Raw genomic sequence first — 72,089 nt, forward strand, 5'->3', positions numbered from 1 at the left:
TGAATATTATAAGAGCCTATAATGAACATTTATGTTAATTAATTCAATAAACTTAGACAAAATAGACCACTTCAAAATCACTACTTAAAAAAAAACTGTCAAGAAAAATTACAAAATGTACAATATCCTGTATATTTAAAAAATGAAATTCTCAAAATTTCCACAAACATGACTCTATTTCCAGATTATTTCATTGATGAAATTTACAAAACACGTAAGGAAAAATACTAACCGTCTTACAGAAATTCTTTAAAGAGGAGGAAGAAACATGCACAGAGGGGAAAAAAGGAAAAAAAAGAAAAAAAGCAATGGCACATTTCCTTCTCATTCACTGAAGTCTCTAATATGGTAAGAAATTTTACTTAGTGACAATGTGAAAGAACTCATTCAATGATGGCGCTAGGTAAAAATTCCACCAAGTCAAGGACTTGCTCATAACTGACCCCTTTTACTGACATTATGCAGTGTGGTGGCCAGAAATAAATAGTAGGTGATCAGTTGCAATTAACACTCATTCTACTCTAGGACCTTATTGATTGATCTAGTAACAAAAGCAATTATCGATAATACAAGTAAAAGTTTAGGAAATTTTAAAAAAAAGCAAAGGACATAAAAGCAAAAATAAACAAATGGGACCTAATTAAACTTAAAAGCTTTTGCACAGCAAAGGAAACCATCTACAAAATGAAGAAAATCTACTGATTGGGTGAAAATATTTGCAAATTACATAACTGTTAAGGGATTAATAGCCAACATATATAAACAGCCCATACAACACCATATCCAGAAAACAAACAACCTGATTAAAAACTGGACAGAAGACCTGGATAGACATTTTTCCAAAGAGGCAATGCAGATGGCCAACAGGCACATGAAAAGATGCTCCACATTGCTAATCATCAGGGAAATGCAAATCAAAACCACCATGAGAGATCACCTCACACTTGTCAGAATGACTACCATCAAAAAGAACACAAATAACAAATGTTTTGGCTAGGATGTGGGGAAAAGGAACCCTTGTACACTGTTGGTGGGAATGTAAATTGATGCAGCCAGTGTGGAAAACAGTATGGAGGTTTCTCAAAAAACTAAAAATATAACTACCATATGATACAGCAGTTTCACTCCTGGGTATATATTCATAAAAATTATAAACACTATTTCAAACAGAAACATGCACACAAATGTTCATAACAGCATTATATATAACTGCCAAAAATTGGAGGCAACTTATGTCCATCAACAGGTGAAACGATAAAGAAGAGGTTGTACATACAGTCAATGGAACAGCACTCAGCCATAAAAAAGAATGAAATCTTGCCTTTTACAGCAGCATGGATGGACTTGGAGGGTATTATGCTAAGTGAACTAATTCAGACAGAGAAGGACATATACTGCATGATATCACTTATGTGTGGAATCTAAAAAAATACAACAAACTAGTGAATATAGCAAAAAAAGAAGCAGGCTCACAGATATAGAGAACAAACTAGTGGTTACCAGTGGGGAGATGGAAGGGGGAGGGGAAATATAGGGGTAAGGAATTAAGAGGTACAAACTATTATAAAATAAGCTATAAAGATATATTGAACAATATGGGGAATACAGTCAATATTTTATAGTAAGTATAAATGGAGTATGACCTTTAGTAAGTGTGAATGCCTATTGTACACCTGTAACTTATATAATAAATAAATGCTTCTGTTTACCAAGGTCCACATTTTACTGCTGTTAGTGTTTAAAAATAAGCAAGGAAATATTATAATAATGTAGATAATACATCTCTTATCAACCTCAGAGCTGTGGTTTCCATACAAAATGAAATGGGCAATTTAAAATATCTGTTGCTGAAAGCAGGTGTTAAAAAGTATTCAACAGCCTAAGTCAAATAAAGAAACATGTTTTAATAAAAATATGACACACTGTAATGTGTGGTTGGTGTCCAGCTGGATAGATCTCTAGGATTGGGAAATTAAACTAACACAACATTGTTAATCAACTGTACTCCAATATAAAATGAAAACTTAAAAAAAAAGAAAACGTGTGATTGGAAAAGGAGTTTTGTTTATACCTTTCCCATCTCACAAAGATTTTATTTATCTTGACTGATCTGGACGTCCCAGATTAAGGGTTGTACTGATGTGTGCAAATCAAAGGAGTCATCAATGAACTTAACATGATACCTACAGAACTACATACAGCATGATGTATTCCCGAGGGGATCTTGGGCTGGGTCAAAACCTCACCTCATATATCCAGATTTGTACTAACAGTGAATGGATCCCAATTATCTAAAGGCAGGGGAAATCCTGTAATTCTTTACCTATCAAATCTTTCAATACCTTCCAGGGATGGATCAGAGAGAGAGAGAGGCCCATGTAATACTGATTATACTCCTCACTTTATGTGTACACTGTATAGTCAAAACCAAACACCATATCAAAGGAGGGAAAATATGATTTAAGAAGGAACCTCAGTGGAAACCAAGAGAAATCATGGCAAATGGTAATGAAGCTTGTATGTGTGCTTAATTCGTAGGAAGGATGCAATAATGAGAGCATTTAAAAGCAAAACTCAACTCACTGCATTTGCTAATACCCATTACATTTGCTCAGCTCTGCTGTTAATTTTTAGCTGATGCTAATAAAAACCACTACTGATTTTGTCCAAAAATTGGGAAATTGAACTATGCTGATTTATGGTCACTGACTAAAACTCTGTCCAAATAATCTAGAGAAAAACACGACTTGCTAACCACAGATGACTTGGTTGACTAGTAGCCAGTTGCAGTGATAACTTGGTGCGTGATTTTTGCTCTATGTTACTATCTTTTTTTCAAGTAACATGAGGGAATATGATGTTTGAATTATAAATTTTATTGTGGATATAATGCTTTCAAATAAAGTAGAAATGTTACTTAGATGGTCCTATACCATTCACCAATTATGTTCCTTTGGGGGACACTTTTAGAAAGTCTTTTGACACCCAGATTGTGGAATATGACAAATAGAGTTTCAAGGAACATAAATTTTTTATCAATACTGTGAAAGTAAATTTACCAATGTCAAAATTACTACATTACAATGTAATATCATGAAGAGAAGAATTGTTAAACCAAATGTGGATGATAAAAGAAGTATTTTTCCAGGAGACTGTTTGCAAATGGAAGTCATTTCAGGAGGATAATGAAGGATTCGTGAATGGACCAGATAAGCCACCTATGTGATGGAATATCACAGGCATTAACAAAGACAGGAGAGAAGGTTTGAGCCATTTCTCAAGGAAGGTGGTTGGATAAGGTCAGTGGCCAGGTGCATTAGTGGTCTATGCCAGGGAGGTGCACTTATGAGGACAACATTACAAATTTAAGCTGAAGCAGAATGACATCAGACAGTGTGGCCTTTACTCCTGTTCTCTGTGTTCCCGAGTAATACATATCAGCAGTGAAATTATCTCCTTTGTGGTTCAAATTGTCAGGATTAAAAGAATAATGTTAAAAATCAACACTCGGGGCTTCCCTGGTGGCACAGTGGTTGAGAGTCCGCCTGCCGATGCAGGGGACACGGGTTCGTGCCCCGGTCCGGGAGGATCCCACATGCTGCTGAGCGGCTGGGCCCGTGAGCCATGGCCGCTGAGCCCACGCGTCCAGAGCCTGTGCTCCGCAACGAGAGGCCACAACAGTGAGAGGCCCGCGTACCACAAAAAAAAAAAAAAAAACACCGTGTCATTGCAATTGGGGAGGCAATGGTAGTATTATATTACCTTACCTAAAATCCTGTGTTAGTAGGAACATATGGCATGATATATGATTATGGTTATGTCCAACCACCACGTGGAATCTGAAGGGTTTTCAAAAAAATGACCTCTAGTAACTACCCCAGGTGTTACAATTATGGGTACATAGGTTAAGCACATGAAAAGAAAATATATACTATAATTTTAACTTATGCATCATATGTCAAATATTATGTTGAAGTCCCTATTTTATTAACTTTAGTATTACATTAAAATCAACTTCTCAGGCCAATCAGAATTAGAAAATGTTGGGGGATTTATCTGAAGCTCTTGATCAATGTCATGCATATCAATATATATAGATTGGTCAGAAGAAGGCTTAAGAAATATCAGACACACCTTCATTAACATACACAAAAAGTCCAAATAATCCTTGGTGGCAGAGAAAGGGAATAATCAAGCTGATAAAAGTATCAAAATGCCTGTGAAGGGATAGAGTCATTACTAAAATGATATATATAAAAAATAATTCCCATTTTCCATTAGATAGGTCCAATCCCAGGAGTCACTGGAGTGTTTACAGACTTGTTTGTATAAAATCTTGGGGGAAATATTTTCAGGAGATATGTTTTAAGACAAATTAGGAAAAGATACATCGAAATATTTGGCAAGACGATATTGATCAAGCTCAGAGGGTGGATGGTGTAGTAAGGCTAACAGCCAGGCTTTGATTTATTTCCTCCTACTTGGGGACTGTAGAGACTATAGTTAAACTAGATCAGACCTCCTTGTAAATAAACTGATGACATTTATAAATGGGAATATACGTAAGAGTTCTTTTAAATAAATTCATTTTGGCAAGACATGACTTGTCTATCTGACTCTCTTATTGTAAATAAACCCAGAATTTAAGGATTTATAGAACATGATCAGCTGGAGAATGAAAGTTAGTCAAACACAAGGGTAACAATGCTAAAAGAAAAAAAACCTTTATCTAACAGTAATTTTATGGACACTTGGTTAGGTCTCCATGTTTTCATCATCCCAATGTGGGAAAAAGGAATTGCTTAGAAAATTACTTAGGAATTACTTAGAAATTGCTTCTGATGGTTTTGGTCTCTCCAGAAAGAAGTTGGTACTTCTATAATATTTGAATTCTCTGAATAGTTCCTGAAGTTTGGTGTTGGAGAAAATCTATGATTTATGTGAGTCTGTTTTGACAATTCAATTATTTTATGGTAATGCAGCAAGGTTGCTTCAACATTTTTAAAACTCAATGTAAATTACCACATTAATAATGGAGAATATATAATCAACTCAATAGAATCAGGAGAATCACTGACAAAATTCAATACATATTTATGATAAAAATACATATCAGAAATTTTGAAACAGAAAGGCACTTTCTCAGTTCAATAAATATGTTTAAAATGTCTAACATCATACTTAACTGTGAAATATTGGATATTTTCCTCTAAGATCAGGATATCTAATCTCACCACCTCTTTTCAGCATTATAGTAGACACCATAGCTACTGAACATAGTATGAGACAATAACTCATAAAGGTTGGAAAGGATGATCATAAGTAGAAAACCTAAAATTATCTACAATAAAAATACTATGACTAATAAGTAAACTTACCAGTGTCACAGGATCAAAGTTAATACACAGAGAGAACTGTATTTCCACATGCTAGCACCTAATCAGTGGAAAACAAAAAAGAAAATAATACTATTTAAAATAATATTAAAACATTTAAAAATAAATTTAACAAATATTGTCTATGACATCTATTCCGATGATCATAAAATATTTTTAAGGGAAATTTAAGATAGGTGGATAAACATATCATTGTTCATGGAATTAAAGTCTCTCTCAATCTTTTAAAGATGTCAATTCTTACCAAATCAATATACAGAAACAGCACAGTCATAATTATAACAAAATTTATAGATACAGTCTAATCATAAAATTATATGAAAATGCAAAGAATTTAAAAGAGCCAGTAAAACCTTGGATTTCAAGACTCACTTTAAAACTGCAGTAGTATGGAATTGGTATAAATAATGATAATCAGATTAATATGAAATAAAATTTGATCAATGGAACAGAATAATCAGATATAGATTCATACACATGCTATCTTGACATTCAACAATGGTCTCAAAGAAATAAAATGGAGGGAGAAACAACTTTTCAATTAAGTGGTACCCAAAACATTAAAATATCTGTTGAGAAAAATAAATGAACCATGATCCTCTTCTCACACAACACATAAGAACTAATTCAAGAAGGATCATAAATCCAAACATAAAATATAATGACATAAAGGATACTATAAAAATCATGAGAAAATACTTTCATCACCTGAAGACAAAGTATTTCTTACATAGAGAGGGCACAAAAAGCCCTAAGACAAAACCACAAAACTAAACCAAAACAAACGAACAAATATTGCATGAGTTGGGCTCATTGAACAAAGTCATTAGGATTAGAAAATATTGACTCAGATAAGAATAAAGTATTTATTATGTGTATCTGACAAATTACTTGTATCTAAACTATATAAAGTAAGCTACAATAGTGAAATAAAAAGATGCAAACCCGGGCTTCCCTGGTGGTGCAGTGGTTGAGAATCCCCCTGCTGATGCAGGGGACACGGGTTCGTGCCCCAGTCTGGGAAGATCCCACATGCCGCGGAGCAGCTAGGCCTGTGAGCCATGGCCGCTGAGCCTGCGCGTCCGGAGCCTGTGCTCCGCAACGGGAGAGGCCACGGCAGTGAGAGGCCCGCGTACCGCAAAAAAAAAAAAAAAAAGAAAGAAAGAAAGATGCAAACCCAATTTCAAAAAGAATAGCATAAGACGTTAAGCTTATAGTTCACAAAAATTATATACAAATGGCTTAAATGGGCATGGAAACATCACTAGTCCCCAGAAAAAGGCAACTTTAAGCTATAATGAGACATACATACCAATGATTATAGCTGAAATCTTTAAAATCTCACGATATTAATGTTTGTGAGACTGTGGGACAATTGCAACTTGCATACATTTTTATACAAGTCTTTTCAAAAAATATCTGACAGTTTCTTTTAGACTAAACATACACCTAACCTATGACCAAATTATTCCAACTCTAGGTGTTTACCAAAAATCAAATTAAAACAAATGCCCATGAAAAAAGAAATGAAAACATATGATCACGAAAATATATTCACAAGAACGTTTTTAGCAGCTTTATTTATAACATATACAACATAGAAATGCTCTAAAAGTCCACTAATAGGAGACTGGGTAATCAAACTGTGACAGAATCACAAAATACAAGTCTAGACAACAACTACAAAACAAACAAAACAAATAGCAATTGATTCATGAAGCAACATGGATGCTTCTAAAATACAAAGTATTACTAACTTCACAAAATTACAAAGAAGGCAAAATAATCCATGGTGGAAAAATAAAGTATAACCATGTTGCCTTGGAGGAGCATGGGTTATCTGGGAAGAGGCATGCAGGAAATTTCTGGGGTGATGTTATGCTATCTATCCTGATAGGAGTTTGGGTTAACAGATGCATACATCTGTCAAAATGCATTAAGTGGTGTACATAAGTTTGCTGAATTTCACCCTATGTAAATTTTACCTGAGAAAACTGTAAACAAACATTAAATTCCTATCGGTGATATGTCTGTTAATATGTTTAGGGATGAAGTTTACTGATTTTGTCAGCCTATGTTGAAATGCATCTAAGTAGAAGAGGAATTGATGAATGTATGGTTAAAGGACTGAATAGACAGATAGATATGTGAACTAAATATAGTAAAAATAGTTTTTGTAGAATCTTGGTAATAAGTATATGGGTGTTCATTGGGAAATTTTCTGATGTTTTAAAAGTTTTCATAATAAAATGCAAAAAAATGAAAAAGAGCAGTAAGAATTATCAATAAAAAATTAATCCCACATCAATCAACATAAGGAAAATACTGGAACATCAATTATTAATACTGTAATTAAGATATTTCAGACATTGTAGATATTGCATTAAATATGGAAGTACAAAGCCCTATATATATATAATACATATATTTGAACATCACAAGGTAACATAATAGTTATTTGAATTAGTAAAATAATGTCCATACATAAAATAACTAGTGATACAATGTAAATGCTTTCCCAAAGATCAGTGAAACCTATTAGAAAGCCTAGCAATAGACCGTTGTGGGACTATAAGCTAACAATTCTGAGAACATTATACACAGATACTGGAACAGAACAATTAAGTAAATGGATGTCGGACAGTGTGTGCTAGATTCCTCACTGTTGGAGGAGCGGAGTTATAGATAAGAAAGGGGAAGAGACTAAAATCATCAAGATGATAATGCATTAGAATTGAGGACTTCTGTGTGAATTCATGTTAGCTTAATACAGACACAGAGGGAAACACATAAAGCTATTTAGAGGTACATGTATAAACACAGGTGACTATACACATATATTCCTTTTTCTGTCCTTTGAGTAGGTCTAGAAGCAACAACACCTCAGTAGCAATGAGTACCCAGATCTTGTTTTTTTTAATCCATTTTCCAACGAAATTGCTGACTCGAGTGCCTTGAAATATAGAAGATGAGGCTGAAGCATCTTGTAGTGCCAAAAAGTAAGAAAGTACTTACAAACAAAAAGTATAAAACAACAAGAAACAACCCACAATGATAGGGGTATATCAAAGGCATACAAGGGCCATCTCAATAGGTAAAGTTGGAATACTTTGAGAAACAAAAGAGTATTGGATTATATCTCAAAATATAAATACATATGATGCATACAGGTATAAATAAGCAATTGAATAAATAGATGGGGTGAAGAGATAAGTGTCACCTACAGAAAAATTATAAATCATTTATGAAGATACTCTGTTCTCAAAAAGGGAGAACATCACTCCCAACTCCCTGAGTATGGGCTATACAGTGACTTCCTTCCAAAGAGTATAGTATGGACAAGGAAAAAAGAATAACTCTCCAGTGGAGAAATCTGCCAAGTGCTACTTCATCCAGGTGGTTAAGATGAACACCAACAATGATAAGACATGGTGATAGCATGAATCCTTAATACAATATGATGAACATGGCACTTTACCTATGTTTTCTTCCAAAACACATAATCCCAGTCTAATCAAGAGGAAAAATATCAGACAAATACCAATTGACAGGCATTCTTAATGTACCTGAAAGACACTCCTTGAAACTGTCAAGGACATCAACAAGGCAAGTCACAGAAACTGTTACACTCAGTTGGTACCTAAGCATACATGACAACTAAATTTTGTGTGGAATTCCGGATGGGATCTTAGAACAGAAAAAGGACTTGGAAGAGAAAAAGGTTTTCCTTAGGAAAAAAGTAAGGAAATCTCAATAAAGTATAAATTATAGTTAATAATAATATAACAATGTTGGTTCATTAATTGTATACCATACTAATACAAGATTTCAAAATTAGGGGATACTGTGTATGGGGAGAATGAGAATTTACCATACTAATTTTGTACTGTTTCTGAACATGTAAAACTGTTCTAAAATAAAACATTTATTTAAAAATAAGGTAATACAAATTCCATGTTCCTCATAGGAAACCAAGTCTAAATGATTATACAAATTCTACCCAATTTCCAAAGAAAGCATCACTGTAGCATCATTTAAATTTTTCTAACCCATGTACAGCAAAAGGAGTGCCCATCTGATTTTTCCAACTCTCAAAATTATGAAGCCTTAACTAGACATGCACAGATTTAAAAAATATTATATGGGGGGGTATGAGTTATGAAATAAAATGCAACAATGTTAAAAGTACCATATTAGTTTCCATTTGCCATTGTAACAAATTACCACATATTAAGTGGATTTAAACAATACAAATTAATTATTTAATAGTCTTGGAGGTCAGAATTCTGAAATTAATTTCACTGGGTTAAAACCAAGATATAAGCACAGGTGTATTCTCTCTGCAGTCTCTATGGGAGAATCAATTTCTTCATCTTTCCAGCTTCTAGAACCTGCAGGTAGTCTTTGGCTCATGTCCGCATTACCCCAACCTCTGCTTCCATCATCACATCTCCTCTGGATCCCACCTCTTGCCTCCCTCTAATGAAGACTTGTCTTTATGAAGCCCACATTGCACCCATATGGGCAATCCAGGATAATCTTCCCATCTCAAGATCCTTAACTCAATCATATCTGCAAAGCCCCTTTGGCCATGTAAGGTAACATATTCAGTTCCATGGGTTAGGATGTAGACATCTTTGGGGAACCATTATTCTAAGCTACTAGGTACATATGAAAATATTGGTATGGAAACATCTATAACGAGTATCCTAAAAAAACCAGTTGTTTGCTGACTAGGTTAGTTTGCTTTGTTTTATGACTTCAAATGATCATATGCAACAACTGGTTTATGCACTTTTTTAGATTCCTGTGTCATGTACCATCAATATGTCCTTAATATCTAACTTTTAAACCATATTTTAAGCTTCAGTGTTTACAGTCCATGACATAATTGTTCTGTCCTTGTATTCCAAGTACTTAACATATTGTCTGGTACCTTTAGAGCATTCACCAAATGAATGCTACACATTAAGATTACATTTTATTTTATTGATCAGAATTCATGTTTTGTAAGGACATGATTATTTTAAGGTATAGCATATGATCTGGAATGCTATAGTGACAAATAAGGTTTCCTTGGGAAACCTTGGGAGGGGATGTTGGATTGCCTCCTTGAAAATATTGCTTCTACCCTTTGGACATGTTGTTTTGGGCAAATTACATAAACTCTCCTTATTTCAATTTCCTTCTCTCTAAAATGGCAGTGTTCATAGGATCTACCCCATGAAATTTTGTGAGAATCAGTGTATACTATATGTAAAACACTTAGATCAAAGTCTAGTTATAACAGACACTTTATTCTACTGCTACTACTACCATTATTATTACAATATTGGGGCAGTCAAGTACCAATGTTTCTTTATTTACACTATTTAGTTCTTTTACAAAATAATATATTTTTATATGTGTCATAAACAAAAATATGTTAAGGACATCTATATTGATTTATTTCAGATATTTACAAAATTTAAAGGAAATTGTATGTATGTTCCACCAGAATTTAGGCATTAATCTTGTGGAAAATTCAACTGATTTGTGAACACTATAATATTCTGGCTTTCATCGAGAATGAGACTATAATAAAAGATGTAAGGCTAAAAATGCTCTCCCTTTAATGTTAATCTCATTTTCACTTAGACAATCATTATTTATTTAGATTTATTCAGAAGTTCGGTTCAGAATATAAATGATATTTTTTTAAAAACTATTAATTTAAAAAAATGTATATTTGAAAGTGCAGCATATGCAAAAATATTATAAACTGTTCTACAACTTTGCTGGAGCTTGCTCTGGCACAGCTAAATTCATGATGATTAAAGACATTTGCTTCATAAAATTCTCCAAGTTTCATATCTACTGTATTAGCAAAACTTCGAAATCCACTGTATACATTTAGAGCCCTAAATAAACTTTATTGTATCTGCTATTAAAATATATATTCCAAAAGACATCAATACCAACCACAAAGTCAAAAGAAACTAATATAAAACATTCAGTGTGCATTTTGAATATCTTTTCCAAAGGGCTCTATTTTATATTCAATTTCATAGAGGATGGTTTCCTTAGCAACTAACACTCTGCCACATAGTTCTTTAATAGGACATTACTAAAAAATTAATGGTTAGGTATTATGTGACTGAAAATGTGAGATTTTTACTACTTGTTAAAGTTATTATCCATTTTTTAAATATCATTGAGGTACTTACAATTTAACACATTTGGGCCCTTAAATTTAGTGTGGTGTAGCTGAAAAAACACATCTCCTAAAATCGTCACCTCTAAGAAGAATTCATCGAACTTGCTAAAATTATGAATGGAATTTATCTTTATTGTCAGTGTTCACAGCAAAATGTATCATAAAGGCAATGAACCTGATGCTAGAACAGGCTTAAATCATAATGATAAATAAGGTTTCTCTTAAAAGATGGATATCCTCATAAATATACCTTGACTGTGCATTAATATATCTATTGTCCTGCAACCAGTTTTAATAGAATTGGAGATATAAATTTCTAGGCAGATCAAGTCATATATATATTCATATTTATTTTATTTACTTTGGAGTTTGTATAATATAATACTGTGTATTTACCTAAGTGTATAAATGTCTTCAGTGTAAACTACCTACATCTCTTTCCTTACAATAAATGTACCTGCAGAAAAATGTTTCTTTGGACCTCTAAGAAAATGTTTTAAAACAAATGCACTTCAAGTCTTTAACTTATTGAGGAAAACACACCAATCATCTACTTGGAGTACTTTAAAGAGTGTTTTTAATATATGTGTGTGTGTGTATATATATATATATATATATATATATATATATATTTAAAATATATATAAGTTTTTCCCATTATTTTGGTACTCAGAGTCACCATGATAGAGATAATATAAGAAATGAGGCATTTATTCCATAATAGGAATTATTATTATTATTTAATAGGAATTATTATTACTATTATTTTTGGCTACACATTAATACCACAAATATTTATTGACCATTTATTTTTTATTTGCATTGTTCTATAAATAGTGACAATGATTATTGTGGACTGATTGATTACCCTCATTAGTTAATAAAATGTTGAAGATGGTTTGTAAGAAAAATGATAGAAAAGAAAGTGAAACTTCACAAGAATAGAGAAACAAGAATATAAAGGTGTAGAAATGAAGAAATTTAACAAGAATCCCCAAAAGAGCAGTTATCAGAAACTGATATGAGAATCCAGAGTACAGAATTAATTTACTGTTATAAAGTGATACATAAAAATACTGTGAATGAAATGATAACATTATATCTTCATCAAAAATTGAGAAAAATTTTCCACATAAAGCAAAGGACTGGATTATATACATTTTTCAAAATCTGTCAAATCAAAATACTAAAATACACAATACAGGTATAGACCTATGACTCAGAGGTTCCTATGAAATGCCATCTTGGATGGCATTCCAAATCACTGAAGGAAAGAAGCTGAGAAAAGTGACATGAAAAAAAAAATTGTATGAAACAAGATACACCATTAGCGAAGTAGACAGAAAAATGAAATATTCAAAAATAAACACAACAATAATGACAAAGGGTTTCATTTTCCTTTTTATTAAAACAAAAGATAAAAATTATAAAATAAAAGATAATTTCATTGAGAATTTTCCAAAGCAAATATTAGAAACTTTTAAGGCAAGTCAAAAGAAGAAATGCAACTCATAACTATGAGAAAATGTATTTACATTCACTAATTACCACATGATGCAAATAAGATATTCCTCCTATAAGATAAACCAAAATTTAAAATATTGCAAAATATCAGTATTTCCTGTGGAATGTTAGAATGCACACTCTTATACACTCTTGGTAGGTGTGTAAATTTACTTTTTGAGCATCTTGGCATTATTTTTATTATGTGAAGGTGAAGGTAATGCTAGTAATTTTAGTGAAAACGGTAAGAAAAAAGTAATAACAACAACAAAAACCATAACTTATCGAAGACTTATGCACTAGTCAGTGTTCCCAGCACTTTATCTTTAGCTCACTCAGAAATACTTAATATGATAGGCACTCTTAAATTCTCCATGTCAAACACTAGGCATCTAAGAAGAAATGTTTTAATATGTTTTCCTAAGGTCACATAACTAGTAAATGACAGAAATGAGATATTAGTCCAGGCATTTTGACTTTAAATCAAGTTCTATTAACCACTATACCACACTAAGGAAAAGTAAAAGTGAATTAAAAGTGCCAAAGGAGGTGATTCACCTATGTACAGTTATAGATGTAGATCTAGAGTGTATATATGAATAGAGAATATTCACCAAAGTTTAAAAAGTAATTATTTCTAGACATTTTAGGCTGAGATTTTGGCATGAATTAGAATTCACCCTAAACATTTTAAATGATGAGACTTCAATGGCGAGTCTTCCTTCAAAATCTGAGCACACATTGTTAGGGGTAAAAACAAGAAATGAGAATATGCCTAGAAAAATACTACAATGCAAAACTACCACAGCCCTTTTGATGAAAAGATAAGGGCAATAAATATTTTTACTGGAGCCGAGTATTTGTCACACAAAGATGGGACTCATGTACTGGGAGAGACATGGTCCTGAAGGGAATGCAGGAGAATTACTCCAGCTTATTTCAGTTTTGCCTTCCTTTTTTTTTTTTCTCCCATTGTCCTAACCTAACCTGAAGTCCACAGTTGAATTATATTAGGGCAGGAGCTAGCCATCAGGGACTAGTCTTCCTGAGTACAGAGCAGGGCAAATGGGGGCAGAAAATGTGTCTAAGGAGCTGGGTGGGAAAGGGTGTCTCAAACAGAAAAAAATCAGCACTAGTAATTAAGAAATGCAGTTTAAAATTTTCCTCTTCTTAAATTATCTATGAGATATTTATTTTAAAACTTCACAACAGAGGACCTTAAAGATGGTGGAGGAGTAAGATGTGGAGATCACCTTCCTCCCCACAAATACATCAAAAATACATCTACATGTGGAACAACTCTTACAGAACACCTACTGAATGCTGGCAGAAGACCTCAGACTTCCCGAAAGTCAAGAAACTCCCCATGTACCTGGGTACAGCAAAGGAAAAAGGAAAAAACAGAGACAATAGAAAAAAGAAAAAACAGAAAGAAAAGAAGAGAGACGGGCCCTGCACCTCTGGGGGAGAGCTGTGAAGGAGCAAAAGTTCCCACACACTAGGAAGCCCCTTCACTGGTGTAGATGGGGGTGGGTGGAGGGAAAGCTTCGGAGCTATGGAGGAGAGCACAGCATCAGGGGTGCAGAGGGAAAAGTGGAGAGATTCCCGCATAGAGGATCAGTGCTGACCAGCACTCACCAGCCTGAGAGGCTTGTCTGCTCACCAGCCAGGATGGGTAGGGGCTGGGAGCTGAGGCTCAGGCTTTGGAGGTCAGATCCCAGGGAGAAGAATGGGGTTGGCTGCGTGAACACTGCCTGAAGGGGGTTAGTGAGCCACAGATAGCCGGGAGGTGGTCTGGGAAAACCTCAGGACCTGCCTAAGAGGCAAGAGGACATTGTTTTGGGGTGTGCGAGGAGAGGAGATTCAGAGCACTGCCTAAACAAGCTTCAGAGACAGTCAAAAGCCATGGCTATCAGCGTGGACCACAGAAACAGGCATGAAATGCTAAGGCTGCTGCTGTAGCCACCAAGAATCCTGTGTGCAAGCACAGGTCACTATCCACATGTCCCCTCCCAGGAGTCTGTGCAGCCTGCCACTGCCAGGGTCCCAGGAGGCAGGGACAACTTCCGTGGTAGAACACACAGTGTACCCCAGGCTGTTGCAATGTCACGCCGGCCTCGGCCCCCTCAGGCTTATGCCGCATTCCATACCCCACCCTCCCCCCGTCTGAGCAAGCCAGAGCCGCCAAATCAGCCATTCCTTTAACCCCTTCCTGCCTGGGTGAAGAACAGACACCAGAGAGGGACCTAAGTATAGAGGCTGGGCCAATTCCGAAGCTGAACCCCAGGGATTGTGCAAACAAAGAAGAGAAAGGGAAATATCTCCGTGCAGCGTCAGGAGGAGCAGATTAAATCTCTACAATCAACTTGATGTACCTGCATCTGCGGAACACCTGAAGAGACAACGAATCATCCCAAAATTGAGGCAGTGGACTTTGGGAACAACTACAGACTTGGGGTTTGCTGTATGCAACAGACTAGTTTCTGATTTTTATGTTTATCTTATTTTAGATTTTAGCATTAGTTATCATTGGTGGATTTGATTATTGGTTTGGTTGCTCTCTTTTTTTAATTACTTTTTTATTTTAATAATATACTTTATAAATTTTTTATTTTAATAACTTTGTTATATATTATTTTATGTTAATTTTCCACTCTTTCTTATTTTTCTCCCTTTTCTTCTGAGTCGTGTGGCTGACAGGGTCTTAGTGCTCCAGCCAAGTGTCAGGTCTGAGTCTCTGAGGTGGGAGATCTGAGTTCAGGACACTGGACCACCAGAGACCTCCTGGCTCCACATAATATCAATTGGCGAGAGCTCTCCAAGAGATCTCTGTCTCAACGCTAAGACCCAGCTCTACTCAATGACCAGCAAGCTCCAGTGCTGGACACTCCATGACAAACAATAAGCAAGACAGGAACACAACCCCACCCATTAGCAGTGAGGCTGCCTAAAATCATAATAAGTTCACAGACACCCCAAAACACACCACCAGATGTGGTCCTGCCCACCAGAAAGACAAGATCCAGGCTCATCCATCAGAACACAGCCACCATTTCCCTCCACCAGGAAGGCTACACAATGCACTGAAACAACCTTACCCACTGGGGGCAGACACCAAAAACAATGGGAACTACAAACTTGCAGCCTGCGAAAGGAGACCCCAAACACAGTAAGTTAACCAAACTGACAAGACAGAGAAATATGCAGCAGATGAAGGAGCAAGGTAAAAACCCACCAGACCAAACAAATGAAGAGGAAATAGGCAGTCTACCTGAATAAGAATTCAGAGCAATGATAGTAAAGATGAGGAAAAATCTTGGAAATAGAATGGAGAAAATACAAGAAATGTTTAACAAGGACCTCGAAGAACTAAAGAGCAAACAAACAATGATAAACAACACAATAAATTAAATTAAAAAATCTCTAGAAGGAATCAATAGCAGAATAACTGAGGCAAAAGAATGGATAAGTTACCTGGAATATAAAATAGTGGTAATAACTACCACAGAGCAGAATAAAGAAAAAAGAATGAAAAGAATTGATGACAGTCTCAGAGACATCTGGGACAACATTAAACACACCAACATTCATATTATAGGGGTCCCAGAAGAAGAAGAGAGAAAAAAAAATGGATTAAGAAATATTTGAAGAGATTATAGTTGAAAACTTCCCTAATATGGGTAAGGAAATAGTCAATCAAGTCCAGGAAGTGCAGAGAGTCCCATACAGGATAAATCCAAGTAGAAACACACCAAGACACATATAAATCAAACTATCAAAAATTATATACAAAGAAAAAAATATAAAAAGCAGCAAGGGAAAACCAAAACATAAGATAAAAGGGAATCCCCATAAGATTAACAGCTGATATTTCAACAGAAACTCTGCAAGCCAGAAGGGCATGGCAGGACATATTTAAAGTGATGAAAGGGAAAAACCTACAACCACGATTACTCTACCCAGGAAGGATCTCATTGAGATCCAATGGAGAAATTAGAAAACTTTACAGACAAGCGAAAGCAAAGAGAATTCGGCACCATGAAACTAGCGTTACAACAAATGCTAAAGGAACTTCTCTAGGTAGGAAACACAAGAGAAGGAAAAGACCTGCAATAATAAACACAAAACAATTAAGAAAATGGTAATAGGAACATACATAGCGATAATTACCTTAAATGTAGATGGATTAAATGCTCCAACCAAAAGACACAGATTGGCTGAATGGATACAAAAACAAGACCCATATATATGCTGTCTACAAGAGGCCCACTTCAGACCTAGGGACACATAAAGACTGAAAGTGAGGGGATGGAAAAAGATATTCCATGCAAATGGAAATCAAAAGAAAGCTGGAGTAGCGATACTCATATCAGACAAAATAGACTTTAAAATAAAGACTATTACAAGAGACAAAGAAGGACACTACATCATGACTAAGGATCAATCCAAGAAGAAGATATAACAATTGTAAATATTTATGCACCCAACATAGGAGAACTTCAAAACATAAGGCAAATGCCAAGAGCAATAAAAGGGGAAATCGACAGTAACACAAACATAGTAGGGGACTTTACACCCCACTTTCACCAATGGACAAATCAACAAAAATGAAAATAAATAAGGAAACACAAGCTTTAAATGACATGATAAACAAGATGGACTTAACTGATATTTATATGACATTCCATCCCAAAACAACAGAATATACTTTCTTCTCAAGTGCTCATGGAACACTCTCCAGGATAGATTATATCTTGGGTCACAAATCAAGCCTTGGTAAATTTAAGAATATTGAAATCACATCAAGTATCTTTTCAGGCCACAATGCTATGAGACTAGATATCAATTACAGGAAAAAAACTAAGAAATACAAACACATGGGGACTAAACAATATGCTACTAAATAACCAAGAGATCACTGAAGAAATCAGAGGAAATCATAAAATACCTAGAAACAAATGACAATGAAAACATGACAACCTAAAACCTATGGGATGCAGCAAAAGCAGTTCTAAGAGGTAAGTTTATAGCAATACAATCCTACCTCAAGAAACAAGAAAAATCTCAAATAAACATACTAACCATACACCTAAAACAATTAGAGAAAGAAGAACAAAAAAATCCCGAAGTTAGCAGAAGGAAAGGAATCATAAATATCTGATGAGAATAAATGAAAAGGAAATGATAGGAAATATCAATAAAAGTAAAAGCTGTTTCTTTGGGAAGATAAACAAAATTGATAAACCATTAGCCAGACTACTCAAGAAAAAAAGGGAGAATACTCAAATCAACAGAATTAGAAATGAAAAAGCACAAGTTACAACTGATACTGCAGAAATACAAAGAATCATGAGAGATTACCACAGGGAACTGTATGCCAATAAAATGGACAACCTGGAAGAAAGGGACAAATTCTTAGAAAAGCACAACCTTCTGAAACTGAACCAGGAAGAAACAGAAAAAGTAAAGAGACCAATCACTAGAACTGGAATTTAGACTGCGATTAAAAATCTTCCAATAAAAAAACCCCAGGACCAGACGGCTTCACAGGCGAATTCTATCAAACATTTAGAGAAGAGCTAACACCTATCCTTCTCAAACTCTTCCAAAATATAGCAGAGGGAGGAACACTCCCAAACTCATTCTACGAGACCACCATCACCCTGATACCAAAACCAGACAAAGATGTCACAAAAACAGGAAACTACAGACCAATATCACTGATGAACATAAATGCAAAAATCCTCAACAAAATAGTAGCAAACAGAATCCAACAGCACATTAAAAGGATGATACACCATGATGAAATGGCATGTATCCCAGGAATGCAAGGATTCTTCAGTATGTGGGAGTCAATCAATGTGATACACCATATTAACAAATTAAAGAATAAAACCATATGATCATCTCAATAGAGGCAGAAAAGCTTTTGACAAAATTCTACATTCATTTATGATAAAAACCCTCCAGACAGTAGGCATAGAGGGAACATACCTCAACATAATAAAGGCCATCTATGACAGACCCACAGCCAACAGCGTTCTTAACGGTAAAAAACTAAAACCATTTCCACTAAGATCAGGAACAAGACAAGGTTGCCCACTCTCACCACTATTATTCAACATAGTTTTGGAAGTTTTAACCACAGCACTCAGAGAAGAAAAAGAAATAAAAGGAATTCAAATTGGTAAAGAAGAAATAAAGCTGTCACTGTTTGCAGATGACATGATAGTATACATAGAGAAGCCTAAAGATGCTACCAGAAAACTAATCAATGAATTTGGTAAAGTAGCAGGATACAAAATTATTGCACAGAAATCTCTTGCAGTCATATACACTACTGATGAAAAATCTGAAAGAGAAATTAAGGAAACACTCCCATTTACCACTGCAACAAAAAGAATTAAATACCTAGGAATAAACCTACCTAAGGAGACAAAAACCCTCTATGCAGAAAACTATAAGACACTGATGAAAGAAATTAAAGATGATACAAACAGATGCAGAGATATACCATGTTCTTGGACTGGAAGAATCAACACTGTGAAGATGACTATACTACCCAAAGCAATCTACAGATTTAGTGCAATCCCTATCAAACTACCAATGGCATTTTTCACAGAACTAGAACAAAACAATTTCACAATTTGTATGGAAACACAAAAGACCCTGAATATATCTTGAGAAAAAAAACAGAACTGGAGGAATCAGGCTCCCTGACTTCAGACTACAGTACAAAGCTACAGTAAGCAAGAGAGTACTGTACTGGCACAAAAACAGAAATATAGATCAATGTAACAGGATAGAAAGCCCAGAGGTAAGCCCACACAAATATGGTCACCTTATTTTTGACAAAGGAGGCAAGAATATACAATGGAGAAAAGACACCCTCTTCAATAAGTGGTGCTGGGAAAACTGGATAGCTACATGTAATAGAATGAAATTAGAACATACCATACACAAAAATAAACTCAAAATAGATTAAAGACCTAAATGTATGGCCAGACACTATAAAACTCTCAGAGGAAAACATAGACAGAACACTCTAAGACATAAAATACATCAAGATCCTTTTTGACCCACCTCCTAGAGAATTGGAAATAAAAAAAAAAGGGGGGATCTAATGAAACTTAAAAGCTTTTGCACAGTAAAGGGAACCATAAACAAGATGAAAAGACAACCCTCAGAATGGGAGAAAATATTTCCAAATGAAAAAACTGACAAAGGGTTAATCTCCAAAATATACCAGCCACTCATGTAGTTCAATATCAAAAAAAAAACAAACAACCCAATCCAAAAAAGGGCAAAAGACCTAAAAAGACTTTTCTGCAAAGAAGACAAACAGATGGCCAAGAGGCACATGAAAAGATGTTAGACATCACTAATTATTAGAGAACAGAAAATCAAAACTACACACTGGTCCGAATGGCCATCATCAAAGAATCTACAAACAATAAATGCTGGAGAGGGTGTGGAGAAAAGGGAACCCTTTTGCACTGTTGGTGGAAATGTAAATTGATATTGCCACTATGGAGAACAGTATGGAGCTTCCTTAAAAAACTAAAAATAGAACAACCATATGATCCAGCAATCCCACTACTGGACATAAACCCTGAGAAAACCATAATTCAAAAAGAGTCATGTATCACAATGTTCACTGCAGCACTATTCACAATAGCCAGGACATGGAAGCAAACTAAGTGTCCCTCGACAGATGAATAGAGAAAGAAGATGTGGCACATATATGCAATGGAACATTACTCAACCAAAAAATAAACGAAATTGAGTTATTTGTAGTGAGGTGGATGGACCTAGAGTCTGTCATACACAGTGAAATAAGTCAGAAAGAGAAAAACAAATACCATATGCTAACACATATATATGGAATCTAAAAAAAAACACAGGCTCTGAAGAACCTAGGGGCAGGAATAAAGACATGGACATAGAGAATGGACTTGGGGATATGGGGAGGTGGATGGGTAAGCTGGGAAAAAGTGAGAGAGTGGCATTAACATATATACACTACCAAATGTAAAATAGATAGCTAGTGGGAAGCTGCTGCATAGAACAGGGAGATCAGCTCGGTGCTTTGTGACCACCTAGAGGGATGGGATAGGGTGGGTGCGAGGGAGGTGCAAGAGGGAGAGGTTATGGGGATATATGTATACGTATAGCTGATTCACTTTGTTATACAGCAGAAACTAACACAACAATGTAAAGCGATTATACTCCAATAAAGATGTTAAAAAAAAAGAAAAGCCTGCACAAGCCACGTAGACCAGCCTCACCCACCAGGGGGAAGACACCAGAAGCAAGAGGAACTGCAATCCTACAGCCTGTGCAAAAGAGACAACAAACACAGAAATTTAAACAATATGATGGCAGAAGAATATCTTCCTGACAAAGCAACAAGATAAAACCCCAGAAAAACAATTAAGTAAAGTGGATATAGGCAATCTACCTGAAAAAGAATTCAGAGTAATGATAGTAAAGATGATCTAAGATTTCGGAAAAAGAACGGAGGCACAGACCAAGAAGATACAAGAATTGTTTAACTAAGAGCTAGAAGATATAAAGAATAAACAAACAGATCTGAACAATACAGTAACTGAAATGAAAAGTACACTGGAAGGAATCAATAGCAGAATAACTAGGGCAGAAGAACAAATAGGTGAGCTGGTAGACAGAATGTTGGAAATAAGGCCACAGAACAGAAGAAAGAAGAAAGAATACAAAGAAATGAGGACAGTTTAAGAGACCACAGGGACAATATTAAATGCACCATTCATATTATATGGGTCCCAGAAGGAGAAGAGAGAAGGAAAGACCTGAGGAAATATTTGAAGAGATAATAGCTGAAAAATTCCCTAACATGGGAAAGGAAATATTCACCCAAGTCCAGGAAGCCCAGAGAGTCCTATATAGGACAAACTCAAGGATGAACATGCTGAGACACATATTAATCAAATTCACAAAAATTAAAGACAAAAAGAAAATATCAAAAGCAACAAGGGAAAAGCAACAAATAGTATACAAGGGAATCCCCATAAGTTTATCGGCTGATTTTTCAGCAGAAACTTGAGGTCAGAAGGGAGTGGCACAATATATTTAAAGTGATGAAAGGGAAAGACATAAAACCAAGAATACTCTACCCAGCAAGGATCTCATTCAGATTCCATGGAGAAATCAAAAGCTTTACAGACAAGCAAAAGCTAAGTGAATTCAGCACCACCAAACCAGCTTTGCAACAAATACTAAAGGAACTTCTCCAGGCAGAAAAGAAATGCCCAAAATTAGAAACAAGAAAATTACAAATGAGAAAGCTCACCAGTAAAGGCAAACATACAGTAAAAGTAGGAAATCATCTACACACAAATATGATATCAAAGCCAGCAATCATAAGAGGACAGTACAAATGCAGGAAATGGGAAATGCATTTGAAATTAAGAGACCAGCAACTTAAAACAATCTTGTATATATATAGACTGTTATATGAAAAACCTCATTGGAAAAACCCAAAAAAGAAAATCTACAATAGATATATACATACACACACACACACACAAAAGGAATCCAAACAACACTAAAGAATGTCATCACAAGTCACAGGACAAGAGAACAAAAAAGGAAGGGAAGAAAAAACACATACAAAAACAAGTCCAAAACAATTAACGAAATGGCAATAAGAACACACATATTTATAATTACCTTAAATACAAATGGATTAAATGCTCCAACCAATAGACATAGAGTGTCTGAATGGATACAAAAACAATAACCATATATATGCTGTCTACAAGAAACCCACTCCAGATCTAGGAATGCAGAGAGACTGAAAGGGAGGGGATGGAAAGAGGTATTTCATGCAAATGGAAATCAAAAGAAAGCTGGAATAGTGATACTCATATCAGACAAAATAGACTTTAAAATAAAGACTATTACAAGAGACAAAGAAGGACACTACGTCATGACTAAGGATCAATCCAAGAAGAAGATATAACAACTGTAAATACCCAACGTAAGAGCACCTCAATATCTAAGGCCAATGTTAAGAGACATAAAGGAAGAAATCATCAGTAAACAATAATATTGGGGTGCTTTAACACCTCACATACATCAATGGACGATCATCCAGATAGAAAATGAGTAAGGAAACACAGGCCTTAAATGACACATTACACCAGATGGACTTAATTGATACTTATAGAGCATTCCATCTGAAAGCAGCAGAATATACATTCTTTTCAAGTGCACATGGAACATTATTCAGGGTAGATCACATGCTGGGCCATAAAGCAAGCCTCAATAAGTTTAAGAAAACTAAAACCATATCAAGCATCTTTTCCAACCATAATGCTATGAAACTCAAAGTCAACTGCAAGAAAAAAACTGCCCAAAACACAAACACATGGAGGGTAAACAATATGCTACTAAACAAACAATGGATCACTGAAGAAATGAAACAGGAAATCAAAAAATACCTATACACAATTGAAAACAAATGCATGATAATCCAAAACCTCTGGAATGCAGCAAAAGCAGTTTTAAAAGGGAAGTTAGCAAGAAAATCTTACCTAAGGAAACAATGAAAATCCCAAATAAACAACCTATCCTTAAACCTAAAGGAACTAGAGGAAGAACAATACCCAAAGTTAGTAGAAGGAAAGAAATCATAAAGATCAGAGCAAAAATAAATGAAATAGAGATGAAGAAAACAATAGAAAAGATCAATGAAAATAAAAGTTGGTTCTTTGAAAAGATAAAACTGATAAACCTTTATCCAGATTCAACAAGGAAAAAGGGAGAGGGCTCAATTCAGTAAAATTAGAAATGAAAAAGGAGAAGTTACAATGGACACCACAGAAATACAAAGGATCATAGAGACTACTACAAACAGATATATGTCAAAAAAATTGACAACCTAGAAGTGGACAAATTCTTAGAAAGGTACAACCTCCCAACACTGAACCAGGAAGAAATAGAAAATATGAACAGACCAATCACAAGTACTTAAATTGAAACTGTGATTTAAAAACTCCCAACAAACAAAAGTCCAGGACCAAATGGCTTCACAGACAAATTCTATCAAACATTTAGAGAAGAGTTAACACCTATCCTTCTGAAACTATTCCAAAAAGTTTCAGAGGAAGGAGCACTCCCAAACACATTCTATGAGGCTACCATCACCCTGATACCAAAAAAAAAAAAAAACAAAAGGAAAGAAGAAAGAAAATTAAAGGCCAATATCACTGATAAACATAGACACAAAAATCCTCAACAAAATACATTAAAAAGCTCATACACCATAAACAAGTGGGGATTATCCCAGAGATACAAAGATTTTTCAATATCTGCAAATCAATGTGATATACCACATTAACATATTGAAGAATAAAAACTATATGATCATATCAATAGATGTAGAAAAATCTTTTGACAAAATTCAACCCATTTATGATAAAAATTCTCCAGAATGTGGGCATCAAGGGAATATACCTCAACATAATAAAGGCCATATGTTAGAAACTTACAGGTAACATCATAATCAATGGTGAAAAGCTGAAAGCTTTTCCTCTAAGATCAGGAACAAAACAAGGATGTCCACTCACATCACTTTCATTCAACATAGTTTTGGAAGCCTAGCCATGGAAATCAGAGAAGAGAAAGAAATAAAAGGAATCCAAATTGGGAAAGAAGAAATAAAACTGCCACTGGTTGTAGAAGGCATGATACTATACATAGAAAATGCTAAAGATACTACCATAAAACTACTAGAGCTCAACAATAAATTTGGTGAAGTTGCAGGATAAAATATTAATACACAGAAATTTGTTGCATTTCTACACACTAACAACAAAGATCAGAAAGAGAAATTAAGGAAACAATCCCATTTATCATTGCAACAAAAAGAATAAAATACCTAAGAATAAACCTACCTAAGGAGGCCAAAGACATGTACTCTGAAAACTGTAAGATGCTGATGAAAGAAATCAAAGATGATACAGATGGAAAAATATACCATGATATGGGATTGGAAGAATAAAAACTGTCAAAATGAATATAGTACCCAAGGTAATCTACATATTTAATGCAATCCCTATCAAATTACCAATGTCACTTTTTACAGATCTAGAACAAAAATCTTAAAATTTGTAAGAAAACACGAAAGAACCTGAATAGCCAAAGCAATCTTGAGAAAGAAAAGTGGAGCCGGAGGAATCAGTCTCCTTGACTCCAGACTATAATATAAAGCTACAGTAATCAAAACACTATTGTACTGGCATGAAAACAGACTTATATATGAATGAAACAGGATAGAAAGCCCAGAAATGAACTTACATACCTATGGTCAATTAATTTATGACAAAGGAGGCAAAAATAAACAATGGAGAAAAGACTGTCTCTTCAATAAGTGGTGTTGGGATAATTGGACAGTTACAGGTAAAAGAATTAAATTAGAACCTTCTCTAACACCATACACAAAAATAAACTCAAAATGGATTAAAGTCCGAAGTGTTAGACAAGATATATAAAACTCTTAGAGGAAAACATAGGCAGAACACACTTTTACATAAATTGCAACAGTATCTTTTTGGATCCACTTCCTAGAGTAATAAAAATAAAAACAAAAATAATCTGGGCTTCCCTGGTGGCGCAGTGGTTGAGAGTCCACCTGCCGATACAGGGGACACGGGTTCATGCCCCGGTCCGGGAAGATCCCACATGCCATGGAGTGGCTGGGCCTGTGAGCCATGGCTGCTGAGCCTGTGCATCCAGAGCCTGTGCTCCGCAATGGGAGAGGCCACAACAGTGAGACGCCCGCGTACCGCAAAAACAAACAAACAAACAAACCCAAAAATAATCAAATGGGACCTAATTAAACTTAAAAGCTTTTGCACAGCAAAGAAAACCATAAACAAAATAAAAAGACAGCCTACAGAATGGGAGAAAATATTTGCAAACAATACAACCAACAAGGTTGCAATCTCTAAAATATACAGCTTATGCAGCTCAATATCAAAAAAACAAACAACTCAAGCAAAAACTAGGCAGAGGCCTAAACAGACATTTCTCTAAAGAAGACATACAGATGACCAAAAGGCACATGAAAATTTGCTCAACATAGCTAATTATTAGAGAAGTGCAAATCAAAACTACAATGAGATATCACCTCATACCAGTCAGAATGGCCATCATCAAAAGATCTAAAAACAATAAATGCTGGAGAGGGTGTGGAGAAAAGGGAACCCTCCTACACTTCTGGTGGGAATGTAAATTGGTACAGTCACTATGGAGAACAACAAGGAGGTTCCTTTAAAAACTAAAAATAGAACTACCATATGATGCCACAATCCCACTCCTGGGCATATACCTGGAGAAAACCATAATTCAAAAAGATACATGCAGCCCTATGTTCATTGCAGCACTATTTACAATAGCCAAGACATGGAAGCAACCTAAATGTCCATTGACAGAGCAATGTAAAAAGATGTAATACATATATACAATGGAATATTACTCAGCCATAGAAAAGAATAAAATAATGCCATTTACAGCAATAGGGATGGACCTAGAGATTATCATACTAAGTGAAGTAAGTCAGACAGAGAAAGACAAATTTCACATGATATCACATATGTGGAATCTAAAAAATGAACTTATTTACAAAACAGAAACAGACTCGACTTAGAAAACGAATTTATGGTTACCAAAGGTGAAAACTAGTGGGGAGGGATAAATTAGGAGGTTAGTATTAACATATACACACTACTATATATAAAATAGATAATCAACATGTACCTACTGTATAGCACAGGGAACTCATCTCAATACTCTGTGATAACCTATATGGGAAAAGAATCTGATAAAGAATATATATTTATATAACTGAATCAATTTGCTGTACAACTGAAACTAACACAACATTGTAAAGCAACTACACTCCAGTATAAAAGAAAAAAATTAAAGTATTAAAAAAATGGACTATAATCAGTAGAAAACTAAAATTATTTGGTTCAGAACAGACCTCAGAGAATAGCCTAGTTCTAGAGCATATATTTCCTGTAATAATAAGGAAACTTGAGTCCAAATAACAGAGAAATGTTTATTAAATAACTATGAAGGAGTTGTTAATAAAGCACAGATATCCTGATTTACAGTCTAGTCCCAATATATCATACAAAGCAATGAAATCATGTCACTGCTACCTTTACTAGAAAACTAGAATATTCAACTCTATTATACTATTTTCCTGGAGGTGACATGGCAAAGTTTATAAAGAGGTGTATATACACACACACACAAACATATATATATATACACATATACATACATATATATGTTTATAAATAATATATACAAATAAAAATACAAACCCTGAACCATTTTTAAAGAAAATGACAATAAAACATTAACCATCGTGTGTGTGTGTATATGTGCATGTATATGTTTTCCCAAAACCATATCATCTTTTCTTTAAAGCAATTATAAGATCATGCCAATAATTGTTCAAGCCAGGTAAAAAAGTAGTTTTTCACTTTTTTTCATGATAAAATACTTTAATTGTCAAACACATCAAATTGTTTTAAAAGTAAACCACTCTGACTAAAGAGTATTAACAGTGCTTTGCATGCTGTAGTATAACACACCGTTAAGATGTCCAACTTTAAAATTTGTCAAGATTCGCATGTATACTTTGCCATGATGCTGAAAAATATCAGGCATTCGTAAAAGAAAAAGAGAGCTTTTCCTTCACTGACAGTTTGAAGCTCTCAAGATTAGAGAAGTACCATTATAAATCATCACTAGGATCAGCACCAATTTGAACCCTCTGGATGAACTGTGTTATGTTTTTACAAATTACATCTCAGAAACTTCAAATACCCACATCAGTGAATCACAGTTGCATGAAACATCCACCCCGATACAATTTGAAATTATATTGTGACTATCCATCCCATGTCCACAGTATGGTTACAATGAATAAATAAAAGAATTAATGGTACCTATTTTGGTGATTAAATTTTTCCCTTAAGAAGATTTTAAATGTCTTTTATTTTGTTAAAATTCTGGCATAATTAGGACTATCTCCAGGTAATATACTGAATTTAAAAGTCAAAGAGGCATATAGTGCTAAAAGTACATTGATGATTTCTTTCTAACTTCCATCAAGAGTTCTTAGAGCTTATCACAGGGTCTGTCATATTGTACGCCTTCTATAAATTAATTTATCCTGGAATAACTTCACAGGGAATTTTTTTTAAGCTAAATCTTGAAGCATCAATTGAAGCATGCTTAATAGCTCTGGCTTTGGAAATCAAAAGGGTCAGCAAAGCCCAATTTTCAAAATTCGTTAACTAGATAAGGATAATGCAGTTTCTTAAACTTATTAAGTCTGTTTACTCAGTTGCCAGAAGCATCCTACCTAAGAGGCAGAGTCAGCCAGATGTTCATCAACTCCATTTCTTCTTCCTATGGGCTGCATGTCACAGCCCAAGGTAAACTTGAAGTCCACTTGTAAAGTGTAAAGGGCATACTTTTCAACTGCTTTTATCCCTGAATAACTGTGTGGACGACCACCTTATGTAACCAGCAGACAGAAATTTTGAATCACTTTGGTCTATGTTACAGGAACAAGAAACATATTTCTTTTCTGTTGAAATCACTATTCATTTTTGGTTGTTTTCATTATGTTGTTGTATAATAAATAAAACCAATATGTGAAAGATATTTTGAGGATTGAAAAAGAAAACACAATTAAAGATTTTAGCCCAGGAACTGGCACTAGATTTCTATCAATGATAACAGGGTCTCAGCAAGCACACACACCTGTAGGTAAATACAAAAATAACCATGTTTGGAAAGAAAAACTGCCTATCTGGATAAACAAATTAGAAAAGTTTCCCTTCCTTCATACTAATCCAACCTTTGGTTAATATACTTGGTTTAGCAAAGGGAGCTAACTTTCATTATGCCTATGCTAGGTGTCTATCTGAAGTGCAGAAACTGTACAACCATTTGGAGTTGTTGTTAAAGAGCAATAAAAACAATTGAGGGAGGACTGGGCATGGGAACAGGAGAAGTAAAAACGTAGTTTTTGAAAAAAAAGTGATGAGAAGTCTGAGTGATGGTGAGAGTGATGAGAGAAGACACTTAAACAGATCAGCAACATCAATGGTCTTAGAGAGTATCATACTAAGTAAGTCAGAGAAAGACAAATATCATATGATATCACTTATGTGTGGAATCTAAAATATGCCACAAATGAACTTAAACAGACTCACAGACATAGAAAACAAACGTATTGTTACCAAAGGGGATGGGTGGGAGGGATAAATTAGGAGTTTGGGATTAACATATACACACTACTATATATTGATATATAATAGATAAACAACAAGGACCTACTATATACCACAGGAACTATATTCAATATCTTGTAATAACTTATAATGGAAGAGAATCTGAAAAATTATATATATATTTATATATGTACATATATAAGAATATGTATGTAACTGAATCACTTTGCTCTACACCTGAACCTAACACAACACTGTATATAAACTATACTTCAATTTTTAAAAATTTTAAAAATTAAATATTGGATAAAATTAAAGTAACAATTTAGGGTCTTTGAATGAAAGCAATAAAGAAGGTATACTATTTTCAAAAAGAAAACATCAAATATTTCAAATTGTGGTGGAGATGACATATTAAACATATATAATACTACATTAACATTCAAGTTATTAATAGTCTAGTGCTCAATGTCCGGGAATGTGTTTGATGATTTAGGAGTCAAACTACAAATAGAATGCACAAGAATCATTGAGAAACTTCTTAAAAATAACTGGTCTTTCTCCACAAAATGAGACTTTGCTATAGAAAGCGGTTATTTTGAAATTCTTAGTGTGTTCAGCAAACTAAATGTACTCTGGTCCTGCTTGTCTCACAAACACCAGGAGGGTAATGCAGAATGTAGAATATTGTTTTTAAAAATGAATGCATTTTAAATATGTAATTTGATTTCTTGAGAACACACTACTGTACCAAAGAAATAACAGTACTTTAGCACTTTGATCATGAATGTACTTCTCAGAACAGAGGAAAATAAGTTTTCATACAATCTTCACTATTACATTGGTTGCAAGGTTTCAAACTCAGCAGTCTGACTCATGTCATTTATGTCACTTAAGTCACATCTGTCATCTTCACCCTACAATTTTTAAGCTATGTCTTAGTTTCCCTGTCTGCAAAATGAAGGATGAGAATAATGTCTACTCCACTGAACTGTGCTGAGGGGTAAGTGGAAAAAATAAAATCATGAAACATGCTTGGAATCATGGCTGCCATCGAGTATAAATGCCCTTATCAACATTTCTGTTTGAGATTGTTGTATTCGTGATTGAAAGCTGATACTAAGTATATAGACTCATAGAATGCTGGAGCTTTGAAATGTGGACACCACCTATTTTAGGATCTGAAAAATGATGTAACAGGAACACATCCTTTTGAGCACACTGTGGGGTTTCCTAGTTGATCTCAGCACTCTCTAAGTGTGATCTTAGAATTTGTCTCACAACAGTTCTCTGGCTGCCACAATTTGTCAATTAAGTCAACAAAAGACTACAATTTGTTGCCCATGTTTAGTAAAACTATTTTCTCTTATGAGGAGACTAACAGTAACACTAACTTATATATAAGAGTAGGTCTTTCCTTATAATGACAAAAAATGATCTGTTACAGTTTAAGGGTATAAGAGAAATCAAGGAAGAAAAGGGGATTAACTGAAAGAAGTTAGCATCATATTCATAACCCAGATCTATCTCGTAGTTAACGTTTACTTCTAGATTTTTGAAACAGTTTTCTTTTTAACATCTTTATTGGAGTATAATTGCTCTACAATGGTGTGTTAGCTTCTGCTTTGTAACAAAATGAATCAGCCATACATACACATATATCCCCATATCTCCTCTGTCCTGTGTCTCTCTCCCACTCTCCCTATCCCACCCCTCTAGGTGGTCACAAAGCACCTAGCTGATCTCCCTGTGCTATGTGGCTGCTTCCCACTAGCTATCTATTTTACATTTGGTCGTGTATATATGTCCATGCCACTTTCTCACTTTGTCCCAGCTTACCCTTCCCCCTCCTCATGTCCTCAAGTCCATTCTCTACATCTGCGTCTTTATTTCTGTCCTGCTCCTAGATTCTTCATAACCATTTTTTTATTTTAATTTTTTTTTTTAGATTCCATATATATGTGTTAGCATACAGTATTTGTTTTTCTCTTTCTGACTTACTTCACTCTGTATGGCAGACTCTAGGTCCATCCACCTAACTACAAATAACTCAATTTTGTTTCTTTCTATGGCCAAGTAATATTCCATTGTATGTATGTGCCACATCTTCTTTATCCATTCTTCTGGCAATGCACACTTAGCTTGCTTCCATGCCCTGGCTATTGTAAATAGTGCTGCAATGAATACTGTGGTATATGACGTTTTGAATTATGGTTTTCTCAGGGTTTATGTCCAATAGTGGGATCGCTGGGTCATATGGTTGTTCTATATTTAGTTTTTTAAGGAATCTCCATATGGTTCTCCATAGTGGCTGTATCAATTTACATTTGCACCAAAAGTGCAAGAGGGTTCCCTTTTCTCCACACCCTCTCCAGCATTTATTGTTTGTAGATTCTTTGAAGATGGCCATTCAGACAGATGTGAGGTGATACCTTATTGTAGTTTTGATTTTCTGTTCTCTAATAATTAGTGATGTCAAGCATCTTTTCATGTGCCTCTTGGCCATCTGTTTGTCTTCTTTGCAGAAACGTCTTTTTAGGTCTTCTGCACATTTTTGGATTGGGTTGTTTTTTTGGTATTGAACTGCATGAGCTGCTTGTATATTTTGAAGATTAGTCCTGTCAGTTGCTTCATTTGCAAATATTTTCTCCCATTCTGAGGGTTGTCTTTTCGTCTTGTTTACGGTTTCCTTTGCTGTGCAAAAGCTTTGAAGTTTCATTAGGTCCCATTTGTTTATTTTTGTTTTTATTTCCATTTCTTTAGGAGGTGTGTCAAAAAGGATCTTGCTGTGATTTATGTCATAGAGCATTTTGCCTATGTTTTCCTCTAAGAGTTTTATAGTGTCTTGCCTTACATTTAGGTCTTTAATCCATTTTGAGTTTATTTTTGTGCATGGTGTTAGGGAGTGTTCTAATTTCATTCTTTTACACATAGCTGTCCAGCTTTCCTGGCACCACTTATTGAAGAGGCTGTCTTTTCTCCACTGTATATTCTTGCCTCCTTTATCAAAGACAAGGTGACCATATGTACGTGTGTTTATCTCTGGGCTTTCTATCCTGTTCCATTGATCTATATTTCTGTTTTTGTGCCAGTACCATACTGTCTTGATTACTGTAGCTTTGTAGTATAGTCTGCAGTCTGGGAGCCTGATTCCTCCAGCCCTGTGAAAGTTTATATTGGGTTAGTCAAAAAGTTCATTCTGGTTTTTCTGTTAGATGTTTTTCTGTAACATCTTACGGAAGAACCGGAGCGAACATTTTGGCCAACCCAATATTTCTTTTCATCTAAGTTAATATAATTATTTTGTATGCTATCATAAAAAAACCCCACCCATATTATTTTTAGTGAAAGAGTAGAACAAATTACAGAAACATGTGAGACTTTAGGCTAAGTAGAAAAATTAACTTCAATGTAAATTTTTAAAAAGTGTAAAATATCAGTGTAAAAAAATCTAGCATCTATAAACAAATTGCAATATGCCAAATATAAAACATTTAGATATAGCAATATTAATATTTTCATGCTTTCTTAAATGATATGTTAGCTTTCTAGATATAAGGCATCTGTATTTTGACAGGAGAGACACCGTTAATTCTTTTATTTCTTTACAACCAAATATTGGCAAACTCAATCCAATAGCTATAAAAATAATTATACACCATGATCAAGTGGAATTTATTCCAGGTATGCAAGGCTGGTTCAACATTCAAAAATTAATTAACATAGTCCATTGCATCAACAGACTAAAGAAAAAAATCATATGGTCACATCAATAGATGCAGGAAATGCATTTGACCTATTGATTATAAAAACTCTCAGAAAAAATAAAAATAGAATGTAATTTCCTGAACTTGATCAAGGACATCTCAAAAATCTACAAAGAACATCATACTTAATGGTGAGAAACTAGATACTTTCCCAGTAAGATCAGGAACAAGGCAAACAGTTCTCTCTCACCACTCCTATACAACATAGAAGGAAGACAATTCAATAGAGAAAGGACAGTCTTTTCAACAAACAAATGGAGCTGGAACAACTGGGCATCCACATGCAAAATAATGAACCTAGACATATACATGATACCCTTCAGAAAAATTAACTCAAATGGATAACAGATATAAATGTAAAATGTAAGCCTATAAAACTTGTAGGAGAAAATATTTCTATTTCTGCTCTAACTCTCTTCCTTTCTTTATGTAGGAGTATAACTTTATAGCTGGCCCTCTGTATCTAAGGTTGCATCTCAGGATAATGTAGTACTGCAGTATGTATTTATCCTGCAGTTCTTCAGTTGTGTTCACTGTTATCACACAGAAGCCCTATTGTGGTGGTAAAAAAAAAAAAATGGAGGGATGGGGCACATTTCAGAGTCTTATGATTGGACCTCGTTGTGAGCTGCAACTTTCATATGTGTTTCTCATAGTGGAGTCCCCACCTCCCCACTCTTAGGTCACAAAGGAAGGCTAGAAGGAGCTAGAGTTATGGAGGTGGAGCTGGAGTTCCTTACTCCGAGGTCTGTTAGGCTCTGGTAAAACTCCAGTGGGTTAGGCTCTGCAAGAATAATTCCCCTGAGGCAATTACTGTTAAGAGGACAAGATGCTCTGGGTGTATTTCAGATTGACTAATGTCTTCCTCTCCCTGCCAGAAGCAGAAACATGAAACAAGAGGAGATTTTTCTGAGATCTTTACTTTGAGAACCTGGTAGGGCTTCTGGGGGTAAAACTCACAAACATATGTGTGGGGGGTTGGGAGGGGGGAGCACTTTGACTGGCTTCCCCTTATAGTTTTTAACTCTCAAATCTGTCCACACTGAGCCTCCCAAAATTTCATCAAATACAGTTTAAGTGTTCCCATCCTGGTACTAGTTCCTTCAGACGATTTTGCTCCTTTGCTTCTGCTCTGATTAATTGTTTCTCCAATTTTGGAGACAGCAGTGTGCCCTGCCACCTCAATTTTCTGCTAAAAAAAAGGAGTATTGAGTTTGTTCTTGTGAGGATGAGAGTTATGGCTTCCAAGCTGCTTACATTCTCGTTTGGAAACTAGGAGGGTTTTCCCCTTTACTTTTAAACCAAACAAAACCTAACAACCCAACAAGCAGGACATTTCTTTGGCTCCGTATTCACTCCAAATGTTCTGTTTTCTACATTTACTTCCTCATTTGATTCACCATCTTCTGCCTGTTATCTGTGGCCATATGGCCTCAATCCCCACCCTAAAGTTCAACTGTTTTTGCCAAAGTCACACTTTCCTGATTGCTAAACCTATTACAAAGGTTTTTCAGGTCTTGTATTAGTCAACTTACACATACCATTTTAAAATATGGACTGTTTTCTTGAAATACGCTTTCTTTGGTTTCTCAAATACCATTTACTTTTCTTCTCCTCTACCTTTTCTTGATCCCTTTTATCAGGTCTCAGTTTTAGTTTGCTTATCTCATAATTTGTCACCAGTCCTGGAGGCTTTGTTCTAAGATGTTTTATTTTACACATTTACTGTAGGTGACCTCACACCCTCCTAAAGAATTATTTACTAAAACTTCCTCTCCCAAATTGCAAATCAGTTTCTCCACTTGTGTTTCTTATCACAGAGAACATTACAAGCCACTCATTTGCCTTAGCTGATAATATAAAATTAATTCATCCTTTTTAAGTGTCACAAGAATTTACACATATAAGTAAAAATATATATTTTATAAGATATATATATTTTTTATTATATAAATATCGTATAGATACAGCTTCTTATCATAGATGCAATGATACATACAATATACAAAAAGCTATAACATATTCAAGTTTTTGATTGCTAAATTCACTTAAATACTTCAGATCCTCCAAATAATGTGCATCCATGGGCATAAATATCACTTCTTTCTTTATATGTATTATGTTATAGAATGTATTGCCAATAATTTACATAAGTAATAACATATGGGCACAAAGAATGGAACAGCAAAAAGTAAAATTCAGAGAAAAGTAATAACAGAACTGCATAAATGAAACTTTTAATGTTAAGCCAAACCTCTATTGTAATAAATCACAAATCATGCAGATATTCTTCATGATATACACTTCCTTAGAGAAGTAAAGCCCAATTTTGGCTTTGCAGGCACAATTCAAATATTAAAATCTAGTTTCTATTTTTCTGTAGGGAAAAATCCTTTAATAAATCTGAGAGATGTTTTTGCATAGAATACAAAATGGGACCCTAATGTAGCATGCAACCTGGTGGATTTGACATACTTTTATCAACAAAATTTGCATTCTTTCTTTCTAAAAAGGGTAAGTATCATAGTCTTTTCCTACAGGTTATATTTGAATTCCTCCTGGCTTGAAATAATCCAAGACAGAGAGACTAACAACAGAAACAAAGTTACCAGTTATATATTTCATTGTGAAGATATTTACTGTAAGTGTAAATTATAAAAGTAATCATGTTAATTACCTTAGTTTATCATTCTAGCAAGCCTGATGATCTGGTTTTCCCTTGTATCAGTATGCCTACCTGAATGTTCTTTTTCTTCATTCTAACTCAAGAAGAAGAAAATTTGAAGATCTGTGACAAGTCCTTTGCCTTGAAGAGTTTCTGAACACTACAGGTCTCATGAGTCAGATCCTCCATATGATGATGCCACATTTTCCCAGGAAACACACAAACACCTTAAAACTCTATTACAGTATTCAATATTACCTTGAAGACACTTTAAGCAGAAACATAGTTGGGTTTTTGTGGTGAGTAGGGATAGAGAACATTGAAATCTTTCCTGCAGTAAATGCAGAATTCATTTTTAGAAGTCCACTGACAGGGATGGGGAGAACAGTTTCAGGAAGAAGCTACTGAAATCAGGATTCCAGGAAGAGACTATTGAAATCATAGCAGTGTAAATGGGAAACATCCTTTAGAAATATTCTTAAGGGATAGCAATGTGGTGACTTTACAAGGTAGAATTTGGAGGTGCAAGAAAGAGAGGAATCAAGAATGATTCACAGCCTCTTTTCCAGCTGGAAACATAGAGTGAGTTAAAGAGAGTTAAAGGAAGATCCTAGCTGTGCCAGTTACAGTGAAGTTAAAAACAATTTAATTTTACAAATAGCTCACGCAGCTCAGTATCAAAAATACGAACAACCAACCTAATCAAAAAATGGGCAGAAGACCTAAAAAGATGTTTCTCCAAAGAAGACATACAGATGGCCAAGAAGCACATGAAAAAATGCTTGACATCACTAATTATTAGAGAACAGAAAATCAAAACTACTGGCCATATATCCAGAGAAAAACATAGTTCAAAAGCATACATGCACCCCAATGTTCATTGCAGCTCTGTTTACAATAGCCAGGACATGGAAGCAACTTAAATGTCCATTGACAGATGAATGGATAAAGAACATGTGGTACATACATACAATGGAATATTTATTACTCAGCCATTAAAAAGAATGAAATAATGCCATTTGCAGCAACATGGATGGACTTGGAGATTATCATACTAAGTGAAGTAAGTCAGACAGAGAAAGACAAATATATGATACTACTTATATGCAGAATCTAAAAAAATGATACAAATGAACATTTACAAAATGAACATTTACAATGAACATTTACAGAAACAGACTCACGGAGGGTTGGGGGGAGGGATAGACTGGGAGTTTGGGATTGACACGTACACACTGCTATATTTAAAATAGATAACCAACAAGGACCTACTGTATAGCACAGGGAGCTCTGCTCGATACTCTAATAACCTAAAAGAATTTGAAAAAGAAGAGATACATATATATGTACAACTGAATCACCTTGCTGTACACCTGAACCTAACACAACATTGTTAATCAACTGTACTCTAACATAAAAATTTTAAAAAAACCTTAATGTTGTACAACTGAAGGCTGACCTAGTAGAAATTTGCCCAGAAGGTAATTTTTTTTAAATAGGTGGATTTATGTGACAAAGAAAAGATAAGCACTATTCTGAGGAATATAGGTAAATGTTCTGAAATGGATCAGATGGCTAGAATGGGAACTTATGAAACCTAGCAACTTTGGTGGACTTGCGTAATACACGCTGACATTTGTCACAAGTATGCAGGTATGTGTGGTGTGAGCTGAAAGGTTTAAAAGTTGCTGCAGCACCTTTGTTTCATCAACTATTCAATGACACCTTGTTAAGGTCAACAAAGCTTCAGCTGGGCATTGTGAAATCACAAATTTCACGGAGTTACCCAAAGCTGAGGTCAGCAAATTAACTGATCTACAAGTGTGGTTATGGGAAAATCAATTAAAAGAAAATTAGCCTGAAATTAATTTTAAGTGTGCCACCCAAGACTCTCGGTAGACCAACAGAAAAATCTGATTTATTTTTTATTTTGAGCAATTTTTTATTTGATATGATTATATGCTAATTAATATAATTATTTTTATGTTATAATGTCCTGATTGCCTAAGACAATGAGCTAGTCTGAAACCATGACTTCAATACGTTAATTAAACATTTTATCTCAAATATATATTGTAAAAATTTATTTTCATTAGCATTTTCAAAAGATGTTACTTTCTAAAGCATTTGGCTACTAGCATTTGGTAATGTGAAAATGGCATTCATAGCTTCCTCTTTTATTTTTAATTAGATTTAAAAAATTTTTAATTACATAAGTTTTAAAATGAAATTATTTGGAACCTCTTACCCTAGGAATTAGTCTCTTTACAAAGACATATTTCTCTTCCATAGATTGCTGTAATAGATTTTTAAATCTCTGCCTTACTTTAAAAGAAAATGCTTATAAAGGAAAGATGTGAGACCATGTGTTTAACTACACAAATATAAAGGACAAATCACTGAACATCAGCAAGCCGTCATTCTAGAGAATAAAATAAACAAGTGAGACTCCTAAGTTAATAAAAATGTCACATTATTAAGTTTGATGTCAGTGTAGATAAGAACTACACATGATCAATTTCTATTTTAGTCTTAAACCTCATTATTGTTTATTAAGGTGTCAAATCAACATGTTTCTTGTTTGCTTTGCATGCAACTCATGAGTATTGACAGTTTTAAAATGCCCTAAAGGACTGGGCAGGTTACTGAAATAATTTTCTTATGATATATTAATATAACTGATAAAATGTTCAGAGGATTTTTGGTGATCTGACTCTACTGATACTTCACCCTCCTAAAGTTGAAGATACGGCTTTGCTAGGACCAGGCCTGTGCTTCAAGAATTTGTTATCTACAGCCATCCAAATGGGATTTCACAAATTACTGGAAACCCAGAAGGTCACTCAGGCCTTACACTGTGAATGGCTTAACAATTTGACTTTTCAAATGAATAAGAAAAGCAAAGCTTGCCAACCCTCAAATATGTTTAATGGCCTGGAGCAAATAATCTATATTAATAGTATTTAACACTTCTTTAGTAAATATTGACTCATTCATTTATTATATAAATTTTAAAACATTAATTAAGCTCCTAGTACACATACTCTGGCTCAAGCTGGCACACTTTCCTCTAGGAGAGAATTTCAATGTGGAAACAGTCACGCAATGGTATACACACTATAATAGAGGCAGTTATTGAGAAAAAGAAAGAGGAACACTTAAATTTCTATGAGATCATAAGGGAGTTCTTCCAAGAAAATGACATCTATATTGGATAATAAAATACAGCTAAACTGTTTATTTTAATTATAATTCAATATTTTCTAATTAATTTATATGTTTTTAAAGGTATAAATGGGTTTATTAATTTCCATTTTTGATTACTCAGGAGGTGATTACTCATGGAACATGAATACAGATTGTGGGAGTGGATTAAACTTCTCCAAAACCTGGGCTTCACAGGGATGATATCCTATCAAGGGCAAGAACTTCTAGAAAATGGGTGAGAAAACAGAGGGCCTCTGAGCAAGAGGAAACACCGAATGTCAGAAAGATGGCAAGAAAAACCTGTGGGTCATATTGAACATATCCCTTCAATCAAAACTATACCCTAGATCTTCATCAAATTCATATCTACAGTGGGATTATATTTCCTGGCCAAAAAATGACAAAGTTTCATATCTGGGTCTGTTGAGCTGTAGACTCAAAAAGAGCTGTCCAATAAGCACCACATTTTTCTGAAACTTTGAGAAGAGTAAAAGCCTTATCCACATTGTGAAATCATTGATTTGGAATAAGTTTACCTAATTATGAGGGAGTACAAAATTTCTAAATGATGTGTTATAAGTTGGGTTACCTTGTCACATCCTTTGACATAAGGTTCTTATCATATAAAGTCATTATCATTGACGTGAATCAACAGTGCATTTCCCCACTGATTTCCAAACCACTAGACTCAATCTAACCATAGCATAAGAACTCGGGAGCAGATGTTCAGATAGAAAGTCCATAGTACGCAGTGTAATGTGTCTTAACTAGAGAGAACAAGACTTTGTTAATTGTCTCTTGAAATTGCATTGTAGACATAATTACTGAACATAGTGTTTTAAGAAATTGTAGTTCTTTCTGGAAGGGAAAAGAGGTAATAATATAATTAGCTACTTAATTCAAAATAGATTATTGAGCACTTAGTATGTACCAGCTACTCTTCTATGTGCTAGGAATACATTGCTGAATGAAACAGGCAAAAATCCCTATCTGTCTACATGGAGCTAATATTCCAGTGGGAGGAAACAGAAAATAAAAAGTGATGCCCTGGAAGCCAAGTGATTTATGTTTCTAGGAAGAACCACTTGTCTACCATGTTAAATGATGTTAATGGCTCAAGCAAGATTAAGACTGAAAGTTCACCATTCATAGTTTCATGGTGGTCATAGTGACCATGGAAAGACCATTTTCAGAGAAGTGTTTAGAAAAATCTGAAGAGAAGATTTAAGAAAGAACAGAAGAAAAAAGTTTGGTGACTGGGCAATGCCTTAGGAGCATTACTGCAAAAGGGAGCAAATAAATAAATCAAAAGCTTGCGGGTCAATGGAGGTAAAAAAAAAAAAAAGCATTTTTCTTGTAATAAGAGAGGAAATACATTATTTGTATGCTGATTCACATGGTCAAGTAGAGAAGGAAAAAATGATGAAGGAAAAGGGGAGAACTACTTGAGTAACGTCCTTAACTTGGCATCACCGGATAAGACTCATTCACAAGTAAAAGGGATGGTCATACATTAGAAGTAGCAACAGTTCAACTATAGCCATAAGAGGAAAGGTAGGTGGGTAGTTTTGTAAGGTGGCTAATGGAAATGCTCTTTTAATGGTGTCGATTTTCTCCTTGAAGTAGAAAGCAAGGTCATCAATTGAGAGCAATGATTGGGGAGTGATGTACAGGTTTTAGAAGAGAGGAGAAGAATATGATAATCAATTAGGAGAGTGGAGAGGCAAAGGATTAGAGAATTAAGCCATGGTTGCCTTGCAATGCCAATGATCCTGAGATGTTCATGGTAACATATTTAAATAGAAAGAACTCTGATTTTTTTTTTAAGTTATTGTTCAGCCAAACTCAGCTGCATGGGCACAGGTGTTGGCTAGGCAGAACACTGGACTTAACCAAAGTTGTTATTTTGTTGAGGGAGTGCAATAAAGTCAGATTGGAGGAGGGAATGGAGAGTAAATTCAAGAAAAATGATGTTAACAATTGATCATTCTTAGCATATTTGGGTGGATTTTATTTAATGTGTGGCTGGTTGTCAAGCAAGAATTGAATTTCTGTAGGGAGAAAAGAAACCAAAGGCATTTGTGGGAACTGGAGAAAGGATTTTGAGCAGTGCTTACTATATGATGCTGAAACGTTGCCAAAAACCCAGGCACTGGAGGAAGAGATTTGAGTGAGCTTAATGCTGTGTTAGGAATTACATATGATCTCAAAACAGTAAATTAAGGTAGAATTTGTGACCGCATCCGAATGGGTATATGGTAATTTAGATAGAAGACAGTGTATTATTTACCTTAAGATCTTTTGTCAACAGGAATATAAAAGCATACTTATTCCATGGATCATAGGGGTGATATTTCAGTCATCCAAGCAATTTGCAAAACTGGCAAAATAGGTCTATCTACATCTAGTCATTTCAGGAGTGGCTAATTAGAAATATTTCTGGAAAAGCTAAACAAGGGATATGATTCTCCCATCTAGCCCTCATCTCTCCCTTCCCACACTGCTCGCCCTTAAGGAAGAAGAAAATTAAAGGAGAATTAATTCCCTCTACTCGAGTGCGTCATGGCACATGGTTGAGGGAATATGGACACTGGAAGAACAAGATAATATTGTGAGTAAAGGTGATACAGGTACAGGTGAATCACCTGAGGATAGAAATAGGCAGTCCCGATTCTCCTTTTAAGAAGTGTCATCCAGACCAAATTTGGAACTCAGATTGAATAAGCTTTCTAATACATTACTCTTCCTATAAGAACAGGAGTTACCATAAAAATAACTCAGTGTTATTACCCCTTCATGTCAAAAAGATCATATACATACAGGGCAGATTTCAGGGAAAAAAATCAAGGAAATAATTGCAATTTGCTGAGGTTAGAATTTGTTTTTTCTGCAGCAAGAACAATATCAATACTTTTACAGGTGAGGCTATTGAGATCAAGAAAGTAAATAAATTTATAGGGCCACAAAGTAAGTGGATGAGTCCGAATTCAATCTCACATAATAGAGTTTGCCCTCTTAGGTTGAGTTCTAAGGAAGAAAATATTAACCTGGTCCCTCAGAATGTACCATCTAAGTGAGGCAGGAGTGAAGTGCAGAGCAAATCTGACCTCCTGAGTATAAAGGTGCACGAATACTGATTTCCTTCCTTTAGAAGGCACAGGCTCTGGGGAGGGATCCTAAGAAAGCCAGGCTCCCATCTGAAGATGCTACTGCACAGCCAATCAGAGCTTCAGACACTTGATGGGGCTTCTCTGAGAGAATGAAAGAATTATGACAGACACCTTAAACTCAGAATTCATTCTGACTGCCAAGTCACATTTAATAATAATACTGCTTTTTGTATTTGATCCTGCCCATTCCATAATTACTCAGATATTCCTAAATGCTCCTTGTGATGCAGAACAAGCACTTACTGGCTGTGCTAATATATGAGATCAAATGACAGGAACTAGTGCTCCAGAAGAAGGACTAGAGCATTTCAATTTACGAAAGGTAAGAGGTCAAGATAAGACAGTCTCCAAGAAGGAAATTGGGGAAGGGAAGGTTTTTCCCAATTCTTAGGGAAAAAAAGAATCTAATCCTTGGGGGGAGAAACGATAAGCAGGATGAATGGACTTCTAAGATTGAAGTATCTGGATTATACAAATAAATACATATTGTATGTTTTCTTCTTACTTCTTACTACTTGCAATAGAGCACAATTCCTACTAAAATCCCAACACTATTTTTTGTAGGTGTAGATAATTTAGTTCCTATTTTAAAAGAAGAAGAAAAGAACCAAAACAATTTTGAAAGAGAAGAATAAATTGGAAGAATTATAGTATCTGATTTTAAGACTTCACCTATAGCTCCAGTTAAAAAGAAAGTGTAGTATTGGCAGGGTAATAGACACATGGATTAAAAGAATAGAATAAAGAAGCCAGAAATCGACCTACCCAAAAAGTCAACTAATTTTAGACAAATGTGCCAAAGCAAATAAATGGAATAAGAATGATCTTATCAACAAATGATATTGGATATTTGCAAACAGCAATAAATGAAACTCAACCTAAATTTCACATCTTATTCAAAGCTTACTCAAATGCATAATAGACTTAAATGGAAAACAAAACAAAAATTTAGAAGAAAATATAAGAGAAAGCCAATGGTACCTAAGACAAGGTGAAAAAATATTCTTATTCATGACACCAAAGTCATGATCGATAAAATTTTTAAAATATATAAATTGACTTACTTAAAATTAAAAGGTTTTTTTCTTTATAAAGAACATGTTAAGTAGATTAAAAGACAAGACACAAACTGAGAGAAACTATTTGCAATTCATATATATGACAAATGATTTGGATTCATTATATGTATAAGTAACTCTCTGTATTAGGAATTGCTTAAACCTATAGATCAATTTGGAGAGAACTGACATTGTTACTAGTTTAAATCTTCTAATCCACAAACAAGATATGTCTCTCCATTTATGTAGATTTTCTTGGATTTATTCCATTAGGCATTAATAGTTTGTGACATTCAGATACTGTACATATTTTGATATGCTTATGCCTACATATTTTATTTTTTAGAGTGAATGATGACAAATGATGCTGTGTTTTCAAATTTGGTTTTCCCATGTACTTTTTTAGTATATAGAAAAAATTGTTTTTATGTGTCAACTCTGTGTCCCACAACCTTGTTTAACTTACTTATTTGTCTAGGATTCTAGAATTCTTTTTGGTAGATTCATTGGTATTTTCTGTGTAGATAAGCATGTCTTCTGCAAATACGGGCAATTTATTCTCTTACTCTCCAGTCTGTTAAACTTTTACTTCCTTTTAAAATATTATTATTGCTCTAGCAATACAAACATTTATTGCTGTAAATATTGGTTTCAGCAAATTTAACAGATTTGACATGTATTTTCATTGTCATTCAGTACCATATATTTTGGGGAATTTTTTAAACATCCTCTTTCACTTATGAATTACTTGGAAGTTTCTTTTTTTAATTTACAATGATTTGTAGAGATGTTTTATCTTTCCATTATTGATTATTGAAGTACAGTTGTTTTGTTCATATACACATACATAACATTTAGTTATGTCTTCTTGGTGAATTGATCGTTTTATCTTCATGTAATGACCTTACTGTCTGTTTGCTCTGAAGGCTACTTTCTCTGACACTAATATAACCATTCAACTTTATTTTAATTATTGTTTGCCTTTGTTTATGGAGTTACATGACCATGTTGAAAGCAACCTGAGTGTAAATTATTTTATATTTCCTTGAGTAGTGATCAAAAAAATTGACCTTACAAGTTTACTTTTCTCATCTCTCTAAGGGATAGCACATTGATCAGCATCCATGTCAAATCATCACGATGCTGTCAAGAGAAGAGAACTATAATTGAAGCAAATCTACTCATTTGCTTAGTATATGAGAAACTATTTCCAATGTAATAATAATGCCATCTAACCCTTGATACTTGAAATTTCAAAAGGTAGATGTGGAAGAGATTATAGACACTTAAGAAAGGATAATCAAACTAAAGGGACTATGTTAAATGTTATATTCATTGTCACTCAAAATATGACCATAATAGCTATATTATCAAATTTCAGTTTTTAAATAAAGTTTTATGCAGCCCTCTGAAAGTCTCAACTCTCATTTTAACATAGTCCATTGTCTTTCTGCTCTTTTTCAATTTTTCTTTTCTGTCTGTATCCAGAATGCTCAAGCTGTTCCATCATCTCCTAGCACCATTATCAAACTGATACAACAGGCTGATACAACACCATTCCCTAATGATAAATAAAGACCAGGTAAGGAAGAGTAAAAGTCTTCAATTTGTAAATGATCATTAATACAGTATGATTAACCATAGAGGAACTAGGCTCTATACAAGTACATATTCATGTAAGGGTATAAAATTTGTTTTTTTGTTTTGTTTTTGGTATTCATTCACATCAGCTTTATTTTTAGCCAAGAAATAGTCTGAATTCTATCACTTTTCCAGAAAAGCAACTTGCCTTCCAAATTCAGTTTGTATAGTGTTACAGGCAAAGGTCAGACATTATGTTTCCTCCAATCTACTGCAATATATGGTCTACTGTAATTCTATATTTCTAATGTAAATATCATCAATTTAAATAATTACATAATTTTAATTTTCACAAATCTTTCTGTCATTGATAGTATGCTGAATTGGCAAAACTAAGCAGTTCTATCTTGGCAATATATATTGTATCTTGAAGATTAGGAAATGTTAAACTAGAAGACAGCTCAACATATCACCTTAACCAGCTCTGGGCTTTGAGGCAGTGGAAGTGAACATTGTAGTTGATCCCCTAAATTCAAACCATTCTAAATGGTTGTAAAAAAAAAATAATTTAGGGTACCCCTGTTCTGTCTGGATCTTGATTACTGAGAGTCATTTATCATTATCTGATTCTGATGTCCCTTGATACATTTTTATTTTTTTGTTTTCTTTTCTGCTTTGCTTTGTATTTTGTGGAGAATGAGGGCCTAATATTATCCTTTAATGATAATATTAAAGGATATTAATATTATTCTTCTGTCAGCCGAGCCTGGTCCAGGAATAGACACACAGTCCAACCCAGTAAATGAGATATAAGAAACTGTCCTCAATACCAAAAATATTATAGTGCTAGGGTCTGAATGTTTATGTACCCCTAAAATTCATAGGATAAAATCTTACCACCCAAGGTCATAATATTAGGAGGTAAAGCCTTTGGAAAGTGATTAGGACATTAGGGTGATGTCCTTATAAAAAGGCTCAAGAGCGCTCCCTTCCCCCTCCTACCGTGTGAAGATACAGCAAGAAGGTGCCATACATATAGGAACCAGGAAATGGACTTCACTAGGCACCCAATCTGCCCATCTTCATCTTGGACTTCCCTGCTTCCAGAACTATAAGAAATAAATTTGTGTTGTTTATAATCCACCCAGCTTAGGATATTTTGTTATAGCAGGTCTAAATGGACTAAGACAAAGAGTCTTAAAAACCATGAACAAGAAACTTGGGCCTGTCTCATCCCAGTAACCCTCCCATAACCATGAGGAGAAGGAGACTTGGTACAAAGCCAGCACTGTAGATGGCAACACAGAAATACGCCAAGAGCTGGATCCCTAAAGACGTAACACGGACCAGTCGTAGACTCAGTCATCACGCTAGATTTTCTCTCTTGTGAGACAAAACATGCTTAGTTTTTAAGATAATTTTTTGCTGTTTTCTGTTCCATTTAGTTAAAATAATCCTAACAGATATAGAAGTTCACAACTTTAGGAGAGATATTGCAGGGAACAACTTGAGAACACATGCTAGTACAAGAAAATGTGACAGATTGAAAATATCAAATTTTCAAATTTATAGTATTGATATTTGTGACATGCTTCCTATGGGATATAAAAAGAGGAGGGTACAGATGCCTAGGAATAACTGTGAAAATCTGAAGCTGATAGGGTTGAGGTGAAAAGCAGGAGAAGGCAGGACTGGGATGAGAAGTGAAGCGCTGTAAGATTTCAGGATGCAATGGAGCACATGTCAAGTATAGAAAGACAGTAGAGCAAAATGTAAGGACAGAAAACAATCATGAGAAATTGCCCCTAGCACTGAGATCATGGATACTGATGGAATGTACTATATATTTAGAATACATTGTATATTTTCCCCCAAAATCAGCATTTACATAAATTATGTAGATATAATCCAAATATTACAATTATACATTATCTTTATTCTATGCTTATATGTAATGCAGTAGTGTCCTCAGTCCTTATATTGAGATATAGAAATTATTTATCCATTTTGTGTTCTCTGCACACAAAATATCTGGGGAGTCAAAATTTACTTACTTCTGATGAAAAGGAGAATCATGTACTTTTTTATATCCACATGTACAGTTCAAAACTTAAAATACCCATAAGACACAGAATGAAAATCACCAGAAATAATTCTAAGATAAAGATATTATTTTTAATTACAAGTTATTGTAAGAAATATAGTTCATGAAATGTTTTGCTTTTCAGTATATATCTTTTTGTCCTCTTATAGTTAACCATTTAATATTATATTTCACTATGTATTATCCTCAACAATTTGAAGGGAAAAATTAAGTGAAATTATACCAAGGATCTCAAAATAAAAATCAAGAAGTAAAAGAGGAATCTTTTTCTTGAATGGACAGGAAGTTAGAATTACGCCTACAGATAACACACACTAATGAGCTCCAACTCTGTCATTGTCCAAGCCTGCCACTCGATTATGGCTCCACAGACACATAATTGCAGTAATTCTCTGGCAAATCCTGATGAGGAAGTTATCTTTATCCAGAGCTCTAGTGAGCATATCATATTAGAATTAATGCAATGACCTTTATGTCTTAGTTCTCACTTCTCTAATAATTACCATTCTGAGTTTGTACTTCAAGTAACAGATAAATAAGGTTAATTTAGGAGGACACAAAGAATCATTCTGAAGTGTTCTTTTTTCCCCTGATAATAACTAATATTACTATCTATACAGCTCTGGTTAACTAGCATCCCTATTATTTCTCTTTACAATCACTAGCAATGGTCCACTTTGATTCTGTCTAGTGAGAGTTTCTTTTCTTACAAACTTAATCTTATTTGTATCTCTGTACTTTTTCATATGCTGCTGCCTACAAGGACCTTCCAATAACTCAAGAGTCACCTTTCGAATACTCTATTAATCAGCATTGCTTTAAACATCAGGCTATGTCAAGTGCTGATATGTGCTCCCACAGAATACTGTGTGTGTGTGTGTGTGTGTGTGTGTGTGTGTGTGTGTGTGTGTCTGTGTATATCTGCATTGCTCACTGTATTATATTGGAAATAATCCCTTTGTGTCTTTTTCCCCTACTACATTTGAATTTCTTTAATAATAGAGATTATATATTATTAAATTCTGTATTTTTCAAACTTGTCCTCAACAGTTTGGCTACCTTAGGAAAATCGCAAGCAATATGTTGGGATACCTGAAAATAAGCCTGGAGAGATAAACAAGAAAACAATACTGGGACTTCAAATTTCAAATTATGGAATTCCTTAGATGTAAGGTAAACATCCTCTTTTCTTATATTTATCACTTTATTTTAATTATCTAGACTTTGGCAAAGAATGTGAAACTAATTTAACCTTTATGAAAATTCTGTTCTGTGTAGAACACAGAACAGACCTATGCTCAAGTGAAAATGGAAGGTTATAAATATATTGTTCCAGAAACAATTTAAATGTACCCCAATGTTCACTGTAGCTCTATTTACAATAGCCAAGACATGGAAGCAAACTAAACGCCCATCAACAGATGAATGGATAAAGATGTGGTACATATATACAATGGAATTTTTTTTTAACATCTTTATTGGAGTATAATTGCTCTACAATGGTGTGTTAGTTTCTGCTTTATAACAAAGTGAATCAGTTATACATATACATATATCCCTATACCTCTTCGCTCTTGCGTCTCCCTCCCTCCCACCCTCCCTATCCCACCCCTCTAGGTGGTCACAAAGCACCAAGCTGATCTCCCTGTGCTATGCGGCTGCTCCCCACTAGCTATCTACCTTACATTTGGTAGTGTATATATGTCCATGCCACTCTCTCACTTTGTCCCAGCTTACCCTTCCTTCTCCCCATATACTCAACTCCATTCTCTAGTAGGTCTGTGTCTTTATTCCCGTCTTGCCCCTAACCCCTAAGTTAGGTGCCCCTAACCATTTTGGTTTTGGTTTTGGTTTTTAGATTCCATATATATGTGTTAGCGTACAGTATTTGTTTTTCTCTTTCTGACTTACTTCACTCTGTATGACAGACTCTAGGTCCATCCACCTCACTACAAATAACTCAATTTCGTTTCTTTTTAGGGCTGAGTAGTATTCCATTGAATATATGTGCCACATCTTCTTTATCCATTCATCTGTTGATGGACACTTAGGTTGCTTCCCTGTCCTGGCTATTGTAAATAGAGCTGTAATGAACATTGTGGTACATGACTCTTTTTGAATTATGGTTTTCTCAGGGTATATGCCCAGTAGTGGGATTTCTGGGTAATATGGTAGTTCTATTTTTAGTTTTTTAAGGAAGCTCCATACTGTTCTCCATAGTGGCTGTATCAATTTACATTCCCACCAGCAGTGCAAGAGGGTTCCCTTTTCTCCACACCCTCTCCAGCATTTATTGTTTGTAGGCTTTTTGATGATGGCTATTCTGACTGGTGTGAGATGATATCTCATTTATACAATGGAATATTACTCAGCCATAAAAAAGAACTAAATACTGCCATTAGCAGTGACATGGATAGACCTAGAGATTGTCATAACAGAGTGAAGTAAGTCAGACAGAGAAAGACAAATATCATATGATGTCACTTATATATGGAATGTAAAAAAATGGTACAAATGAACTTATTTACAAAACAGAATCACAGATGTAGAAAACAAACTTAATAGAAGGGGGGAGGGATTAATTGGGAGACTGGGATTGACAGATACACACTACTATGTATAAAAGAGATAACTAATATGAACCTACTCTATAGCACAGGGAACTCTACTCAATACTCTGTAATGACCTATATGGGAAAAGAATCTAAAAAAGAGCGGGTATATGCATACCATATGACTGATTCACTTTGCTGTACAGCAGAAACTAACACAACATTGTAAATCAACTATGCTCCAATAACAATAATAAAAAATGATATAATTTGACCTTGTATTTAGTTTCTTTGAAATATATAATTACCTTCATGAAATATGTCTAAGTAAAATATTTCTCTAGGAATACATTAGAAAATGTTGAAGATTGAGAAAAAAATAACACATAGAGAAAAAGACACCCCCCTCCCCACACAGATGTTAGAGAATTTATTAGCATTTCCTTCAAATAGTATTAGATGTATTTTTAATACTAAAAGTTTGCTAGTGGTTTGGGTTTGATGTCAGTGAACATGGTGGAATAGGTAGTTCCAAGGGGCTCTCCATCTAAAAACATAGTAGATTCTTGAAAAAAGTCAAAGGCTTACAGCAACAAAGTAAACACCTAATCAAGAAGGCAACTTAAAAACAGATGGAGAGCTCTGAAGTATTTTTACTTGCCTTTGTCCTACCTCCCTCTGGCTCAACAATGGTTTTGAAATGATAACCCATGTTCCCAGTATGTAATTCTGGTCCCTGGCTCCTGAGGGAGCAAAGCTGACCTTGTTCTCTAATAGTTATTTTTGTCTGTTTTAATCTGTCTAATGGCTAGCTGAAGGACTGACAAAAGCACTTGCCTCTGTCGCCTCTGTCTCACCTAATCCAAAACTTTCTCAGGGCAGAAAAGTGGCTACACAGAGGGTATTCCTCAAAAACTTTAAAAGGCAAATGAAAAACCCATTGCCGTCTAGAGCAAATACAATTTGAGGGGAATTAATAGACTGCCAGAAGCTTGAGAGAAAATTTTGTAGAGAAAAAGTATTTGAAGAATTATGGCATTGAAAATCTCACATGAATATTGGGGAATACAGAAAGTTATGTACATGCCCAGAGCAGGATGTGTGTTCAAAAACACAACTGGGAAGACCCTAAGCTTTTACCTTAGACTGATTTTTAGACTCTGCACAGCAGGAAGTAAAGACTAAGGAAGGTTTGTAACTACTCAGCTAAGTGTTAAAAGAGTGTTACAACACATAGCCAATGTGCAAAGACTCAGAATTTTTGGTTCTGTTTTTGGCTCCAAACATTCAAAGAAATCTGTCAATATTACCTATCAAAAGATAAACGGGAGACTGCAGAGACCACACATATCAATTAATACAGAATAGTTTTAGATTTCAGAATATAAAATTGTTTAGAATTGTCACTAAACAACCAACCAATTACAAAGCAGAGAAAGCAACAAGAACAAATTTCAAGGTGGCAGAAGAATCTGATTCCCAGAATTAACAAGTCATAATATTCAAAATGTCCAAGTTTCAACAAAAAATTATGAATCATGTAAAAAAAATGTACGCCCCACTCACAGGAAAATTAACCAGAACTGTCTCTGCGGAAGTACAGACATTGGACTTACTAGAAAAAGACTTTAAATTTACTGTTTTATATTCAAAGAGGTAAAGGAAATTATGGACAAACTAAAGGACACCATAAAAATAATGTCTCAAGAGACATAGGGTATCAGTAAAGACACAGAAATTATAAATAGGAACTAAACAAAAATTCTGGAGCTGGAAAGTACAAAATGTCCAAAGGGCTGTCCCTCTACCAACACAGTAAAAGTAATCAAAAACTCTCAGAATTGTTTTAACTCTTGAAAAAAATCAGACTTATAGCAACCAAATAAACACTGAATCAAGAAGGCAACTTAAAAATAGTTGGAGAGCTTTGAAGTACTTTTTAGTGAAATGAAAAATTCACTAGAGTTTCAACAGGATATTTAAGCAAGTTAGAAGAAAGAATCAGTGTATGTAAAGAGAGATCAATTGCAGCTATTCAGTCTGAGGAACAGAAAGAAAAACTAATAAACATAAAAAACAGTTAAGAGGCCTGTAAGACACCATCAAGTGTACCAACATATGCATAGTAGAAGTCCCAGTGGGAGAGGAGAAAGTGAGAAAATGACAGAGTATTTGAAGATATGATGGCTAAAAACTTCCCAAATTTGATGGAAGACATGACTCTACACAAAGAAATTCAATGAACTCCAAGAAGAATGAACACAACAGTATCCACACTGAGACACACTATAATCGAACTGTCAAAAGCCAGAGACAAAGAGAGCACCCTGAAAGCAGCAGGAGAGGAGCTACTTATCACGAACAAGTTATTGACAACATTAAGTGTAAAATTCTCAGCAAAAATGACAGTGGCCAGACAGCTGTGGGGTGGCATTCTTAACTTGTTGAATAATAATAATAATAACCTATTGAATTCCATATGTGACAAACTAAATTTCAAAATCAACAAGAAATTAAAACAGTTTATAGCACGTGGAACTGCACTCAATATCTTTTAATAACCTATAATGGAAAAAAACTGAAAAAAATATGTATATACACAGACATATACCTACACACATATGTATATATACACACATATGTATATATATGTGTGTGTGTGTGTGTGTGTGTCTCTCTCTCTCTCTCTCTCTCTCTATATATATATATACACAACTGAATCACTTTGCTGTGCACCTAATTCTAACACAACATTGTAAGTCAACTATGCTTCAATTAAAAAAAAAATTCCAAATAAAAATTGAGGGAGTTTGTTGTTTGCAGACCTACCCTATAATAAATGCAAAAGGGTGTCTTTCAGGTGGAAATACAAGGATACTATACAGTAACTTGAAGCCATACAAAGAAATAAAGAAGACTGGCAGAGATAACTATGTAGGTTAATGCAAAATCAATTATTATTATATATTTTTTTAAAAATCCCACCGCGTATTCTTTTAAGATTTAAAGGACAGATGCATAAAAATAGATATAAACCATATAAAAAAATAGATATAAACCATTATGCTAATGGGTACATAATGGGTACATAATAGATATAAACCATTATGCTAATGAGTACATAATGTATAAATATGTAATTTGTGATGACAACAAAAATATCAAGAGAGAAATATGGAGCTGTATGAGAGCTGAGTATTTGTATAGTACTGAAGCTAATGTGGTATTAATCCAAATAACTTGTTATAAATTTAAGAAGTTAATTGTAGTCTCTAAGATAGCCACTAGAAAATAATTTTAAAATACATATAAAAGGAAATGAGAAACAATTAAATGTACACTATACAAATCAATTAAATACAAAAGGAGGCAGTAATTAAGGAATTGGAAAACAAAAGATATGATATATACAAAATAGCAAAGTGGCAGAAGTATTTCCTTATTAGCGATTAGTTTAAATGTAGAGGATTAAAATCTCCAATATAAGGCAGAGATTGTTGAAATGGATTAAAAAAGACACATGGTCTACTTGCCGTCTATAAGGGACACATATTTTATCTAAAGACACAAATAGTTTGAAGGTAAAAAGATGGAAAACAATATTCCATACAAAGTTTTAGTAACTAAAAGACAGCTGGATGGGCTATACCAATATCGTAAGACATAGAATTTAGCTCAAACACTGTTACAAGAGACAAAGAACGACATCATATAATATATGGATAAAAGTGTCAATTTATCAAGAAGATATAACAATTATATATATGCACCTAACAACAAATAGATACCCAAGAGTAGCAACTTTTCATTTTTGAATTTTGAAATTCCTTTTAGGCAACACTTCTTTATATTTTGCCCATAATCCACTTATCTGAAAATAGAAATCTTATCTTTTTCTGAGTGACAAAAATCGATGTTTTTTCTGTTACATTTCTTAGTACTTTAAATATGATCAAACCATATCAAGAAAAAATGGTGTAGTTGAGCATTTTTACAGAAAATGTGCCCCTGATACAAATTCATATATTGAAGCCCTGTCTCCCATTGTGACTGTATTTGGATATGCAACCTTAAAGGAGGTAATTAAAGTGCAATGAGGTCAAAAGGGTCCTAATCTAATAGTACTGATGTTCATATAAGAAGAGGAAGACACACCACCAGGAGCACGCACATCCAGAGAAAAGGCCATGTGTCAACACAGTAAGAAGGATCTGTAAGCCAAGGAGAGAGGTCATACCAGAAATCAACCCTGTCATCATTTTGGTCTTGGATTTCCAGCCTCCAGAATTATGAGAAAATAGAGTTCTCCTGTGTAAGTCCCACAGTCTGTGGTATTTTGTTATAGGAGCCTTAGCAGATAAACACATGCATTCTGTCCTTAGTCCTCATATGGATGAGATGTAACTCTTTATGGATAATATGTATCTCATACATAACTTCTTTATTAATATAATTAAGAATTTTTAAGAGTTTGATTGCCTAATTTAATTAAATGAAATTTTGTGTGTGTGTGATTTTCAGTCTGAATGTACAGCTTTGACTTACTGGAATCATGTATGGTATTGACATAAAATTTATTCCTTTCTAAAGAAAAATTTGGATGTAGATCATAATTCTCTTATGGCCATCTGAAACATACTTATTAATATTTTGTAAGAAAATATCTATCTTCATTCATAAATATGAGTTACCTTAATTATTTTGGAGTGATCGAGCATGGACTCAAGATTTCTTAAACTTAATGAAAGCCTTTTTCCATGCTCTGTAACTATTTTATAAAATGAGAATTGCTGTTTGTCATAGATATAAGGAATTGTCCCATAAACTTAATTTGAATTTGACTTAGAATCAGTTATTTGGTGCCTTTTTATTTTTAATTTGGTAACTATTTACTCTGAATATTGAGTAATTAAGTTATCTGTACTTCCTTGGATTGATTTTATGAATTTTTGGCTCTGCCTGAGTATAATTTGTTACAAGATTTTCAACTTCATTGACTTACCTTACCATTGCACATCTAAGTCATAGACACACAAACACATGCACACACAGACACATTTTAGCTATCCCATTTTAGCTATTCTATTTCTTTCTTTCTTCATCTTTGTTTAGATTTATCAGAGACCATTTTATCTTTTTTTAAAGCTATCAGTTCCTGAACTGTTTAATCAGTTTTACAGATTTGATTTCTTTTGTTTTTGGTGTATTAATTTCTATGACTTTATTTTTCATCTCATTAATTTAACTACATTTCTTTTAATTATTTGAAATAAATCATTAGTTAACTTTTTAAAAGAATTATCCTGTTTAATGTTTAACATACTTGGTCTCTTTATCTCTAGCTGAGCATAGTTTTAGTTTTATCACTTAGGTTTCAATTATGATTTAATTATTATTTGGTATATAAATTATTTTGTAAAGTTTTTTATTACCTTATTATTGGGGCTTATATTTTACACTTTTATTATTAAATTATTAGATTTTTATTTATGTGTGTATGTTTGTGTATTTGGGATGTACTGATATAACAGACAAATGATATTGCCTGAACAATGTACTTTATAGGAGCTTTTTTCAGGTTTTCTCACTAACCTAAAATATAAAATTATACAAACATACTCATAGATACAACACCGACCATATTTTATCACTAGTATTGTTTGTTATTTTGGTAGCCAAATATTGGAAATAGATGTCAGGAACCCATTTAGTTTCTGGAGACAATGTTTACAAGGCATCACAGTCACAGAGGTTGAAGCAATCCTTGGGTGGTTGAGGTCACTGGCATCTAGAGCTCTCAGTTGTACGCATTATTTCCTAAAGTTAATGTGAGTTAGAGGAAAAGCACATTTTCTGTATTAATGCTATGGCTCTTGGCACCAACTACAGCCAAAAAAAAAGAAAAAGTTAGATAGAATGACTGTATTTTCTACTTCCTGGACTTCCTCCAAGTACATTTACACTTTCACGCAATCTCTAGAATAAAATAAATATTAATGACATGTAACAAAATTAAAAAAAAAAAAGTGCCTCTGGAAACAACCTAGCACACAAACAGGTATTTCCACCTTAATAGCCAACTCACCCCCAAATCAGCTCATAATCATATGATGTTATAAGAATTTAGGTTATATGAGATTTTAATCATCTCCCAATGCTTTTAGACTTTTTCATAGAGTTGAGTCTAATGGCAGTTGATCAATTTGACTTATGCAGAATGAGTCATTTATAAAGTCAGAGGAATCCAGACAATCCAGACATGCAAGCTCAGTTTTGTATACCACTGACCAAAGGAGAGACCATATGGTAACTCAGGACTGTACCAACACACATTTAAGATACTTACTACTATACCACAGTTACATATTTTCATGTTAAAGAATGAAAATGGTTAAAGAAGTCCCAGGCACACATTCTATGATGCGTAGTAAACTAAAATTAAAACCACCTTGAAGAGAGTCCAAGCCTTTAAACTCACCTTTTTTTTAAGTTCATCAGTACCAAGGGAAAAACCTGATTGTATCAATTTTCTGTTCTATAAGCATAGTACTTCCAAAATGTCTAACAGCAGATTTTGAGAAGGGCTGCAGAGATCAAGCTGTAAGCCAAAATCTTGCATCTGTATCATTTAATGAACATGGATTTGCTGTGGTGAGGAATGATTGCCTATTTACACTGTTAGATAAGTTTTCTTACTGTTTGAATATTAATTACAAAATTTCAGGCTTTACCTTTTCTTTTACCCAATCTACATCCAAGATAACTCTGGCTAAGTTTTTCTTTACTGTATTACCATAGTTTATAATATAATAGGTAGTCAGGTAGGGCTTAAACGAATACCTGAAATTGGCAGCAGGAGCTAGAGAATGGTTAAGAATTCTTCCAAAGTCTACCATGTATCATCTTACACAACACCAATTGGTTAGGAACTTACAAAAGAACAATATTTTCAATCGTGTTAAAATAGAAAGTTGATGTGTTTTACAAAAAGGAGCTATTATTAAAAGTCAGTAATTGAGAGGCCATAACATTCATTAATTTCATGGTGAGGGAATAAAACAGTGGCCAAGTATACTTAAATATAATGTCAAAACATGAACCATTTAATATTTCACATAATTTCATTATCCCACATATTATCTCATTTTCATCATTTCATTGACAAAAAGTCAAACTCATGTACAATTATGTAAAACATCCAAATGCATTTCTTTTTCTTTATATATAAAATTTTAATGTGATTTTGCCTTGTTCTATTTGGCACCTGGTGAGTGTAAATAATTTTTCTTTTTAATCAGTTTTGGACTTTGGCATCTTCTTTAAAAATTTGATTTAAATAATTCTTTTCATATCCTTTTTCATTTTTGTCACCTTGACAAATTTGGACAAAATAAAAACCACAAAGGATGCAAAATAAAGCAATGTCATCAGAAATTAAATTAAGAATTGTAATAGATTATATACAAATCTTGAGAATTCCCTAATAAAATCAACAGAAGACCCTGTTTATCTTGAAATGATAATTCATTTACAGTGAAGCTCTGTCAATTACAGTACTAATAGGAGAAAAATAAGATGGCTATGTTACTTTTTATTCTCAAGTATCTTAATGAGTTACAAGAAAAAAGCTAATAACAATTCAAATAGTCAGTATCTATTCTACAAATGTGAGGTCAGAACTGAGTCTCAAACGTGATGAGAATTCATAAAAGCAAAACATAAGACAACAAAATCTTTCAAACTGGGAATGTACTACATTTAGCACTGCAAACACTGTGTGTATGGGCATGTGTTTGCAATAACATATATATTTTTTTCCTTACCACATCTTTGCAAATTTTTTTCTATCAGTAACAGGAAATTTTCCAAATAATAACAAAAGATATTTCTCAAAGTCACCATATACAATTTTTACAAGAAATTTTTAAAAATGTAATTGACTTTATTTCATCAGCCTATTTCAGTCCCATGAACTGGCTTAAAATATAATCATTTCAAGACTATATAATATTTTAATATTTAAAATATATTAATACTTTTGGCTTTGTAAGAAAATCTAAAAATTTTAGGACAAAAACAAAATAATTACATTAAAGTCATCTTCCAGTATATTGACCATAGTATAATATCCATACCATACTAATTCCCACACACAAATATACACATATGACAATAAAAGCCTCCAAGACTTTGAAGGTCATTTTCCTACAAAATATTAATTTAATATCTTTATGTATCAGTTTTTAGAAGGTTTTTCTAATTCTTTTTTTTTTTTTTTTTTTTTTTTGCAGTACGCAGGCATCTCACTGTTGTGACCTCTCCCATTGCGGACCACAGGCTCTGGATGTGCAGGCTCAGTGGCCATGGCTCACGGGTCCAGCTGCTCCGCGGCCTGCGGGATCCTCTAGGACCAGGGCACGAACCCGTGTCCCCTTAATCGTCAGGCGGACTCTCAACCACTGCGCCACCAGGGAAACCCTAATTCTTGTTATTTTTATATGATAAAGTAAAACACTCTTGATATCCACGTATAGATTAAAGTGTGAAGAGATTCAGGAAACATTCTACTAAAGATTGACATTTTGATAGATTATAGGTCCAAAAATATCAAAATATTTATCATTTCAAAAAGAATAGAATTGCCAAATTATCAACTTACCAACTTAGTCTCAAAGGATGTTACGGAACAGCAGTATTTTTTCATGAATTAGTCTGAAAAAAATGAGAGGAATATGTAAAAACCAGAAAGAAAGATGCTGGCTCACTGGGATTCTAAAATTAACATAGCAGGCATTTCCTGCTGAACACCAGCAAATTTTTCCTGAAAATTTAGACTTATATATAAAAATACTAATTGGAATATTATTTCCAAGTAGGTAATTTATACATTGACACCAAACCTCCCATCTATTTCCCCAAAATACAATTAAGATAGCAAAACATGCATATAGACACACATACACCTACAAAACAATCTGTTGTGTTTACTCTGACCACCGAATTATCTATGCTGTTAACAATTGCTTTGTATGTTTATAATAACATTTCTCCTTTCCTTTGCTCTCTTCTCCACAAATTTAGCATATTTGAGTCTTTTGATACTCGCTGCACACATGAACAAAAGTATGGATTAAGTGTGCAAGGAAATGTGGAAATACATTCTGAACAAACACACATTTGCAAAAATCATGACACAGAGTATGACACTGTGATGCCTTTCGTAAAGCAAACAACATCCAAGACAGACACACCTATATGGATACACAGTGAGGTTTTCAAATAGCTACATACAATTTCTAGTTGCTACCAACTGAATTTAGAATACAATTCTAGACTTTTCCTCCATATATATTTAATATTTTATATATACCTTGAGACAAAATATAAATGTTTTCATGTAAACATTAGTCAAAAACACAACTGAGAGATATGTATGGTCTATGACATATTGTGATAAAAATCCAAGCATTGGTCTACTGGATTAAATACTAACACAGAGGGAAATTTTGGTCTACTTTTATATCTGCTCAAGGATTTGGAACTGACAGTACATACATACATCACATTGAGAAAACAGAATAACAGGGACAGAAAGTTAAAGCCTTGCTAAAGGACAAAAAGTGGACCTATATTAAGAAATGCTTGGACATCAACAAAGATATTGATATTTAATTTTACACACAATGATAGCAATAATGCCAGCTACCTCCCTTGATTAAAGTTTGACATGTTCCGAAGCAATATTTACAAATACTTATCTTGCAAAGTAATTATTAGGAGCACTTCTCATCAATATGTTTATGTATTGTAAAGTTTCCCTCCTCAACTCAGACCACCTGGGATAAAAATCCTATGTCACATGACATTCAATAAACTGAGAATTTACCATGCCTTTGTTAAATAGCCTATAATTCACATAACAACATTTAGCTCTGAAGGTGAGTCTGAATATTAAATTAGCTAAAGAGGGTCTGGTTTACAATCCAACAGGATAATAGGTCTCAAGAAACATTACCCCCAACCCTACTTATCCTCTTCCACTTTAGCTATGCTTAGGTTGGAAGTTTGCAAACAAATTTCATAATTTGTTCTACTGAAAGTAAATTCTTATTCATCGTTATTCTTGCAAACTTGTTTAAAGCACCATATCTAATTGTATGTAAATGCATATATGTCTCTTCAGTTTCCAATTTAGGGAATGAAAGCTTTTTTACAATGCACTTTTCTATGATCAATTAAGCAAAATACACTTTTTTCCAAAGCCTATTTGAAGTACAGCCTTAGTGGAATTTTTTTTTTCAGTTGTTGCACAGATTATTTTTCTTTTCAAGAAAAACAAATGTACTTCCAGTTTCTAGTTCTGCATATAAGGAGCCTGGAAGTTGTCATGCTACCCTAACAACAGGTTTAAAAAAAACAAAACAAAACTGAACAGACTGAAAAATAAACAACTCTTCTTGGATCCAGAAGAGAGGGGAGAACACAAAAAAACTACTACCCTCAAGACAGGAGAGACAAACAGGCAAATGCATACAGGCAGGCACATCTTACCAGAGCAGAAACTCAGGAACAGAACCACGGAGGAACCAGTGCCAGGGTAGGAAGTTCTGTACCATAATTGATGAATTGCTGGAGGCTCAGTGCCAAGTCTGAGAGTTAAAAACTCCACAATATTGTGAAATTTATCTCTAGGAGCTTAACAAGGTTCCCATTTTATATATCAGAGCAAAATCCTTTCCAGCTTCCGTCAGGAGGCTGAGGAAAGAAACCATTTTGAAATACGCCAGAAGATTCTGCTTTTCTTAATAAGGAGTGCCCTCAGCAGAAACTAGTTAACCAGAGCCTGACCTCGGGAAGGGAAATAACCAACTGCAGCTGGTTCTAGCCTTCCATGCGGGGAAGAGGAATAAACAACTCTAGCCCACTCTAGCTATCCTGACCCAGCTGAGAGGGGGAGAAAAAGCTGAGAAACACAGTTTACCGTCTGTAGGCATACACTAAAAACTGAGACCTAATCAGCATAGAACTACAGAATGCTTCATCTCCTCTCACACCCCACCACCACATTACTAAAGGTCTACTGACAGCAGCTCCATTTACCCAGTGCATCACATCTGGTTATCATGAAAAACAAAAAATGGAAATGCATACCAAAAGGCAAAAACACAATTTAAAGAGACAGAGCAAGCATTGGAACCAGGCATGGCAGGGATATTGGTATTATTAGACTTGGAATTGGAAAGAACTGTGATTAATATGCTAAGGGCTCTAATGGATAAAGTAGACAACATGCAAAAACAGATGGAAAATATAAGCAGAGAAGTGGAAATCCTAAGAAAGGACCCAAAATAAATGCTAGAGATAAAAAAGAGTGGAACAGAAATAAAGACTGCCGCTGATGGGCTTGCTAGTAGATTGGGCACAGGTGAAGAAAGAATCTGCACTAGAGAATCTATCACTAGGATCCTCAAAAACTGAAAAGCAAAGAGAACAATGACTGAAAAAACTGAAGTGAGATTCCAAGGACTGTGGGACAACTACAGAAGATACACATGTAGAAGGAGAAGAAAAAGAGAAAAAAAACAGAAGAACTATTTGAACCATAATTGATAATTTCTCCAAATTAACATCTGACACCAAAGATCCAGAAAACTTGGAGTATTGCCAGAGCTGCTCCAGGTGTTTGTTCAAAACCCTGCAACTCCCACCTTTAGCAGGAGTTAACATAAATCTTTAAGTTAAAGGGTCCAGAGACAAGAAAGGAAGCTACAAACAAACAAACAAACAAACCCAGATGGAACCAGCTGGGACCAAGATGGTGATACATCTGACCTGCAACAGACCCTGAGTCTCATTATATACGATTTTACTACATGAGCACATTAAATGACACACCTACCGGTGGCCAGGACTGGACATTAAGGACCATAAAAGTATAAAAAGAGGGTGGTGCCCACTCCCTCAGGGAAAAAGCCCCACCCCTGTCCCATAGACTAATGCAGATGTCTCCCCATCATCAGCCTCACTCCTCCTCTCTTTGGCTTTACTCTTTATAATTAAATCACTCTCTCTAGGTGGAGAAGTTGATCTGTGAACTTAGTTTCTGAGTCTCCATTCTTTGGCCACCGAATAAAGTTTGTGCTGTGTCGATCTCAGCTTCAGTTTTGTTATTCGCCTACTCAAACTCCAAAGGAAAAAGAACCCTCCCACGCAGAGGCAGAGAGCCTCGGCTGCCCAGGCTGGGGCCCGAGCAGGGTCCATTTGACTCAATTTGGTAACAAGAGGACACCAAGAAGGATAAATATAAAAAAAAATTATACCTCAGCACATCTTTTTCAAAAATAAAGAAAAATCTTCTAAAAGAAGCCAGAGGAAAAATATACTTTATCTAGAGAAGAATAAAGATAATAACATCCAACTTCTCTTCAGAAAACATGAAAGCAAGAAGAGAAAAAACAGAAATATTTAAGGTGTTGAGAGAAAACAGCCACCAAATTAGAATTCTGTACGCTGTGAAATTACCTTTCAAATGTAAAGGAGATATAAAGACTTTTTTGGACAAACAAAACTAGAGGGAATTTGGTGCTAGTGGACTTGCCTTAAGAGAAAAGTTAAAAGAAGTTCTATAGAGAGAAGGAAAATAATGTAGGTTAATAGGTTATTACCCTGGATCTATATAAAGAGCATGAAAGAAGGAATACATAAAGATAAAATAGAAACTTTATTTTTCTTATTCTTAATTGATCTAATAGATAACTGTTCAAAATAAAAAGTTATAATGTATTCAGTTATGTATGCTTATGTATGTATATATATGCTTATTTATGCTTGTATATAAGTGAAAGGATGACAGCAATGGTATAAGGGATGAGAGGAAGTCAGGGTTATTTTGTTTTTAAAATGTGTGCATATTACACATGAAGCGGTATAGTACTATCTGAAAGTGGACTAGGATTAATTGCAAAGGTATATTGAAAACTCTAAGACAACCACTAAAAAAAAAAGTGAAAAAAGAAATACAAATGAAATATTAAAAAGAGAGAAAATAGAATCATATGCTCAAAAAAGCAGATGAACAAGGAGAGAAAATGGAATCATATAAAACTATAAAAGGCCCAAAAGGGGTGAAGGACAAAAATAGGAATAAAGAACAAGGGCAACAAAGAGAAAACAGTAACTAATACGGTAGTTATTAATCCAACTGTATTAATAATTACTTGGAATGTCAATGGTCTAAATGTACCAATTAAAAGACAGAGATTGCTAGAGTGGATCGAAAACTTGACTCGACCATATATCATCTATAAGAAACTCACTTTAAAAATAAAGACATACATAGATTAAGAGTAAATGGATGGAGAAAAATATACCATGTTAACACTAAGGAAAAGAAAGCAGGAGTAGCCCTATTAATTTCAGACACAGCACACATCAAGGAAAGCCATCAGGGATACAGAAGGACACTACACAATGATAAAGGGGTTGACTTTTAAAAAAATTTTATTGGAGTATAATTGCTTTAAATGTTGTGTTAGTTACTGCTCAACAATGAAGTGAATCAGCTATATGTATACATATATCCCCTCCCTCTTGACCTCTTTCCCATCCCATCTATGTCATCACAGAGCACTGAGCTGAGCTCCCTGTGCTATACAGCAGGTTCCTACTAGCTATCTATTTTACACATGGTAGTGTATTTAAGGCCAACCTAATCTCCCAATTCATCCCACTCTCCCTTCCACCTCCCATGCCCACACATCCACTCTCTATGTCTGCATCTCTAATCCTGTCCTGCAAATAGGTTCATCTGTAGCATTTATCTAGATGTCACATATATGTGTTAATATACGATATTTGTTTTTCTCTTTCTCACTTACTTCACTCTGTATGATAGACTCTAGGTCCAATCACATCTCTACAAATGACCAAATTTCATTCCTTTTTATAGATAATATTCCACTGTATATACGTACCACATCTTTTTTATCCATTCATCTGTCTATGGACATTTAGGTTGTTTCCATGTCATGGCTATTGTAAATAATGCTGCAATCAACATTAGGGTACAGGTGTCTTTTTTTTTTTTTTTTTTTTGCAGTACGCGGGCCTCTCACTGTTGTGGCCTCTCCCATTGCGGAGCACAGGCTCTGGACACGCAGGCTCAGCAGCCATGGCTCACAGGCCCAGCCGCTCCGTGGCATGTGGGATCTTCCCAGACCGGGGCATGAACCCGTGTCCCCTGCATCAGCAGGCGGACTCTCAACCACTGCACCACCAGGGAAGCCCCACATGTGTCTTTTTGAATTATGGTTTTCTCAGGGTATAAGCCCTGTAGTAGGATTGCTGGGTCATATGGTAGTTTTATTTTTAGTTTTCTAAGGAACCTCCATATTGTTCTCCATAGTGACTGTATCAATTTACATTCCCACCAACAGTGCAAGAGGGTTCTCTTTTCTCCACACCGTCTCCAGCATTTATTGTTTGTAGGCTTTTTGATGAAGGCCATTCTGACCAGTGTGAGGTGCTCCCTCATTGTAGTTTTGATTTGCATTTCTCTAATAATTAGTGATGTCGAGCATCTTTTCATGTGCTTTTTGTCCATCTGTATGTTTTTTTTGGAGAAATGTCTATTTAGGTCTTCTGGCCATTTTTTTGTTCGTTTTTTGTTTTTGCTATTGAGCTGCATGAGCTGTTTGTATATATTAGAGATTACTCCTTTGTCAGTTATTTCATTTGCAAATATTTTCTCCCATTCTGAGGGTTGTCTTTTCGCCTGGTTTATGGTTTCCTTTGCTGTGCAAAAGCTTTTAAGTTTCATTAGCCCCATTTGTTTATTTTTGTTTTAATTTTCATTACTCTAGGAGGTGGGTCAAAAAAGATCTTGCTGTGATTTATGTCAAAGAGTGTTTTTCCTGTGTTTTCCTCTAAGAGTTTTAAAGCGTCCGGTCTAACAGTTAGGACTTTAATCCATTTTGAGTTTATTTTTGTGTATGGTGTCAGGGAGTGTTCTAGTTTCATTCTTTTACATGTAATTGTCCAGTTTTCCCAGCACCACTTATTGAAGAGGCTGTCTTTTCTCCATTATGTATTCTTGCCTCCTTTGTCATAGATTAGGTGACCATATGTGCATGGGTTTATCTCTGGGTTTTCTATATTGTTCCATTGATCTATATTTCTGTTTTTGTGCCAGTACCATACTGTCTTGATTACTGTAGCTTTGTAGTATAGTCTGAAGTCAGGGAGCCTGATTCCTCCAGCTCCGTTTTTCTTTCTCAAGATTGCTTTGGCTATTCAGGGTCTTTTGTGCTTCCATACAAATTATAAAACTTTTTGTTCTAATTCTATGAAAAATGCCACGGCTAATTTGATAGGGATTGCATTGAATCTGTAGATTGCTTTCGATAGTATAGTCATTTTCATAATATTGATTCTTCCAATCCAAGAACATTGTGTATCTTCCATCTGTTTGTGTCATCTTTGATTTCTTTCATCAGTGTTTTATAGTTTTCTGAGTACAGGTCTTTTGCCTCCTTAGGTAGGTTTATTCCTAGGTATTTTATTCTTTTTGTTGCAGTGGTAAATGGGATTATTTCCTTAATTTCTCTTTCTAATCTTTCATTGTTAGTGTATAGGAATGCAAGAGATTTCTGTGTATTAATTGTGTATCCTGCAACTTTACCAAATTCATTGATTAGCTCTAGTAGTTTTCTGGTGACATTTTTAGGATTTTCTATGCATAGTATCTTGTCATCTGCAAACAGTGACAGTTTTACTTCTTCTTTTCCAATTTGTATTCCTTGTATTTCTTTTTCTTCTCTGATTGCCATGGCTAGGACTTCCAAAACTATGTTGAATAAGGGTGGACATCCTTGTCTTGTTCCTGATCTTAGAGGAAATGTTTTCATTGAGAATGATGTTTGCTGTGGATTTGTCATATACGGCCTTTATTATGTTGAGGTAAGTTCCCTCTATGCCCACTTTCTGGAGAGGTTTTATCATAAATGGGTATTGAAATTTGTCAAAAGCTTTTTCTGCATCTATTGAGATGATCATATGGCTTTTATTTTTTAATTTGTTAATATGGTGTATCACATTGATTGATTTGCATGTATTGAAGAATCCTTGCATCCCTGGGATAAATCTCACTTGATCATGGTGTATGATCCTTTTAATGTGTTGTTGGATTAGGTTTGCTAGTATTTTGTTGAGGATTTTTACGTCTATGGTCATCAGTGATATTGGTCTGTAATTTTCTTTTTTTGTATTATCTTTGTCTTATTTTGGTATCAGGGTGATGGTGGCCTCATAGAATGAGTTTGGGAGTTTTCCTCCCCCTGCAATTTTTTGGAAGAGTTTGAGAGGATAGATGTTAGCTCTTCTCCCTATGTTTGATAGAATTTTCCTGTGAGGCCATCTGGTCCTGGACTTCGGTTTGTTGGAAGATTTTTAATTACAGCTTCAATTTCGTTACTTGTGTTTGGTCTGTTTATATTTTCTAATTCTTCTTGGTTCAGTCTTGGAAAGTTATACCTTTCTAAGAATTTGTCCATTTCTTCCAGGTTGTCTATTTTATTGGCGTAGCGTTGCTTGTAGTAGTCTCTTATGATCTTCGTATTTCTGTGGTGTCATTTGTGAATTCTCCTTTTTCATTTCTAATTTTATTGATTTGAGTCCCCTCCCTTTTTTTCTTGATGGATCTGGCTAAAGGTTTATCAATTTTGTTTATCTTTTCACAGAACCAACTTTTAGTTTTCTTGATCTTTGCTATTGTTTTCTTCATTTCTATTTCATTTATTTCTGCTCTGATCTTTATGATTTCTTTCTTTCTACTAACTTTTGAGTTTTTTTGTTCTTCTTTCTCTAGTCTCTTTAGGTGTAAGGTTAGATTGTTTGAGATTTTTCTTGTTTCTTGAGGTGAGATTGAATTGCTATAAACTTCCCTCTTGGAACTGCTTTTTTGCTGTGTCCCATAGGTTTTGGGTCATCGTGTTTTTGTTGTCATTTTTTCTATGTATTTTTTTACTTCCTCTTTGATTTCTTCAGTGATCTCTTGGTTATTTAGTAGTGCATTGTTTAGTCTCCATGTGTTTGTGTTTTTTACAGTTTTCTTTCCTGTAATTGGTTTCTAATGTCATAGTGTTGTGGTCAGAAAAGATGTTTGATACAATTTCAACTTTCTTAAAATTTCTGAGGCTTGATTTGTCACCCAAGATGTGATCTATCCTGGAGAATGTTTTTACAGAAGGCCTAACAATTCTTAACATGTATGTGCCTAACAGCAGAGCATCAAACAATGTGAGTCAAAAACTGACAGAGTTTAAGAATAAATAGATGAACCCACTATCATAGTTGGAGACTTTAACACACCTCTGCAAGTAATGGACAGATCCAGAAAATCAATAAAGACATAGCTAAAATCACCAACACTATCAATTAAATGGATACAATTAACATCATACACTACTTTATCCAAGTACAGCAGCACACACATTTTTCTCAAGCACACATGAAACATTCACAAAGATAGACCACATTGTGAGCCACAAAACACACCTTAACAAATTTAAAAGAACAGAAATAATGCAATGTCTTCTCTTAGACTACATGGAATTAAACCAGAAATAAATAGCAGGAAGATAACTGGATGATCCCTAAATACATAAAGATTAAACAATACACTTCTAAATAACCCATGGGTCAAATGAAATCTCAAGAGAAATTTTAAAAAATATTTTTAACTAAATGAAAATGCAGAAACAACTTATCAAAATTTGTGAGATGCAGCAAATCAGTGCTTAGAGGAACTTTTATAGCATTAAATGTACATACTAGATAAGAAGAAAGATCTAAAATCCAAGTATATAAGAACTTTCCACCATAGAAAACTAGAAAATTAGAGCAAATTAAATTCAAAATAAGCAGAAGTTGAAAGCAGAAAATCACTACAGAAAATCATTGGAACCAAAAGCTGATACTTTGAAAAATTTGATAAAATTAATAAATTTTAGCCAGGATATCCAACACAATATTAAAGGAGAAAAACAAAGTTGGAAGAGAGACACTACCCAACTTTAAGATTTAATATAAAGCTATAGTAATCAAGACAATGTGGTACTGGCGAAAGGATGGACTAATAGATCAATGGTATAGAATAGGAAGTCCAGAAATAGACAATGAGAAATACAGGACACTGATCTTTTAAAAAAGAGCAGTGGCAATAAAATGGAGCAAAGAAAGTTCCTTTAACAAATACTGCTGGAACAACTCAACATCCACATGCAAAACAAAGAATTTAGAAACAGACCTTACACCTTTCTCAAAAATTAACTCAAAATGTATCATAGACCTAAATGTACATGAAACTATAAAACTCCTGAAAGATAATGTAAGAGAAAACCTAAATGATCTCTGATATAGTGATGCTTGTACAACATCCATACAACCATAGGTGATGCCTATGGTGATGTTTTGACACAACACTAAGGAACAATCCACAAAGTAAACAAATGATAAGCCAGACTTCATTAAAATTAAAAAGATTCGCTCTATGAAAGTCAACGTAAAGAAAATGAGAAGACAAGCCACAGACTGGGAGAAAATCTTTGCAAAAAGACACATATGATAAAAGACTGTTATCCAAAATACACAAAGCACTTTTAAAACTCAACAATAAGAAAACAAACAGACTGCTGAAAAAATGAGCCAAAGACCTTAACAGACACCTTACCGAAGAAGATATACAGATGGGAAATAAGCATATGAAAATTTGCTCTACATCAAATATCACCAGAGAAATGCAAATTAAAATAACAATGAGATACCACTATATCTCTATTAGAATGCCCATAATCCAAAACACTGTGACAACATCAAATGCTGGTGAGGATGTGGAGCAACAGAAACTCTTACACATTGCTGGTGGGGATGCAAAATGGTACAGCCACTTTGGAAGACAGTTTGACAATTTCTTACAATATGATACAGCAATTGTGCTCATTGATATTTTCCCAGAGTTAACAATCTGTGTCCACAGAAAAACCTGTATATGGATGTCTATAAAAGTTTTATTCATAATAGCCCATTCGTGTTAGCAACCATGATGTCCTTCATTAGGTTTATGGCTAAACTGTGGCACATCCAGACAAGGAATATTATTCATGCTAAAAGAAAGTGATCAAGCCATGAAAGGAATGGGGGAAATTTAAAAGCACATACACAGTGAAAGAAGCCAATCTGAGCTGGCTTCATACTGTATTATTCCAACTATGTGACATTCTGGAAAAGGCAAAACTACGGAGACAATAAAAGATAAGTGGTTGCCCCAGGTAGTGGTGGGTGGGGAGTGGAGATGAATAGGCAGAGCACAGAGGATTTTTAGGGCAATGAAAATACTCTGTATGATGTTATAATAATGGAGGTATGTCATTACAAATTTTTCTAAGCCCATAGAATGTTCAACACTAGAAGTGAACCCTAAGGTAAACTATGGACTTTGGGTAATTATGACGTGGCAATGTAGGTTCATCCTTGGTAAAAAATGTACCATTCTAGAGAATAATGTTGATAAAATGGGGGAGACTCTGCATGTGTGGGGGATGAGGGAATATGGGGAATCTCTGTAGCCTCCTCTCAATTTTATTGTAAATCTAAAACTTTTTTTTAAAAAAGTCTTAGAAAATAACAAATTCCAGTTGATATTCCAGTATAAAGTAAAAAAAATCACATATTTGACATTTACATTTAATGTTTAATTTAAATTTATTAAATTTAGTTAATTATTTGATCTTACTAATTATTATAAAAACTGCTATTACTTATGTTGGATTTATAATATGGACTTTATTACAGTAAACAGTTCTGAGTCTTAACTGAAATGTAATTAAACTTGTAATGTAAACTCCATGCACATAATTATCTTTAGTATCTAACTGCCAATTATAAAAATATTTCTTAACAAACCAATGTTTAATGATTGTGTTTTAATAGTAATTAAAAAAGATTTAAATATAAATTTTCACAAATCTACCTGTAAAAATTAAATGAAATTACAACAAATGGGAGGAGTGAGTTCTGGTGCCCTTTAATATTTAAAGAGGATTTTCCTTATTTAAAATAATATTTTGGCATGTTAAAAGGTGCAATTCAATTCTTTTAATATAAAACTATTCTGCTTAATATAGAACTAAATTCCTATGTTCAATAATATTCTCATCCGAGAGGGTAAAGAAGAAAAAACCCACTAATTTGCAAGCTAATGACACATTGACAAAATAACATAGGATGATATGAACTGCAAAATGTTGAGACTTTAAATCAGTCAAAAGATAACACGTTATTTAAAACCAAAATTTTCCAGGCATGATATTACCTGATACTCTAACTTTTTGGAATGTGTAAAATAAAATAATTTGTCAATCATAGAAAGTTCAGAGTGCAATTTTTAATCCTTAAGAGAAGATAGGCATACTAGCAATGTTTCAGACTTATGTGGGACTTAAATGGAATGTGAGCAATTTAGGGCTAAAATTGAACTTCCAAAGCTTTTTTAGCGCAATGTCCATGATTGTCTAGAGACTTGCATCAAAAGATCAAAATGATGAGGTGATTATGCACAGATTCAAAATTTCAATCATACCATCTGTAGGTGGTCTCAATAATGAGCTCCTCATTGACTAAAGGGAATGAAAAACCGGCAGGCTGGTTTCTTGCAGAATTAGGGGAAATACTACATCTAGGGTAGTTTCTCAGATCATGAAATTAGCTTTTTAAATAATTTCTCTCAAATAATTAGCCCTTTTTAAACATGAAAATAAATACTTTGAAGATAAAACTAAGGGATTATTTTCAGTGTCACACATTACATGATCAAATGTATAATTATGTATCTGAAGTTTTACAAATTATAAATAATTTTCACATTTCAAATATAATCTTGATTTACAAAATATTTACTAATAAACGTATTTTAAACCTGGTATAGAGGAGAAGGCAGTTAGAGTGTCCCCTCACCTTCCCTTTCTCCTATGTTGCTCAGCCAGCACAATGACCGTGATTGACAGATCATTGGATTTTGCAGGTGAAATGGATAATCCTTAGGCCTAAAGTCCTTTGGAAATGTTTTTTTTTTATGGGCTATAATTTGTTAGACTACAGTGAAGACTAAGAACTACAGCATCCTGCTAATAAATTGCCATGCTTGTGTTTCTTACAGCAATGATCATCAATCAATCCATTTAATAGTTAAAGTGAACATATTCCCTGGAGAAATGATGGGAGAGAGTACTAATATAAACCACTCAAATGATTCAGAGTTTTCAAGATAAAAAACATCATTAAAAATTATAGTATTTGTCACAGGTCAATAATATCCCCAGGCACCTATCAAAATAAAATTCAGAAGCACTTCAGAGGCACATTTCCAAAACTTAGGTAACACAACAATCCTGTTGACTCTAAGTATATATTCCACTGAATACAATGTTAGTTTAAATCATGAATAGCAACAGCTGGTGATTATAACACATGGAAAGTAAAATGAATGACAGCAATGAATCAAAAGATGGGAGGGAAGGATTGGGAACATTCTGTTGTACTACCACATGAGATGATCTGTTACATTAATAAAAAATGAACACTATCAACTTTAGGCAACTGATATGCTAGAAAGGAGATTAAAATGGAATCATAACATACTCAGTTAAAACCAGATAAGAGAGTGAAAGAAGCCTCTGTCAATAAATAGAAAACAATTACAAACGTGGCTTATGCTAATCCAAGTTTAAATATGAATGGTCTAAAGATATTAATTAAAAGACAGAGATTGTCAGAGTTTATTTAAACTATAGCAACTATATGAGGTCTACAAGAAACCTACTTTACATATAAAGACTAAGATAGACTACAAGTAAAGGGATGAACTTCTGCTTCTGGAAAAAAGAAACGTCATACTTTTCCCTATTCCTCTTCACAAATACAATGAAAAGTTCTGGACAATTATATATAAAACAAATCTAAGAAGACTCTGAAAGGTGCAGAAACTTCAGTGTGTATAGAATAACATGATAATGAGTTCTTTGGGTTTTCTTTTTACTTCATATATTCCAAACTTGGGAGTTGAAGAGCCCAGCAACCTGAGAATGCCAAAAGGCACAGGACAAAAAGATCTCCAACAAAACCTGCCCTTTCTAGATAAAGGAACAGGAAAGGAACAGCCTAGCAAGACAGACATATGAGACAATACAGCTCCACTGCAGTAAAACAGCACAGGAAACAGCATGACCCTCAACTCCACGTATGCCAGCAAGTGCTGAATGGAGACCCTATACTTTGGGGTGGTATCAGGGGAGGCCTAGAAAAGTGTCAGGACTTTTAACATCACCCAGTGGAAACAAGGTGACTTCTGTAGCACTGTCAGTGGAGACAGGTGGGGAACCCAAATTCCCATGCCTGGCCAAGGGTAATGAGGAGCTCCCTCCTCACTGGGTATCAGCTGAAAACCAGCAGTGAATCTGGAATTCTAGCCCCACCCAGGGACAGTGAAGTACCCTCCTTCCCTTACCGAAGTGCTAGTAGAAAAAGCCAGCTTAAAC

General features: G+C 34.4%; 1 long non-coding RNA gene across 1 annotated transcript; it reads right to left on the reverse strand.

Moving 5' to 3' along the window:
- Window positions 1–5,384: 5,384 nt before the first annotated feature.
- Window positions 5,385–60,272, reverse strand: LOC307196122. Its single transcript, XR_013831045.1, has 3 exons — window positions 60,052–60,272; window positions 58,160–58,212; window positions 5,385–5,436 (listed from the first exon to the last, which is right to left on the reverse strand). It is a non-coding gene; the product is annotated as an uncharacterized lncRNA (long non-coding RNA).
- Window positions 60,273–72,089: the final 11,817 nt, after the last annotated feature.

The sequence above is a fragment of the Stenella coeruleoalba genome (genome assembly GCF_951394435.1).
Source record: "Stenella coeruleoalba genome assembly, chromosome: 1".
Classification (NCBI taxonomy): Eukaryota; Metazoa; Chordata; class Mammalia; order Artiodactyla; family Delphinidae; genus Stenella; species Stenella coeruleoalba.